The sequence below is a fragment of the Erinaceus europaeus genome, chromosome 17, assembly GCF_950295315.1.
Source record: "Erinaceus europaeus chromosome 17, mEriEur2.1, whole genome shotgun sequence".
NCBI classification, from domain to species: Eukaryota; Metazoa; Chordata; class Mammalia; order Eulipotyphla; family Erinaceidae; genus Erinaceus; species Erinaceus europaeus.
Window position 1 is genome coordinate 48,804,287 of NC_080178.1, and position 72,089 is coordinate 48,876,375.

At 45.9% G+C, this 72,089-nt stretch overlaps 1 pseudogene; it reads right to left on the minus strand.

Moving 5' to 3' along the window:
* Nucleotides 1-10,123: 10,123 nt before the first annotated feature.
* Nucleotides 10,124-46,981, minus strand: LOC132533978 (NADP-dependent malic enzyme, mitochondrial-like; annotated as a pseudogene).
* Nucleotides 46,982-72,089: the final 25,108 nt, after the last annotated feature.

Sequence of the window (72,089 nt, forward strand, 5' to 3'; positions counted from 1 at the left end):
ACCGGGGCAGGGAGGGTGGCCTAGGTAGGTAACAGAAATGCATCAAGTGAGCTGCATGTAACATGTTCCATATATATATATATATATATATATATATATATATATATATATATATATATATTCTGAGTACCAGTTTTACAACTGTGTTATATGGCTTAATAGAAAATAGCAGGGTTCTCATATCTGTAGCTGATGTGACTTTGGTTGAAACATACGTAGAAATACAAAGGTTTTCTTTATTTTTTCTAAGTTAATAGAGATGGCTAGAAGTTACTGGACAATGTTTTGAGGACAGTTCCTTTAATAAAGAGATTTTATTTGTTATCTTAAGTTGTTATTTATGCAATCTTTTCCTTTCATTTTCTTCCTTTCTCTCTCTCTCTGTCTCTGTCTCTCTCTCTGTCTCTTTCTGCCAGGGATTGAACCTGCAAATTCAGAGCATCACATACAAAAAATTCTTTTGCATAACCACTATGCTATCTCCCTGGCCCATTATGCATTATATTAAGTACTTAGCACAGTTGTTGTAGAGTAAGAATGTGTTATAGGTTCCTATTGTATTTTTTCTCTCTTCATTGTATCTATATGACCATTAAAGCCTCAAAGGAAACTTAACTCTATCTCTTATTCTGCAGCCAACTTTCTACCTAGACCTCCAGGTCAAAAACCCATTCTAGCATCTGGAAATATTGCACCCGTAATATTGCCTATCACATTGGAACCTGATAAGACTGTCTTTACAAAAACAAGAACCAAAAGGTAACAACACACTGGTCTTTTGTGGGGGGGTGGGGATCACACTTTACTAACTGTACTCTGAGTCCTATCTTGATTCAGGGATGTTAGATGTTTCCATCCATGCCTTCACATGGTGCCCTTGCATTGTGCTCCATGGTGAGGACTGCAGGGATGTCCAGGGCTCACAGTCTATCAGGGGGAAGCCAGGTGTACATGATCATCAGCAGTACCGAATACACTTGAGACCTCATTTACATTGTTTAGTAACTTTGCTTTAGAATGTTAATTCCTCAGGCAGAGGTGTGTGTGTGTGTGTGTGTGTGTGTGTGTGTGTGTGTGTGTGTGTGTGTGTGTGTGTGTGTGTGTTCACTGCACCTCCCATGCCTGAGAAAGTGCAGTCAGTAATGCTCAAAAGTCAAGTGTAGACAAGAATGCTGGGATTGAAGTCCAGGCTTATCAGACACATAGGACACTAATTTCTGCAATGCAGAAGAGAACCACTGAGATATCTCCCACTGGCTGTATTTGCCTCTAAGATGATTGTTACTCTAGATGTGAAATTGTGTTCTTGTTTTTAATATTTATTTATTCCCTTTTACTGCCCTTGTTGCTTTATTGTTGTATTTATTGTTGTCGTCATTGTTGGATGGGACATAGAGAAATGGAGAGAGGCGGGGAAGACAGAGAGAGAGAGAAATAGAGACCTGCAGTTCTGCTTCACCACTTGTGAAGTGACTCCACTGCAAGTGGGGAGCCAGGAAGTCATACCGGAATCCTTACACAAGTCCTTCCACTTTGCGCCATGTGCACTTAACTCGCTGTGCTGCCACCTGACTCCCTGTTGTTGTTTTCTTATAGCGTGCCACATCCACCCAATCCTTCAAAGAACATGAAAACAGAACCTAAGACCTCTGAGACTACAACTTGTAGGGATCATGAGAAAGCAGGACAGGTACTGGTCTCCCCAGACAAGCAAATGATGGGGTGTCTGCCACTGAACACAAACAGGGCTGGGAGAACAAGGGTTCTGAGTGAACATAGACCCGGCACATCAAGTGGGATTGTGGCCACTCCTGCAACCCAAGGACTCAGCCTATCAAACCCATTGTGCCGATTGCTGTTCATATGTTCTTTTATCAAACACACTCCTAGAGAAATCCAGTCTTGGGGGAGCACAGGAAGAAGTGTGAAGGTAAGAAAGCAAAAGGCAGGAACAAACCCCTGGTCATTGTAGGAACTTTGTTAAGTGTGTATGCAGTGCACGAAGGCCAACAGTGCACTATATTCTCATATCGAGAAGAACAAAGAAGAAGAGGAGGACAAGCAATTTCTACATCAATACCAGATAATGAGAGATAAGGACACTGCATTCAAAGACCAGGTAGTGCAATGCTTTGATTGAGAGGTGGTGCAGTGGGGGCAGCAGACAAGACAAGACCACTGCAGATGTCCCGCGCATGTCTGCCTGGCAGTGTGCCAAATCAGGCATTTCATGTGAGAATGAAGTTTGGGTCATGGCCAGGTTTCCAGGAACAGACTAAAGGCATGTTTGGTGCACTACATTTAGGAGCTGATGCTACTTTCTGATCTCTTCACAGCTTATATAAATGCATTGGCGGGGGGTTTGGAGGATAAATGGAGGGTTTACTCTACTCTGTTGCATGAGTGCAGGGAAGAACATAGACAGCCACACATTTTCAGGTGCCATTCTGTTTGGCTTGCTTGAGCCACCATGGCCTTTGGTTCAAAAAAGAAAGTTCTTGACTTTGAAACATTTTCTCAGGGAGCAAAACAAACATAGAAAAGCCCAATCAGTTTGAAATCATTTGAAACACAGTCTTTGTAGAAGGAAAGGTTAGTAGCCTGCAAAACCAGAATGATATTTCCAGTGTGTGTTTGTTTTATTTATTTTCTTTTTCCTTGCAAAGTTGAGACTAAAATCAGAAAAAGAAGAATGCTGCTTATAACCTTGTTGTCGCAGATGCTATAAAATCACAGGGGAATCAGAAATGCCACTTTTTTTGTAAGAGTTGCTTCTGCTTCTCTTGCATATAACCCTGTCTGGGAATGTTTGAACCCACCTTCTAGAGGGCAGGTTGAAGGGATGCCAGTGGCCTTTAGAAGAGTGATGCTTCCTCTCTCAGTGGGTCTGTCAGTGTACCCCAATGCTGCAGCCTTCACACTGGCTCTCTCTGTTCCAGTTAAAAAAAAGATCATCCATACTTCCAGTATACGAGCCCATAGGAGACTTTATTATAAGAGGCAAAAATAAGAACACTCTGGAGGCTGAGAAGTGGCAGAGAAATATTCAACTTGTACAACATCCGGTGGAAGCCGCTGCAGGTGACAAGAAAGAAAGTATCCCCAGCCAAACAAATAGTCATCAGCAAAAGAAAGAAATGACCCAGAAACATTACAGGTAAGGGGCCTGGGCCTTCCTTCCCCACCATAACACTCTTTTCCTTTCTCTCCCTCTCATCCCCCACCCCTTGACACCGACCTTAGTAGAAACATGTGTGGACACATCGAGAGCCATGACTGACCCTAGCTCGCCCCAGCCTGCTTCTTTCTCATCTCAACTCCCCAGTCAACTTCTGAGGCTGTTGCATATCACAGGCCACCTTATGGGATGAGTATATATCTCAGCTTATGGGATGTGGGATTAATGTTACACATTCAACAGTAAATACAATAGTTTGCACATGCATAGCATTCCCCAGTTTTCCACATAACAATACAAACCCCACTAGGTGCTGTTTCATCGTTTTTGAACATGAACTCTCCCCGGACTGCACCTGAGTCTTTTATTTTGGTTCAATAGAGCAACTGCAGTTCTGGTTCTATTTGTGTTTTCTCTTCTGATCTTGTTTTTGAACTTCTGCCTGGGAGTGAGATTATCCCATATTCATCCTTCTGTTTCTGACTTATTTCATTTCAAATGATTTCTTCATGCTCCATCCAAGATGGGCTGAAAATGGTGAAGTCACCATTTTTAAACACTGAGTAGTATTCCATTGTGTATATAGAACACAACTTGCTCAGCCATTCATCTGTTGTTGGACAACTGGGCTGCTTCCAGGTTTTGGCTATAACAAATTGTGTTTCTAAGAACATATGTGTACACAGATTTTTGGATGGGTGTGTTGGCTTCCATAGAATATATCCCCAGGAGAGGAATTGTAGGATCATAGTGTAGGTCCATGAGATGAGTTTTTAGATGAGTTAAAGGAAGCAAACCACTTTTGAGTGGGGATTCATTGACGGGAAGAGGGTTTCAGCTGTTTTGGTTTGCCTTTACTCAAGAAAGCTTTGTGTTTTTATTTTATTTTATTTATTTATCTTCGCTTTTGTTGCCCTTGTTGTCTTTCTTTTTAATTTTTTATTTAAGAAAGGATTAACGAACAAAACCATAAGGTAGGAGGGGTACAACTCCACACAATTCCCACCACCCAATCTCCTTAACCCCCCCCCCCCCATGATAGCTTTCCCATTCTCTAGCCCTCTGGGAGCATGGACCCAGGGTCACTGAGGGTTGCACAAGGTAGAAGGTCTGGCTTCTGTAATTGTTTCCCCGCTGAACATGGGCATTGACTGGTCGGTCCATACTCCCAGTCCCTTGTTGTCTTTTTATTGTTGTTGTAGTTGATGTTGTCATTGTTGGATAGGACAGAGAGAAATGGAGAGAGAAGGGAAGACAGAGAGGAGGAGAGAAAGACAGACACCTGCAGATCTGCTTCACCGCCTGTGAAGCGACTCCCCTGCAGATGGGGAGCCTGGGGCTCGAACTGGGATCCTCATGCTGGTCCTTGCGCTTAGCGCCACCTGCGCTTAACCCGCTGCGCTACAGCCTGGCTCCCTGAAAGCTTTGTTTTTTCTTTTGTGCAGGGTGAGGAACAGAGTGTGGGATATTTCCCTTTGGAAATAACAAGTTTGAAGCAGGGAGAGTGACTACATCCTTGGCTTATGGACTGTTCTAAGAATAGAGCTGAAGAATCATGGGTAAATGAATAGTCAGTTAGGAATGGAGTCATGGGTAATGGGTCCTATACAAAGTGAGACACCCAGCAGGGAACAGGCCCAGACCATCCTTCCACAGGATGCCTTTCCCCTCTCCTCCGCCCTCTCTCTCTACTCACCACCCAGGTGCAGAGCCTCTAGTCCCGGGGCCATGGAGGTTGACAGCTAGCCTGAGAAAGAGTGATGATCTTTTGTCTTATTTTCATTTGTCAATGCAGAAAGTTAACATGTGCCTGACTGAGAAGGTGAAAAACTTGCCAAATCAGATGGAGCCTGTCCCTTCAGATGCTATCAAAGCCTCAATATACTGAACTTTTTTTTTTCCCCTGACCTTAGGTCAGGCTTATAGTGGAGCTGGGAATTAAACTGGAACATAAAAGAAAATGAAAGTCACTTGCAGAACCACAGTGCACTGTCAGTAGCCCCAAATATTCTAAATGGCCAATTAACCAATTGTTATCCTGGGTAACCCATGAATAACTCCTCCACTTCCTCTCCTGCTACTCTTCTTCCTGTCTCTACTCCTCCTTCACTCTGGATAATGATGATACAGAGGATTGAACCTGGGACCTCAGAGCCTCAGACATACAAGTCTATTGAAGAACTGCCATGCTATTTTTACCACTGGGATACAATCTCTTCTAGAGATGTTTTGATTTTAGTGGAAGGCATTTCCTCCCCCTCTCCCAGGTAGGCTCATCATTTGTGGCAGTGAGTGAGAGGAGAAGGGCAGGCTGAAGGCTAAGGGAGCAGGTACTGGGGAGGGGTTGCAATCCTTTTCTCCTTTTCACAGTTTTGAGGAAGGTTTCTCACCATCACCTGTGCTTCCTCCCCTCCAGGGCCCCAGACAAACTATTTATTTTGGATCAGTGTAATGACTACAAACGCTGCAAACAGTGTCAGCGAGACCCATCGAACAAGGGCAAGACCTACTTCTGGCCCTATAACAAACACTTGCCAGGGTCTCCCATGATCATGTGAAGCCAGAGTCCAGTCCTCGCCTCCCAGTTGTCTTGGGACTCCAGCTGGATGCCAACTAGGAGCTTGAGGAGGAGACTGTGTCTGTCCTCCCTCCCTTTGTGAATCCATGTGTGCCTGACCACCCCCAGCCTCCCCCCCAGTCAACCTGTACCCAGAGCATAATGTAACAGCTGTGGGGAGGAGTTATGTAGCCTCACCCTAGGGTGGAGTGCTGTCCTCCACCCACACCCCTGACATCAGTCCAGCCTCAACCTCACAGCACCTGCTGCCAGGGTGGCAGAGGAGAAGGCACCCAGCCTTACCTGAGCTGTGGTGCGCTGCCCTCAAACCCGCCCCCCCCACACACAACCCCTCTCCTCACAGTCTACTTCATCCCTCTCTGGCCATCCCCTCATACCCCAGTTGACCCTACCCCAGCCAACCATCCTCCCTGCAGTCTGTTTCCCATCTCCCTATCCACCACACTCCCCTCATCCACCACCGTCCCTGCAGTCCACCCCAGTCCTCCATCCACCGCCCTCCCCTTATCCACCACCCTCCCCTCATCCACCACCCTCCCCTGCAGTCCACCTCCCTTGCCCCAGTCCACGTCCACATCCACTCAAGAGTCCACTACCCACCCGACTCAGTCCATCCTCACCCCACACCAAACTGGCTGTGCTGTGCTGTCCTCACCCTCACTCTACCCCCCCAGTCTACCCCCTTCTCTCCAAATCCACACCTCTCCCTTACTGCACCCCTCCCCTCCCAGTCCACTATGACCCACCAGTCCATTCAGGTCACCCCCACTGGATTCCCCCCTACAAAGCACCCAACCATTACTCTACCCTCCCTACACCCCCACATTCTGTCCATTCTCAGCCGTAAAGCTACCCATTGCCAGAGTGGCTGGGGAGTGCCACCCAACCTCCATTTGGCTTTGGTGTATTGCTTCCCCGCCCTAACCAGTGCAACCAACCTTCCCCTTTTTGAAACCCTTCTCTAAGTCCAGCCTCCTCCCTCCACCTTCCCTGTCCATCCTCACCCACTGTACCTGCTGCCAGGAAGGAGACACCCAGCCTCACCCTGACTGATGTTTCAACCCCCTCCTCCCACCAGTGCTCTCCCCTTCCTCATTAGACCCCCTTCCCACTCCCATTAGTCCACCCTCCCTCCACCCCCCACCTGTCTATCTTCCTTCTCTTACCAAACCCCTCCTCCCCATCTCCCATTAGTCCACCCTCTGCCCACCCCCCCCAGTCCACCCACAACCCCACAGCACCTGCTACCAGGACAGCTGAGGACAAGGCACCCACCCTAACACTGGCTGTGCTGTGCTGTTTTTGACCCCGGCCCCCACCACTGCACCCCTCCCCCCACTCAAAACCCCTCCAACCCCCTGCCCTCCTTCCACCACCCCATCTCCCTTCTACCTTCAGGCCCACAATACCTGCTGCCAGAGCAGCTGGGAGGCACCCAGCTTCCCTGGCAGCCAAGGCCATGGGGTTGAAGGTGGACAGGAGATGGGGTGGTGGTGAAAGGAGGGTAGTTGGGGTGAAGGGGTGTTGAGTGTGGAGGAGGGGTGGAGTGGTGGGGGGGTGGGCATTGAGGACCAAGACTGAACATCACAGCCAGTTAGGCTGGGTGCCTCCTCCTCAGTAGTCCTGGTAGCAGGTCCTGGGGGTTAGGGGTGGACTGGGGGGTAGAGGGAGGATTCACCCCACTCAACAAACCCTCACCCCCACCCCCTACCCCCACCACTCAACCTGCCTCTACCCCTTTCAGCACCCCCAACCCAAAACACCCTCCTTACACCCTCCCAGTGCACCCTCAGGGCAGCTGGGAAGAAGGAACCCAGCTTCATACTGAATGTGGTGAGCTCTCCTCACTCCCTACACCCACCAGTCCATCCCTCTCTTGGCCCCAGATCCCCTGGGACTAGTCCAGCACCACTGTCAACCTCACAGCCCTGATACCAGGACAGATGGAGAGGGTGCTCCCAGCCTAACTCTGGATTATGCATCTATCCCCACCCCCACCCCACACCAGACCACTCTCATCCTTCCCACTAAACTCCCCTATCTGCCAGTCTAAACCCCTCCCCTCAAGACTCCCCATTCCTCTATTCCAGCCCATCCCCATCCCACCCCTCCCCCACTCAAATTCCACACCCCCTCACTCTACTCCTCCCTGAACCCACCCCCTCCCCACTCCAACCCTCTCCCATTCCAATCCCTCTCCCCCACTTTATCCCTCCCACAACCCACTCCTTCCCACTTCATGCCCTCCCCCATTCCACTCATTCTCCCCCACTCTAACCCTCCCCCAAATCACCCCTCCCCACTTTACTGTGTCCCCCATTCCACTCACTCTCCAACATTCTACCCCTCCTCCAACCCACTCCCTTCTCAAATCCACCTTTCTCCCCCCACTCCAACTGTCCCCATTCCACCTCACTCCACCAAACTCCTTCCCCCCACTCCACCCGTTCCCCTCAGTCCACTCCAACCCCTCTTGTCCACCAGTGCAGCCTCCTGTCCTCCAAGCTCACCCATATCACTTAATTCCAGGGCAGCTGAGGAGGGGGACCCCAGCCTTACCCCCTAGCTGTGCAGTGCTGTCTTCATTCTCATGCCCTTGGCACCCAGTCCATGCTCCCCACAGCATCTGCCAAAGAAGCTGGGGAAGAGGCACCCAGCCTCACCTAGCCTGGGGTGTATTCCTGCTTGTGCATGTACCCTCCTTGTGTGTCACCCCCGTCCTTTTCTAAAAAAGTACAACCTCCTCTTGGAAATTATGTTAAAATAATAAAGCATTTCTATGTGCCTGCTTGCTCTTAATCTTTTTTTTTTCTCATCAAGACTTAACCACTATGGGCTGACTTTTTGAGAGACAGAAGCAGCACTGAATTTCCCTCAATTCTGTGGTTGTCAGGTTTGAACCAGGGCCATGCACATGACAAAGCAGCACACTGTTCTACTAAGCTATTTTTCTAGTTCATAGTTTTTTTATCTAATGTGGTGCCTTGTTCCAGGAGGAAACCAAGGGCCTCATGCCTGCTCATTGTGACTGAGCTACCTTCCCGGACAATCTGTAAGTCTGTATTTTTAGAGAGAAGACAAGATCAAAGTACTGTCCCACCATCCATGGAGCCCCATCCAGGGCTTCAGCACTCCAGGCAATTCTTTCAGACAGAGGGAGAGCAGGAAAGACCCCAGCAGGGCAGCTTCCTCCAGTGTGGTAGGGGTTGGGCTCTAGCCAGGGCTAAGTGTAGGGCCAAGCAGGCCTCTGTTCAGGGAAGCTTTTCTGCCAGCCCTCCACTGGCCTTTGTCCAGGGTGCTCCCATTTAGTGGTAGGTCTCCAACTTTGGGCCTCCTATATCAAGGCTTTATCACAGCCCCCTCCTGGGTCCCTGCTTGTAACAGCTTTCTGTAGCTAAAGGCAAGAAGCCCAAGGCCCTGTGCTAGTGTAACTCCATTGCTCAGAGGCCTCCAGCTTCAAATGTTTTACTGTGTCCAGAGGGGGAGAGAGACTAAAGTTACCCTAGCACTGTTCCCCTGACCATGAAGCTCCCCAACCCTTTTACCATTCATGGTGCTCCCATGTGGTACTGGGGTTCGAACCCAAGGCCTTAGTATGAAGAGCTATGTTCTGCCTCTCTCCTCCAGAACAGTTACTTGTGAATCTGATCATGCCTCCCCAAGCCTGGACTTTTCTGAAGGAATGAATGTTCTGGAACAACCCCCAACCCCCATGAATCTTTAGCCCGAATCCAGGAGTCATGGGACAGAGCTATGCTTTGGGGACACTACACTGAGTGTCAGCACACTGGGAGATATGGAGAGACTAAGACCTGGGCCAAAGGGGCCTGTTGTGGCTGACAGATGGCAGTGTGGCTCTAGGCAGAGCAGGCAGCAGGGGTTTCCTGAGTGTCTGCTTCCTGTGTCATGCAGTGACATCACTGGCACACTCGATGTCAAGGATTAAACTCAGGATCTCATGCTTGTGACTCGTGTATTTTAGTTACTGCTCCACCACTCTGCTCTCTCATTGCTTAGCTGCATGCCCTGAACCACTCTCCTCCTGGCCAAGTGACTCCCCACACCACACTTCTCTCCCCACCAGCAGTCATGGGCACTGCCAGGGCCGAGGTCCAGGTGGGGCTTTTAGATTTCTCACAAGCTTAGGTTCAGGGCTGGCAACAGGAAGTCTGGAGAAATCCTTAAGCCAGATGTGGAGGGAGGTTCTAAAAATATGGGCATTTAGGGCCTGTGGGACAAGATGCCTCTGGGCTTCTGCTCTTGCACAGAGAGTTTAGGGATAGACAGTGATAAGAACAGCCATCAGAGGTCATCTGTATTGTGGGTGTCCCTCCCTTGCCCCTGCCCCCAGCCCTGCAGAAATGGCATCAGACCATCTGTCCACTCATGGCTTCCTTAGGCCAGGTATAGCTGTCCAGTGAGAAGGAGTCATAGTCAGGAGTGTAGACCAGGGAGCAAACAAACACCTCCTTGTCCAAAGGTTCTGGGTAGTAAGTGTCCAGGTTGTGCTTGTAGGCATATGTGAGGACCTGTGAGATGGTGGGGATGAAGGATGAAGGGCCTTTAGTGTGCCCCTAAGGAGGGCAACAGGTAGGGGAGCAGGGACAGTTAGGAGGACTATATACTATGAAGCTCCTCAATTCTAGGAAATGAAAAAACACAAACAGTAATATGGGGCCAGGTAAAAGTGCAATCATTGTAATGTGCAGTGACCAGGGCTCAGGCTCCCAGTCCCCATCTGCAGGGGACACGCTGCACATGTGATAGAGCAGTGCTGCAGGTGTCTCTCTGTCTCCATCTCCCTCTTCCCTCTCAATTTCGCATTCTATCCAATAAATATTACAAATATTAAAAATGACTTGGGAAATAAATACTACAGGTATTTTCATAGCAGCACTATTTGTATCAACCCAAGTTTCAAAGCAACCAGATGCCCAATGACAGATGAGTCGCTAAGAAAGTGGAGCACTGGTGGGACACTGATCAGCTGTTAAAAATGACAAGGTCATCTCCTTTGCCTCATGTGGATGGAACTTGAAGAAATCATGTGAAGTGAGATCAGCCCCAAATAGAAGGATGAATAATGGATGTTGTCACTCACAGGCTGATCTTAACAGTCAAGGACAGAAAGGGAAAACAAGTAAAATTGAACTGAGTTTCATGTATTGCACAAAAACAGCAAAGGATTTTTGGGAAGGAGGCAGCAAAAGGAGGTGAGCCACCACCTGGCACCTCTGATTTATGTTTATGGCTTGGGCTCTCAGGTTCCATTTCTGGTTCCATACAGTCTTCTGTGTATACACGTGTGCATTCACACATATGTGCATACATAAGATGCACATGTATACACATGTGCAGCCATGTCTTCACATACCTGTGTGTGCACAAACATAAGTGGGAGCCCTGGGTGAGAGCATGGTTGACAGGAAGCAAGGAGGGTTTAGCCCAGGCAGCACATTCCCAGCATCCTCTGCACCATTCTCCCCTCCTCCCTCAAGCCACAGAGAAGGCCACTTGCCTCTCTGCCAGTGTCACAGGGCAGAGGTCCTCACCTTGATGGCGATTCTCAGAGACACATCTCTGATGGAACTGAGGGGCAGATATAGCTGAGGGGCAACAACTCACGGAAAGTCTGAACTTCACCCACTCAAGTAGGAAGGCCTGGAAGCTTCTTCACAGTCTGGGTGCCAGTAGCTAACCCCCTCCAGTCTCCCAGACTCCCGTATCTCCAAACTCAGTGGCCAGTCACCTAACTCAAGTTGGACGTGCTAAGATCAACCCAGTCTGGAAAAGAGAAATTTCCCATGAGTGGTCATCCCACTTCCGGTTATCTTGTCCATCTCCAAAACTCTCTCCCTTTACACTGTCTGAACTGGAAGACGCTTTGAAGAGGGTTAAACCGGGAACAGCTGCTGGCTATGATAACATAACCCCAGAACTCATTCTTAACCTGGGCCCCGCTGCAAAGAAGTGGCTCACTTCATTCCTCTCCCACATCTTGGAATCTGAGTCTATGACCAAAGTTTGGCGTCGTACGAAGGAAATAGCGGTTTTGAAACCAAAGAAAGACCCAAAACTGGCCACCAGCTATAGACCAATTTCTCTCCTCTCTGTGTGTTACAAACTCCTTGAGAGGCTGCTTCTGTCACGTATTTCTCACCTTACAGAGAAATTCCTATCACCTGCCTAAGCTGGTTTCCGCCCAGAAAGATCTACCTGCGAACAAGCCCTGGCCCTCTCAACTTACATTGAAAATGTATTCCAGAAGAATTTAAAGACGGGTGCTGTCTTTGTTGATCTCACAGCAGCCTATGACACGGTCTGGCACCGTGGTCTCCTAGTCAAGATCTCAAGATGCCTGCCTCCATGGGTTGCCAACATTATATCGTTTCTTCTCCAAAACAGAAGATTCCAGGTGCATCTGGGTGACAAGTCTAGCAGATGGAGGCTTGTCTCAAGTGGCCTCCCCCAGGGCTCTGTTCTGGCTCCTACGCTATTTAAAATTTACATCAATGACCTCCCAGAAACTTCTTCAAGGAAGTTTATCTACGCCGATGACATCTGCTGTGCAACTCAGGCATCCAAGTTCGACATCCTCGAGGAAACACTCACGAAAGACATGTCTCTGATATCTGATTACTGTAAAAAATTGCGACTAATCCCTAGCACTGCAAAAACGGTATCATCTGTTTTCCATCTACACCATGCCTCGGCTTCAAGTGAGCTTAATGTGCAGCTAGGCGATACGAGAATCCGGCATGAAGCCCAGCCAGTCTATCTTGGCGTTACTCTCGATCGCACTCTGTCATTTCACAAACATCTCATAAAAACTGCAGCAAAGGTGGGCGCAAGGAATAACATCATTGCAAGACTGGCCAGCTCCTCATGGGGCGTGAGCGCTACCACACTACAATCATCATCTCTGGCATTATGCTATTCCACTGCAGAATACTGTGCCCCAGTATGGTTCCGTAGCCCCCATGTCTATTTGGTCGATTCCAAATTATATTCCTCCATGAGGATAATTTCTGGAACCATCCGTTCCACCCTGGTTCCATGGCTGCCAGTTCTTAGCAACATCGGCCCGCCAGATATTCATCGGGATGCGCCATCATCTAAGTTCATTTCCCCCGTCTATGCTCGACCAGACCTGCCAATATACGGGGATATCTTCGCCCACCCTGTCCAACGCTTGACGTCTCGTCACCCAATCTGGTCCCCTACGCCTACACTGAACTTCTCTGTTCCAGACTCTTGGAAACAGAGTTTTCAGTCAGCTGAGGTAAAGAACAAACACCTCATCACAGACCCCTGCAAGTGTCAACCCGGCTTTGACCTAGCATGTTATGATTGGGCCCTCCTCAGTTGCTATCGAACAGGCCATGGCCAGTGCGCCGCTATGTTCCATTGCTGGGGAGCCAGAGACGACCCGAACTGCCCCTGCGGCTACAGACAGACTATGACCCACATAGTCAATGACTGCCACCTCTACAGATTCATAGGAGGTCTCCAAACTCTACATCAGGCTCAACCTGACGTTGTTGACTCATTACAGAAGAAGGGCAAACGCTAGAAGAAGAAGAAGAGACACATCTCTGATGGAGCTGAGGGGCGGATATAATCTCCCCTGCAACAGGTGCTGCTCAGACACCTCCTGGGAAATTTCTTGGGGGGGTCGGTGAGGTTGGGAAGGGGAGGAGGGAGTGGGAAGAGAGAAATAAGCTGAGTTTGGCCATTTCCAGAACAAAGGCAAAGTCTGAGCCTTGGCTTCTGGGGGGGGGGAGTGTTTGGGGGAGGTTGGCACTGAATAAACTCTCAGAAACACTCAGCATCACTCACTACAACAGGGAGACACTCCAGCAGTTGAGTACAGGCCCCCCAAGCCTGAGGGTGCGCCTTGCATGTGCCAGAGCTGAGCAGTCTCTCTCCCCCTCTCTTCCTCTCCCCCACCATCAAAATAAATATTTAGTCAAATATAGCTGGTCTTATGAATGCCCAGAGTTGTCCAGAAAAAAAATCCATGAAGCACGTCCAGTGCAAAGTCTTCTAAGAATGGAAGCAGACTAAATGCCCATCAAGAAATGGTGGACTGAGCAAGTTCCAAGATATATATTCCATGGAATACTACTCTATGACCAAAAAAAAACTTGACATTATGACCTTTGGGACAACATGGATGGAATTAGAGGTGATTATGCTTAGTGAAATAAATAAGATAGAAGATATCTATCAGATGGTTTCCCTCATAAGTGAAATCTAGAGAGTGGGTACAGATGAACTTGAAAAGAGGAGGAGGATAAGAAAGAGGAGGAGGAATAGTAGTAGGAGGAGAAGCAGCACCTGAAGCAGCAGATTTTGTAAGACTTGTGAGAACTATGGTGGTTATCTTTGGGAGGTGGAAGGGTGGGGATACAGAACTTTGGTGATGAGCGTGGTGTGAAACTATACACTGTAAAATCTTATAATTTACTATTAATCAGAAATTTTAAAAAGTGGGAAAAAAATCTTCTGGGGCCAAGGAGACAGCAAGCATAGTGCTTCAAAAGACTTTCCTGCCTGAGGCTCTGAGATCCCAGGTTCCATCCCTGCCCACCACCATCAACCAAAGCTGAGCAGTGTTCCATAATGAGCAAATCAATTCAAACCAACACACAAACTACAGTGACTATATCAGGGCCGGGAGTTAACTCACCTGGGAACATAGGGGCTTTCCCAGATGTGAAACCCAGTCCAGGCCCAGCTCCCACAGCACGGGGGAAAGGGGAAGCTTTGGGGCTATGGGGCCTCTCCCCTCTCCCTCCTTTATCTGAAAAAGTTAGCCCAATGTGCTGAAGCTGGTGACAAGAACAGAAAGGACCTTCATGTCCACACTTTACCTGGAGGGGTATCCACCCCCTTTTTCTGAGTTGGGACAGATACTCAGACATGCACCCTACCTTTGCTTCTGGAAAGTTTCTGTGGGCTTCCCCAGCAGGTGGCCTACCTCTGCAGTGAGGAGGAAGAGCTCATCAGGGATGTTCCACACATCACCTGCGATGACACCCAATGCCAACCCTGGGAACACGTAAGCGTTGTTGCCCTGCCCAGGCATCAAGGTGTGGCCATCTTCCAGGGTCATGCACTCAAAGGGGCTGCTGCTGGAAAAGATGCCCCAGCAATGGGGTGGGGCTAGGGGGACAGAGCTGGGAGCCCCTTGCTAGGTCCTAGAACCTGCCTATCTCAGCCTGCCCACCTACCTGCCCTCCAGCTGCCCACCTGCCTGCCCATTCACCTGTCCACTTGGACACCCACCCACTTGCCTGCCAGCCCCACTGCTCTTGGGCCATGTCCATGGCTCCTCCAGGCTCCCAGGCCCCATCGTCATCTTCCCCTGGAGAGCTCGTCTGCCCACCTGGTAAGGGCCTGCTGACCTGGGTGGCATGGTAGCACTGCTCAGCTGTGCACTTGGCCCTGCTGGTGGGGTTGCTCAGGGCGAAGATGATGGGACGCTCGTGGAAGGAGGCCGTGTCCCTGAGGAGTTGCTCTGTGAAGGCACCAGCCATGACTGCCACACCTGGGAGCCGGCACACGAGGGAGGAGTCACAGCTAGATTATTTGATCTTGGCCAGTATAGCTAAATGTGTTAATTACTACTATTGCTACTGCTATTGCTAATGCTACTGCTACTGCTACTACTACGGCTTCTGGTGACACCAGGCTTGACCCTGGGACCTCAGAGCCTCAGGCATGGAAGGTATCTGAGCCCTTCTGGAAGCCTCAGTGCTCTGGCTTTGGAACAGGGTGGGGAACACTGTCACATGCGATACCACCTACACCCCAGTCAATCCCCTCCATGTAATATCTGAGAGAGAGGTGAGAAAGACAGAGAGATAAAGACACCATGGCATCACCCTATTATCCATGGAGCTCTCCTGGTGGCAGGATACCAGGGCTTGAACCCAGGGTCAGGTGACTCAAACTCTCTCTTCTCAGTCCAATCCTATAATACTATAATATTTTATTTTATTTTATTTTATTTTTTGCCATCAGGGTTCTTGTTGGGACTCTATGTCTGCACAGCTCCACCGCTCCCAGTGGCCCCCTTTCCCCTATTTCCTCCAAAGAGAAACACAGAGGGAAGGGGGGCACTGCAGAATAGCTCCACCTTTGAGAAGCTCCCCTCCTGTAGCAGCTCCCTTTGGTGACATGGGACTTGAACTCAGGCCTTCAAGTCTGGTCACATGTGTACTCTGCCAGGAGGGCTCCTGCTGTCCCCATAGTCCCAAGACTTTTACCCTGTAGCTGCTCAACAAAAGCTGTGGCCTGAGCAGAGAGAGCTTTGCCAGCATGGAGTCTCAATACCTCCGAGCCTGGCCGACCCTCCTACCTATGATGGTTATGGGCTTCACCTGCTGCACCACCTCCTCCAAGGAGCCCATCTCAGCACAGTCCTGGGCAAAAGTCTCTTTTTCAGGGCTCAGATGGCTCCTCCCCTGCAAAGACAGAAAGAAAGGGTGTAGCTGTGAGGAACCTGGGGAGAGTTGCTGCATTTGAGCCACAGAGAGTACTCTGTACTTCTTTCTGAGAGAGAGAAATAGAGAAAGAGAGAGAGAGAAATTCACACACACACACACACACACACACACACACACACACACACACACACACATGGAAGGGGAGCCATCACAGCACCAAAGCTCTCAGTACAGCGACACCCTCCCATGTGGTGCTAGGGTTTGAATGTGATTCAAGTGCATGGCAAGGCACACACCCCGCCCACTGAAATATATGGCTCTTGGATGCAGGTGTCCATGGTTCTTATACTTTAATGTTATTATTATTATTATTATTATTATTATTATACCCAGCATTGTTATTGCCCAGGCTCAGTACTTACATAACTCCACTACTCTTGGTGGTCTCTATTTCCTTTTTCCTTTCTTTCCTTCTCCCCTCTTCTCCTTTTCTTTACTTTTCTTTTTTCTCCCCTTCTTTTATAGAGACAGAGAGTGACAGAAAGGGAGTAAGGAGAGACATCTTAAGCCTGTTCTGCTATTCGGGAAATTTTTCATTTGCAGGTCAGGACCAGGCACTTGAACCCAGGTTCTCACAAATGGGAACGTGTGTGCTCTACTGTCGCGTCTCTGGCAGGGTGCTCTACTGTCGCGTCTCTGGCGGGGGGGAAAGGTAACGGACCAGTTCTTTCTCGCTCACGACAGGGGTGACATGAAGTAAAAGACACCAGGGAGCTCTCCAGCGTGCTCATAACTCGTTTATTAGCAAGGTGGACATGAGTTAAATAGAAAACCAAACAAAGGGAATTATTGAAATATGTCAGAAATTACAGGTTTCTTAAAGGCCGGCTTGGCCCTATCGTAGGGGGCTGGTATCACAGGAATTGATGAGATACAAGACAGTTATTCTCCATGATGCAGCAACTTAATAATCTAAGGGTATTTGAGAGAAGCATAGGGGTTAAACCAGAAGGGTGAGACAGAGAGAAGATGGATATCAAAAAGCCATATAGTTTGGAATTTCTCTTGTCTGGGGTCTGAGGTGTGTGATGAAGTGTGTTCTTCTGTGATCAGAAGGTAACATTGAATAAGTGAATCTGCAGCCATGTGGCCTGCAGTTAATAGAGGGTAGTATTGGGGTTTCTGTGGGCCTGAGAGTCAAGAAGGAAAGAACTAAGTCTGAGTTTCCCCCCTTTTGCTCATCTCAGTTGAGAGAGACTTACCAAGAGGTTATCTTCTCAGACCTCCATCCAAGGACAGGGGTGGTTCTCCCTAAGCTCTATCAGGTTTACACATAGTCCCAACACTCTACCAGATGTGCCACCTCCTAGCCCCGGTATTTACATTTTCAGCTCTGACCTTTGAACAGTTTTGTGGGTCCCTCTCCCCAGTTTTCTAAGCTAGTGGAATCTGGGGCTTGAGTTCAGGCTCTAAGTGACATCTGAGTGGGGTCACTCTGTGCTGCAGGGTAATTACATTTCTCTCTGTTTCTCTCTCCTTTTTCCCCTTTCTGTTTCTCTCTATCTCTTCCTCTCTACATAAAAAAGCAGCCAGAACTAATGAAGCAGTGTAGGAACTGAGCCCCAATGGTAACCCTGGTGGCAAAATCAATCAAGCCATCAATCCAAATAAAGAGCAGGCCCTGCCCTCCTCCTCCTCCTCTCTCTCCTGCCTGCCAGACTTGCCTCCTCACAGATGAGCACCCCATCTCCAGCTACTGTAAGATACCCCATGTCTTGCCCCCAGGCCAACCCACCTTGACAATGAGTCCCCTGGAGTCCACCATCCAGATCTTCTTGGTGGCCTCAGCCGCAGGGATGCCTTCCTGCTCCAGGGCCATGACCAGGAGGTGAGTGATGCCCAGGGCAGCCTGGGGGTGCCACACAGTACAGGCTCAGACCCAGGGAGGTAGCAGCCAGCCCTCCTCCCTCCACACCTGGGGGACGCAGGGATCCTCAAATGAGGGAGGATGCAAAAAGCCCACAGGTCTGGAGGTTCCTCCAATGCAGTGCCCGTGCACATGGCAAAGGAGTGCAGTGTCCAGATGAGGCATTGTGCCAGGCTGCCTCTAGGCTTCTCCATTTCCTGGCAGTACCTACCTCCCCAGCGGAAGATGAACACATGGCTAGAGAGCCGGCCGGCTTCTGGTGACCCACAGAGCCACAAGGATCCCAGCCACTGCCAGGGAGGCTGTGCCTGTGACAGAGCAGAGTGGGCTCAGCTACTTGGTGGGGGTAGGGGGTGCCCCATATGTCCAGCTGGCTCCCAGAGAGACCGAGGAAGACCTAAGTAGCAGTCTGTTATGTAAAGACAGAAGCTGCTGTGTAGCCCTCCCACTCAGAAGCAAACACAGGAATGGACCAGATCAAATAATGATAATCTTGTGGATGTTAAAGCCAATGAATGGGAACCAGAAGGGAAGAGAGGCTCTTTGGGGAGAGGTAGGAAATCAGGGTCAAGGGATGCTGATTTTCTTTCTCCCAACATCCTACCCTCCAAACACACACACCAGCCCTTTATATTGATTTGCTGTGTGGGGACTCAAGCACAGTCTTTGGCCTACATTTTATGCCTAGTGGATCACCAGGGCCTAACACTACTGCAGACAGGGGAGAATAGATTTGAACATGAATTTACAGCTTGGTTTGCATCGCATGTATATTGTCTGGGGGCCTAGTAGTAGGAGGTCTCTTGGGCTCATGAAATCATATTCAACTCAAAGAAACTTCCAAGGCCAAGTCAGGGAGTCACAAATCTGAACTCACAGATCTTATGACACAAAAGATAGATATCTTTCCCTGAATGACGAGAGGCCCTCGAAATCCAGCAAAGAAGTCTCTGGTCCCCTTTTTGAATAGGTATTTCCCGCCAACCGTCTTTAATATTAATTTCTTGGAGTATAAAGATGTGTTTCTGCCAACCTGATGATTTTTGAGCGCCTGTAAATCTTCCCTAGAAGAATTCCAGGGTTTCCTCAGCCTGGGAACCTATTTCAGCGCAGCCTTCTGCCTCTCAGAGGAGGGATTGTGCTCTGACCAGCAGATGGCTCAAAGACCATCAGCAGAACAGCCTCAAGGCTGGGCCTTGGTCCTGGGAGTGGAATGTTCTCTCTGGTGGCTGGAATCTGATTAACCTTGATAGTATCCACTGCCACCTTGCTTCCTGCTCTACTGCACACAGTTTGCTCCCCCAGGTCACCAAATATACTTTTCCTAGACCTCTGAGCAGCACCTTGACCTTTGAACATTGGTACTCTCTACCCCAGCAGTGTATGTGGCTTCCTGAGCCCCCCAACACCTTGGCTGCCTTGCTGGCTTTGGGTGTTCTCCCTGGGGTGCCATTGGAAGCTCCCTTTGGAGGAAAAAGTTACTCCCCCCACAACACACAGTTCAGCCCAGAACCTCAAAGGCTGAACAACAAGTCTTGAGCTCTACAACAGAAGGTTTGTTTTTTTCTCCAACATTGACTTTCATGGGGGTTGGGGGTGGCTCTTGGGTGACATATTAAGGACTTAGAAAGGGGGGATCAGAAGTTGGCTCACCCTGTAGAGTGTACACATTACCATATATAAGGTCCTGGGTTCAAGTCCCCCAGCCACCCTAAGGGAGCTTCTGCAGAGGGGTGGGGGCTTCTCAAGTGGTGGAACAGTACTGTGGTATCTCTCCTTCCCTTGAAGTCTTTCATTCTCCATCTCAAGGCAAAAAATGGTCATTGGGAGTAGTGGAGTCAGGCAGACACTGAACCCCAGTGATAACCCTGGTGACAAAGAGAGAGAGAGAGAGAGAGACCATAGCACCTCCAGTGTGTGGGGGCTGGGCTCAAACCTGGGTTGTGCACAGGAGAAAGGAGTGCACTATCTGAATGAGCTGTTGTGCCTGTCTCCTTCAAAGCCTCCCACCTTAACCATGTTTCTTTCAAATATGTATATTTATTTCATATATATGTAGTCTATCTTTCTTGCTAACATTTATTTTTTATTTACTTTATTTATTTTATCTGGTAGAGCAGAGAGAAACTGAGAGGGGGGAGGTAGAGAGAACCTCCAGCACTGCTTCACCACCTACGAAGCTTTCCCCTTGCAGGTAGCAACAGATTGAGGACTTGAACTTGGGTCCTTGCGCATGATAATAAAGCCCTTAACGAGGTACACCACCACCCAGGCCCCAATACTTCATATATCTGTATGTGTGTATTTCAAATATGTATATTCAAGAGGGATTTCATTATTTATCCATTTATTTTTTAAACAAAGCACTGCTCAGTTCAAACTTATGGTTCTGCTGGGATTCTACCTGTACCTCAGAGGCTCAGGAGTGAAAGCCTTTTTGCAAAACAACTGCAATGTCTTTTCAGGATGCTAAGCCCCAGATTCTTGGTCACCTGACAAACCCTTCAGACCAACTAGGGAATGAGGGCTGAATAGTGGGCCAATGTGGCCTCCAGTTTAACCATTTATTGTAGAAGGTGGGCTTGTTGGATGCTAGCCATAGTGACTGGCCAGCTGTCCCTGTGGGCCCATTGTCAGCTCCGTGTCATTAAGTTGGGTCACTTAATGGAAGCCACAAGTGGCCACTGGGAGGCATAAAAGTGATGGGACCGGGTGTGCCCTCACTCCCATCTACCCCCATGGACACAGGGACCAGGGCAAAACCAGGGAAGACCAGGTGGGCTTCCCTCTCCCCAGCCTAGTGTGGAGTTGCTGGACTCCAGCAAGGACTCTCTTATCACCACCTCCTTTTTGGTGTCTTCTGGGACATTCCTGGTCTCAGACAGACCAGCAATAGTTCCCAGAGTCGTAGCCACGTATTTCCTCCTAAATTCTGAAGAGAGTCTACCCAAGGATGCAGGACCCAGGCACCCACCCCACCTCCCAACCCCAACCCCTGGACTGCTTTACTTGGCCTGCTCTGACTCAGCATGACAGCAGCTCTGCCAGAGCCAGAGGGAAAGGCAGGGGCAGCAGGTGCAGCATGCTCTTACACTGGGCTGGCAGTGAGCAGGACTGTTCCCCAGAGAGTCCTTTCCCTGTGGGGTGTCCTCTATCTGCAGTCACAGGCCCATGTGTTGGCTGTGGGGACAGCTTTCTAGTCCCCACTGTTGAGGGCCCCTGGACACAGTCTGGACCCTCCTGGGCACTTCCAATGCAGAACGTGCTTGACAGTGTCTGCTAGCAGCCCCTCCCGTCCCCTGTGGTCTTCAAGGCCACCAGAAAGGGGACCCACTACTCACACTTCATCATTCCCTGTAAATGTAAACATGAAGGACATCTGGTTGAGAGAGAGAGAGAGAGAGAGAGAGAGAGAGAGAGAGAGAGACATCTGCCATACTGCTTTAGTACTCATGAAGCTTCCTGCAGCAGATGAGGACTGGGGGCTTGAACTTGGGTCCTTGAGCATGATAACCTGTATGATCTACTAGCCATGCCACCATATGATCCCCATATATTAGCATTTTAAACATTTACTGTATCTGCCTCAGGTCTTTGTTAGCTACTTCTTGTGGAGAGAGGCTGAAACTGTGGCTCACAAAGGTGCTCTGTCCTAGTCCAGTTTGCACTTGCTGGTTGCATTATTTAGAATGCCCTTTACATGTTTCATTGCATTTTTTGCCACCAGTGTTCTTGATAGGGCTCAATACCTACTATATATATATATATATACATATATATATATATGATAGACATCAAGAGACAGAGAGATTAAGAGTGAGAGAGATAGAAAGAGGAGAGACACCATAACACTGCTCCATTGCTCATGAAGCTTCCCTCTTGTAGGTTATCCCATGTGGTGTCCAGAGGCTAGACCCTGCGACCTTGTACACAGTCACAGATATATGCAGTCATGTAATACTCATCTCCCTGGATGCAGCCATGGTCTCCAAGGTCTAGACCAGGGAGCAGTGGTTTAGCAAAGCCCCAGAACTCTCTCCCAGGTCACAGTGAAACCTGAGCCATGAGGCAGTGGAGCCCCAGTAGCACGCTGGCAGCAGGTGGTCCTGTGTGAGGGAGTCAGTCCTAGATACTCAGTCCCAAGGCAGAACCTACCTTGCATGTCATCATTTAACATGCAGTACTTGTTTCAGTACTTGTTTAGCAGAAGGTAGGCATTGGCATTGGTGATGCCCTCAAACTGGACATGGCAGTGGATTCCGTATCTGAGTGGAGAAGTCAGTGAGCGTATATGCTACTATGCAAGAGGTCCTGGGTTTGAACCTCAGCCACAACATGGGGGCACCAGTGGAGGGGGGAGTGGCTTCACAAGTAATGGACCAGCGCTGTGATTTCTCTTCTCCTCTCTGTGTCTCTCCTCTCTATCTCTCTGTCACTCACCCTTTATCTAGAGGAAAGAAAAATAAATGGCTTCTGGGAGCTATGGAGCTGTGCAGGCACTGAGCCCCAGCAATGAGTTGAAAGGGTGACATACCGAAAGGGATAGAGAGCTAGAGAAGGGGAGACACCTCCACAGCACTGCTCCTCTGCACAGGAAGTGTCCCCCCTGCAGGTGCTCACAGATAGTGGCTTGGGATTCAAACCAGGGTCCTCTGGCCTTATAACATACGCACTCTACCAGACAAGCCCCATAGTGCCTTGTTGCTCCCTGTTTTTTGTTGGGGGTCAGGCATAAAACAGAAAGAAACAGCACTGGTCCACCAGGCATAAAATTCCCCTGGTGTTGGGATGCACCCATGTGGTGCTGGGATTTGAACCCAGCACTTTCAGCTACTCCCAGCTCCTTGAAGAGTCCCTGAAGAGCCACTGAGACACGCAGTTCATTCAGTTCCTCATCCTGTGTCGGGGGGCTCTGCTCCAAGAGAAGCCAGAGCACTGTGGGCAGCGCTGGCTTATTTAGGCCAGAGGACAACCTCTGTGGGCATTTCTGGATGACATCCCTCTGGCTCTTCTCCACACATCCACCACACTCCTGCCCCTTTGAGCCTCAGCCTCATGTGTCCTCTTCAGCATACTCGTCCCTTCAGGTACATTTTCAGCTCCTTTTTCTGGATCTTTCTTTTTGGTTCCAAGTATGTGTGTGTAGCTGGTTGATGGGATTTGGGGCAAGACAGAGTGAGCAACTCACTGGCCTTAGCTGGACTTCCCTGGGCAGTTCTCCGCAAAGTGAGGGCACCATCATTCCAGGGCAGAGATGTCCCCTCATTAATCTTACAGCCAGCATCCACAGGACCTGCTCACTTACTCAACCTGGCCCCAGGTAGGGGTGAGGTATCCTAAATGCTAGAACCTTCTGTGGGAAGGACACATTTCCCCTCCACTCATAACATCCTATAGCCTGCCTCCAGTCAGAACAGCTCAGGCCTGGAGGTTTCCCTCTTTGGACTTTAGATGCTGGGTTCCCTCCCCCATGTGTTTCAGTAACCACTCACCTCCAAACCCCACACACACTCACCATTGATGGCCCTGATTGTCCCTGAGTTCAAAGGTGAGGCAGTCTCCATTCCTCATCCCCCCTGAGCACTCCCCCACCTCAGTTTGTTCTCAGAGCCCCTTCCTGCCCCACAACATCACAGGGGCTTGTGTCTCTCACTTGTGGGTGACTGCATCCATGAACTCGTCCAGCATCTGGTCTTAATCCTAATCTTCCCCATGTACATGCTCCTGCCACAGGCTATGTACAGGGGGTCACCCAGCAGCTCCTGGGGCAGACAGACAGACTGACAGACTATTCAGGATGGCAGCCCAGTGGGAAGGATGGATGTGGGGTTGGGAGGTGATGATCTGTGCTGAAGGGGCCTGGGGGCTAAGCTTCCAGCCTAGGGGGCTACTCTGCACCTCCAAGCCAGCTCAGTTATTTGTTTCTTTGTTTAAATTTTGACACAGCATTGGTTTCGGAGCTCGGTTCCTGCACAACAAAACTGCTGGTTCCAGCAATCAATTGTTTTTCTTCCTTTTTGTAATTTATAACTTCATTTTTTTATTTATTGCTGGATAGAGACAGAGAGAAATTGAAAGGGGAGAGGGAGATAGAGAAGGAAAGAGACAGAGACACACATGCAGCTTTACTTCAGTACTTGTGATGTTTTGCCCCTGCAGGTGGGGACCAGGGGCTTGAACCCAGAACCTTGCACACTGCAGTGTGTGCTAAACCAGGGGCACCACTGCCTGCCTCTCTCCACAACTGTTTTTCTTTTAGATACAGGTTCAGAGGTAGAGAGAGTCAGACAGAAGAGAGACACTGGAGTACAGCTTCTAACGTTTGCCTCCCCTCCACACCTGCAGGATCTTTCTTCTCCTTTCTCCTTTTATTTCTTCCTTCCTTCCTTCATTTCTTTCTCTCTGTGTCTCTCTCTCTCTGTCTCTCTCTCTCTCTTTCTTCCTTCTTTCTTTTCTCTCTTTCTATCTCCCCTTCAACACTGCTTAGCTCTGGTTTATGGTGTGATTGGGGGTTGAACCTGTGACCTCAGAGCCTCAGGCAGGAAAGTATTTGTGTAGAATCCCTGTGCTATCCCTCCCAGCCTTATGTTTCTAAGAATTTATCGTAAGAAGATAATCAGGATGGAACACAAACACTGATCCATAGATACTCAGTGCTAGAACCAGGTTTCTATTTGCCAGGAGATGAGAAACTTCCTGAGTCCGGTTGTGGGAGGGAATTTCCTTATGGAACTCTGGATACACCCAGCATCCAATCAAATGACATCTTTGGGCGGGGAGGCAAAGGAGACAGCTTAATAGTAATACCAAAAACACCCCATGCCTGAGTCTCCAAGGTCACAGGTTCAATCCTTAGCCATTGCTGATTGGTGCCCTGGTAAAACAATCAAACAGACAGACAGACAAGCAAACAAACAGCTGAATTCTAGTGGCTGGGAAAGGTATCTTTGGACTTAAGGATGGCTTTGGTGGAAAAAAGACTGAAGAAAAGAGTCTAGAATGGGAACCACTATGCTACTTTCACCATTTCTCTCCATGTTCTCCATGACTTTAGCTTTTTGGAACCAGGACTAAGGCATGCACAATTTCATTGCCCAGGACCAAGTTTTTCAGAGAGGGAGAGAGAGAGACAGAGAGAGAGAGAGAGAGGAATGAGAAGGAGGAGGTGGTGAAGGAGGAGAAAAGATACCACAGCACCTGAATTTCCCTTAGTGCCAAGCATCCCTGTTTGGTGTGGGGGCTCACACCTGGGCCAGGCCCTTGTCTTACTTGGTCTGGCTTCTTTTCCTGATTCCTTTTAATTTGATGTTTTATTAGTGACTTAATAGTGTGCTACAAAATTATAGGATAATAGAGATCTAATTCCATACCATCCCTACCACCAGAGTTATGTGTTTCCATCCATCTACTGCAGAAATTACCATAGTTCTGAGGTCATAGGTGTGGGTTGAGTATATATTTCTCTCTCTCTCTCTCTCTCTCTCTCTCTCTCTCTCTGTGTGTGTGTGTGTGTGTGTGTGTGTATGTGTGTGTGTGTCTATATATGTGTGTATGTAGTTTTATTTTTTGCCCACTTTTATTCATTTCTATTATTTATTCACTTCCTTTCTAAGTCACATTTACACCTATTACTTTTTCCAAATGTCCTTCCTTTTCCCTCTTTTCTCCCAGAGAAGCAAAACAGTACCTGACTTCCTCTGTTTTTTGAGATTCTCTTCCCTCTCAGTGATGGTATAGAAATAAAGATTCTTGGTGACAAACATTTCAGATCCCAGTGGAATTCAGGTCATCTTCCCTTAACATTTGCCCCCTCTGGGAGTATGAACCAAAATTCTTTTGGGGAGACAGAACAAAGGAGTTCTGGCTTCTGTAACTACTTCATTGCTGGACACATATGTTGCCTGGCCTGGCATCTACATATGTTGCCTGACCTGGCATCTCTCTCTTTCTGCCTGTGTGTCTCTCTCTATCCTTCTCCTGTGTGGCCTGTGCAGAGGAGGTGCCCTGAGGCAGAAGCATCCCTGCCCTTGTGACCCAGATTGGGAGCATTATCTGGTTGTTGGTGCCCATATCCAGCATCACAGGCAGACACTGGTGTGGGTAGACACCCCCGTCATGCTGTGTATAGTGCCAGTTTGCCCACAGGGATGCCCAAGCCATAGCTTCCCAGGTCCCCCAAGCCAAGGATGTGTTCACCACCACAGCCTGCAAGACAGGGGAGTGCTCCTGCAGAGGTCCTTCTCTGGATGCCAGCCTATCTGAGCCAGCGTGGTCCTCTGTCCCCTCGACTCCCCTCTGAGGGTTTTTGGTTGCTGCAGGCTCAGTGGAGGGAACCCATCTGTCATCATCCTTCAGAGAAGCCAAGGTTACCATGCACCAGGATATGGGTTCAGACCCTTAGCCCCTGATATCCCTGGAAGCCTTGCTCTGGCCCACTCTCCCTCTGTCAGGCCTTTCCCTGCGTAGCTATGACAGGTGTGTGAGCCTGTCATAACTGGGACAGGTGTGTTGACTCTTCCTTTTAGTGCTGTGGTGGCTTTCTTTCTGGTCCAGGCTGAAAGGACCCAGTACACCACAAAGCAACAGCACAGAAGAGAAGAAACCTACCTTAATGTCATCCTTAGGCCAGGAGTTGAGCATGGTGGCAATGTGGCCCTTGTCATGAATGGTGATGAACAGCCCACTAGAAGAGACACAGCCACAGTCACCAGAGGGCACCAGAACCCAGGCATGCACATCACCATACTGTTCTCAGGCCTGGCTAGAGGTTATCATTTAGGAAGCCACATCTTGAGTGCAAACAGCCTCCCACTAGACTGTTTATTCTGTAGGGCCAGAAAATACCTGTCTTCTCACTGGTGCCACCCCCATAGCCTACCCTATAATCACCCTCCACAGGGCACTTGTGAGCTTTCTGGATCCAGGACACTAACATACACACAAGTGCACCGGTCTGCATCTTTTCTTATGTTTCTGTTTGTATTTTTGTTTTGAGTGAATAAAGCCTCTGGACATATGATCAGAGTCACCTCAAAATGAGAATGACATGGATAAAATGTGCCAGGGGCATGACCTAGCAGTCCATAAATGAGGATGGAGGAGGGTTACTTTTGCTAGAGAGTGATACTATAGCCAGATATTTCCTGCGAACCCCTCGGAGGAACTGGATCCAGCTAACTGACATGTGGAAACCCTAATCCCAGTGATCTTACTTAGAAATTGGGTTTTTCTGAAAGCAGAAGTACATTAGAGTTTGCAGTGAGTACCTCCCTAGCACTTCCTCTGCACTATTCCAAGCTTGGGATCCATGATTTCTCAACAAATTGTTGGCTTCGTATGTTAACTCTCTTTTCAATCACCAGGTTCCAGATGCCACCAGGATGCTGGCCAGGCTTCCCTGGATTGAAGACCCCACCAATGTGTCCTGGAGCTCTGCTTCCCCAGAGACACACCTTACTAGGGAAACAGAGAGGCAGACTGGGAGTATGGACCGACCAGTCAACGCCCATGTTCAGCGGGGAAGCAATTACAGAAGCCAGACCCCCTTCTGCAACCCTCAACGACCCTGGGTCCATGCTCCCAGAGGGCTAGAGAATGGGAAAGTTATCATGGGAGGGGGTGGGTTATGGAGATTGGGTGGTGGGAATTGTGTGAAGTTGTACCCCTCCTACCTTATGTTTTTGTTCATTAATCCTTTCTTAAATAAAAAATTAAAAAAAAAGAAATTGGGTTTTTGCCGACACATTCAAGGTAAGAGGCACTGTCATCTAGTCTATTGGTTGTCTCCTGAGAAGAGGGGAAGAGAGAGACTCACAGGTAGAAATGGACATGTAGTGATGATGGCAGACTGGGTGAATGCAGCAGAATCCACAATAAACAGGGACTAGGCTTACTTGTGAAGTTCAGAAGCTACAGAGACAAGACAGGACACCCCCATAGCTTTTAGAAAGCTCATGACCCTACCATTACCTTCATTCCAGGATGCAAGCCTCCAGCAGTGAGATGAGACATTTCACTGTTTGAAGCCACAAGTTTCTGATGTATTTTTCAGAAACAAGATACTGAGGAATCAAACTCATGCATGTGCTCTGCCTCTGAGCCAGCTCTGTAGTCCATCCCCCACCACAAGCAATTTTCCTGGGAGAAATCATGGTTTACAGGACAGTTACTGACACCTGAGGACAGTTTCTTATCTCCTTGTGATAGGTGGAGATCTTGATGGCCAACAGACATGTGAATAAACGTTTAGTCACTGGTTATCAGAGAAATGCAAGTAAGAACAACAAAGAGATGCCAGCTGTGAGGATGTCAGACATCAGAAAGGACAGAAACACCAAGTGCTAGCAAGGGGATGGGGAGAAGGAAAGCCTTCTATACAGCTGGGAGAATGCAAATCCAAGCCCTGTGGGAAGCAGTTTGGAGATTCTTTTGATTCTTCTTATCTTTCTTTTTATAAATCTTTTTAATCATTTTATTGGGGGATAATGGTGTACACTATAGTTGTTGACACATATAAAATAAACCAGGCTCCGTGTAATGTGTGTGCTCTACCAGGTGTGCCCCCACCCAGCCCCTGTAGTCTCTTCAGAACACTAGAAACAGATATGTCCTCTGATCTATCAGTTCCTTTCCTAGGGATCTAGCTAAAGAACACAGAAACACCAGCTCCAAAGAGATCTTTATACACATATATGTTGGTATGCTTCTAGTTCTGCTTCTGGGATCTAGTTCTGCTTCTGTTACATTGCTTGACATTGTGGTCTATTTACATAGTCTTTTCTGTTATATTGCTTTGGTCTCACTCTCCCCCACTGGGAGATTTGGTTTAGCCCTTGCTAGTTTCTTCCTTCTCCCCATGCCCTTTCCTATGTACTTCCTGAGTTCCACGCTTCCTCTGGAGGAGAAAGATGGAGGAGCACATTTCCCGCTCATAAATAAAGATTAGACTGCATTCTCAGCTCAGCCGTGTGTTTCTGGTGGTCTGTTACCCAACCGTGAAGCCAGCCCCGGCGAAAACAACACATATATTCACAGCTGCATAGTTTGTAATTGCATAGATGTCAATGACAGTTGAGTGGCTAGAAAAGCTGTGGTCTATTTACAAAATGGAATACTGCTCATGCATGCGACCCAATTTTTACTATATATTTGAGAGAGAGAGAGAGAGAGAGAGAGAGAAGGAGAGTATGTGTGGGGGAGGGTAAAGTCATGCCCTGCTACTCATGAATCCCTTTTGTCTCTGTCCATGGTGCTGTTGTGTAGTGTTGGGGATCAAACCCAGAGCCTCATGCTTGGAGGCATATGCTCTCCCTGTGGATCCACCTTTCTGGCCAGAGTTTTGGGCATTTTGTTGTGGTAACTTTAGGAAGTGAATACAACAACCATGTGGCAGCTATGAGCAGAGGCACCCACAGTTTCCCCTCTTTCTTCTCTTATCACTCTTTCCTTCTTTTTGATAGAGATGAGAGAGAGATCATGAGGAAAAGTGATAGAGATAAGTAGGAAGGGAGGGAGGCAGAGCAAGATACTTAGACGAGAGCCTATAGCACTATTGCACCACCGATGAAGCTTCCCCATGCAGGTGGGGACTGGGGTTATGAACTCAAGTGCTGGCATATGGTGCATTTCTTAGAATCTGGTCTGCTGAGATTTCATAAGGGGAATTACAGGCAATGCTATCTCCACCCAAAAGAGGCCTGTTAATCACAGCAGCATCTGAAGTTTCCATCAGGAGCCAGAAAAAAACTCTCAACTTTCAGAATGAAGTTACATGAGAGGAAAAAGAAACCAAGACCATTCCACTTAGGAGAATGTAAATGTCCCTTAGGCCTTATCTAAGCCTGCAAAGGAGTGAGTGACCCCTAGAACTCTCCTCAAATAGAATTAGACAAGAGAGACTGACAAAACCCACTCAAACAGAAAACATTGGACTGGGATTCTTGACATTGGGTCAAACACAAAAGGAAAACTTAATGAAATCGGGGGGTGGTGGGGAGGGGTGTGTCTGTATCTTCAACTCTGCAACAAAGGCTCTCTGTTGCTGACAAAAACCTCCATTCCACACATTTTTTGGCAAAAGGGAACCTGTCCTCTTAGAACCAGTGAGGAAATGTTTTTAATGCCTGAGAGTCAGAGGGCCCTGTAGAAATATTGCTTCCCTGCTCAGCCATGTGTCCCTGGTCATCTGTCTCCCTCTACAAAGCTAGCCCAGCATACTGGTGCCGTGAACTTTCACTGACACCACACCACCACAAACCAGAGTTATTCAGTATACTGGTAAAATAATAATAATGATGATGATGATGATGATGATGATGATGATGATGATGATAAACAGAGATACACCTGAAGCACTGCTTCACTACTTGTGAAGTTTTCCTCCTACAGGTGGGGACCAGGGGCTTAAACCTTTGTTTGTGTGCACTGTAATGTGTGTTCTTAACCAAGTGTGCCATTGCCTGGTCCCTGGGTGTGAGTTATTCACTTTTTTTTCTTTTTAAAATGTATTTACTTATAAAATGGAAACACTGACAATACCATAGGATAAGAGGAATACTATTCCCACCACTAGATCTCTATATCCCATCCCCCTCATAGCTTTCCTATTCTTTAACCCCATGGGAATATGGACCCAGGGTCACCATGGGGTGCAGAAGGTAGAAGGTCCGGCTTCTGTAATTGCTTCCCCACTGAACATGAACGTTGAGAGGTTGATCCATACTCCCAGCCTGTCTTTCTCTTTCCCTATTAGGGCAGGGCTCTGAGGAAGTGGAGCTCCTGGGAATTACTCTTAAAACAGTAATCCCTTTAGAAGTAGATCTCTGGAAATCAGGTGGTAGCACAGCGGGTTAAGTGCATGTGGCACAAAGTGCAAGGACTGTCATACTGGCTTCCCACCTGTATAGGAGTCACTTTACAGGTGTGAAGCAGGTCTACATATGTCTGTCTCTCTCTTTCCCTATGTGTCTTCCCCTCCTCTCTCAATTTCTTTCTGTTTTATCTAACGATGATGTCAATAACAACATTAATAACTACAACAACAATTGAAAACAAAAACAGCAAGAGCAACAAAAGGGAAAATAAATAAATAAAATATAAAAAATTAAAAAAGAAGATACGTCTCTGTTAACACAGAAGAAGCTAAAACAGGTTTCTTGACATTTTGATGCTTTATTCCTTCCTGAAATGTGCAAACATTATCTACTACTTTAGCGGCTTTGGTCCTAAGGTGCTATTTTTTTTCTTGCAAGAGAAAATGAAGTCAAATTCTAAGGATTATGGGGGAATGTTTCCAGCTCTTCTCCTTGGAGAGAATAAGGTGTGCAAACAGCTGGAGAAGAAACATGTTGTGCTCATGCAGACAAGCGAATGCTCATTGAAAAGCTGACAGGATCTTATCACAGCCAATGGCACAGTTTATAAGCAACAGAAGAATCAGAAAGGCTCCCAAAGATGAAAATTTCTGCTTAACCTGACACCCCAGCCCAAACATCAGATGACTTCAGCATTTGAAAAAATCCTCATTTGGCAACTCCCAGATGCTTCCATCTAGAGTAGGGGAGGTCAATGTGGTTTCAGCTGTTATGTGACAACCATAAAAAGTGACAAGAAAACTCAGAATGAGTTACAAAGGGTTTTCTTTTTCTACTGTAATGTTTATGACTCCAAAAATAATAATAGCAGAGGCTTTGAATACCCCCTTCCCATCTCAAGAAGTCACACTTAACATGTCACAACATTCTTTCAAAGCTATGCTGTAGACCCCCTCACACCACCACTTTATAAAATAAGAAAACATGTAGAAAGCCTGAACATAATATGGACCTTTGGGCATTATGCCTTTTGGAACACAGCTCTGCTCTAACATGAGTTTCTGGTTTATCCAAAGCAAGTATTCCTTATACATAAGAGCCTGCAATTGGTATGTTTCTGACCCAGTGGGCCACTCAAATAGGTGACTTATGTGTAAGTATGAATGAGACAGTGAGAGAAAAAGACCCTACTGGCTTGTTTTTTACAAAGTGGACCAGGATTACTTTTGTCCTCTTAGTCATTCATGTTTGTGTTTTGTGCCTCAGTTTTTTGTTTTCTATTTTTATTATTTGTTGAGGGGTGAAACAGGTGTGGGGAGATGCTCTCAAGACCCACTGAGGCAGCAGCTTGGGAGCCAAGGTTAAACTGCTTTCCTCCACACCCAGAGTCCCATTTCACACTGTCATTAAAGGGGCAGTTTTCCATGCAGAGGTCTGAGGACAATCTTGAAGTTATTTGTGAGTGGAGGGAGGGCTCTTCCCACTTTAATTTATCTCAGAAGCTTGGCTAGACAGAGCTCACAGACTCCTGGTGCCAAGAACTAGAGTTTTAAGGAGAACAGAGTGAAGTACTTAGTGAGGAGAGAAGGAAACATATGTCCTGGTCACAGGAAGCCAAACTTAGAGACAACAAAATGTGTGGAACTGGGAGTCTGAGAGGTCCCCTGCTCAGAGGTCATCAGTGATGGTGTGGAAAGGAATAGTACAGGGCAGTGGAGGGGTGGGGAAGGAGCATGGTGGTGGTAGTGATGGGGTAGTAGTAACAGGTAGGAACAGAGATCCAAAGATGAGTGACAGTGACACAGAGAGAAGACATAGCTTGTAAGTCACTAGCAGCCAATGAATCTGTCTGTTCCATGCTTATGCCCAGGTAGAACCACAGGGATAAACAGAAATAGCCAGGGAAGGACAGACACTGGGGCAGGTGGCCAGAGGTGAAGATGTTTGGGAGGACTTGAAAAAGGAAGCAAGAGTTTGTATGAAGGAGGGGAAAAACCAAGCTAATTGATTGGTCATGTGGTATCTGCCAGTTACTGAAAGAGAATACTAGAACATGTATACTTGGATATGTAGAAACTGAGAGGGAGAGAGGGATAGAGAGGGCTAGAGAAAGAAAAACATTTGCAGTACTACTTTATGACTTGTGCAGGTTGGGACCACCGTGAGCTTGAGCCTGGATCCATGCACCTGGTAATGTGTGTGCTCAGTGGGTGCACTACTGCTTGGCCCCAGTGAAAGTGCTCTTAAGTCAGGATGAAGTGGACCATGACCTTCGTTCCCCCCTGACTTTTCACCAGGTGGGAGAGGTCAACAGGCTCCAGGATGCATTTTGCACTCAGTGCTCTCAGCTTGCCCGGGATCTCTGAAAATATGCTCTGTGTCTCAGAAGATGCTGCTATAAGGTGCACTACTATCAAGCATGAATTCTAAGTTCCATCACTGGAATGGCAGTATCCAGAGTGATGCTTTGGTTCTCTCTCTCAACTCCATGAATAAACAAACAAACAAAACATTTTTTAAACGTCTGAGGACATTCTAGTAGGAGAATTTAAAGGAATCCCATCCAGTGCAGTGGACTCACACAGAGAAGGGGTCTAAGTTGGAGCTGGGTAGACCAGTTGGTTGGTGCTGAGCTTCTTTGCTGAACAGGCAGTCTGTACTTTCATTGAAGCTATTCTACAATGAGGCTTCACTCACGCCCTAGTCTAGAACCTTTGAGAACACCTATGCCCTTTGCAGCCTCTTTCAAGAAGCTTCTCTTTTGGGATGGAGGCTTTGGTCAGCTTGAGGGGACATCAGGTTGAGGGCATTTCACAAGTCAGTAGGAGAGCAAGATTATCTGAGGAAAGGTCTGGGCCACATGCCTGCATACACACATTTCCCTTTTGGGTTAGGAAATTTTCCCTACACCTCTTCTTTTGATTGCTGTAGCCAGGATGGCCAGGACCAAGGGAAGAAAAGGTCAAGGGCTGATCAAAAAGAAACTCAGGTCCATTTGTTTCCATTGCCAGGGAGCACTGCCTTTAGCTGAAGGGTCTCAAGCTCAGGACATCCTGTTGGAGTTGCGAAACTTCATCCCCCTCTGGCTCCAGTGGGAAATAGGAATGCATCTACATGAGGCCTGTCAGTCCCCTGACACTCCAGTCCCTGTGTCCACACTCATAGGAGCATGTAGGGTGTTCCCTGCCTCCCCAAATACAAGCTGCTCCTTCGGTATGCCAAAAAATTTCCACTCATGTACATCTTAGACATTATTTTGTGTATGTAAATCTCCACATGCCTTTAAAAAATACTGACTAGGGGTGGGAGTGGGGGAAGAGAGACAGCACAATGTTCATGCAGAAGACTTTCATGCTGGAGTCTCTGAGGTCCCAGGTTCAACACCCAGCACCACCTAAAGTCAGGGATGAGCAGTGCTCTTGTCTTTCTCTCAATAAAATGAATATATATATATATATATATATATATATATATATATATATATATATATTCAAATGGCAGAGTGCAGGACTTGAATTCTCTATGGGTCAGTGCAGTGATCAGATGATCTCTCTCTTGCATACAGAACTGTACTTTAATAAGAGCTAGTCCATCCAGTGATTGAAACCCATGAGTCAAGCCCCAGGGTAAGTGGCCCCACACTATCCTGTCTCTTGCACCCAGCTCTCTCCTGCAGAGTATGACAGTGATTGGGGGATCAGATGGAATTTTGCTGAAAGACCCTCGAAATCCCCCTTAGGCCACTTCTTCAGCTCTGGCCCAGTGCCAGTGGCTGAGCCATAGCATTAAGCGTCAGCCAGTCTTTGGTAGGCAGAAAATGAAAGAAACTCAGGGAGAAACTAGGGCAGTGGGTGTTCCTTTTCTTTTCAAATTGTTTTTAAATATTTATTTATTTACTTATTCATTTTTGTTGTCCTTGTTTTATTGTTGTAGTCATTATCTTTGTTGGATAGAACAGAGAGAAATGGAGAGAGGAGGGGAAGACAAAGATGGGGAGAGAAAGATAAACACCTGCAGACCTGCTTCACTGCCTATGAAGTGACTCTCCCTGCAGGTGGGGAGCTGGGGATTGAATTGGGATCCTTATGCAGGTCCTTGAACTTTCTGCCATGTGCACTTAACTTGCTTTGCTGCTACCGCCTGACTTCCTCTCTCATTATATTTATGTATTAAATTTAAATTTTTTCATAGCTGAAGTTTTATACATATATGGTTTCATAATTCATGGCAACTGTTTCTTTCATATAAAGACACCATTGCACTGGAGCTTCCTCTGCTGTCATGTCATAGCATTTCCCATGTGGTGCCTGTGTCATGGGGATGACAAGGTATATGTCCAATTGGCCCCCCAACTGCTGCCCTTTCTTTTTGTCATTAGGGTTTTCAGGGTTATCACTGATATATGCCTGCCTGACTCCACCATTCCTAGTGGCTTTTCTTTAAAACAGAAGGTGAAAGGTAGAATGACAGAGGGAAAGAAGGAGAGACAGAGAGGGAGAAAGAGACAGCATTTAGGACTGCTTCACTGCTCATATAGTGTCCCTCCTACCCCTGCCCCATGCTGGGGTCCTGTGTCTTGAATCCGGGCCCTTACTTTTGGTAATGTGTACTCTACCAGGTAGGCTACTTCCAGCCCCCAATTGCAAAATTTTTTTAAAAAGGATATTTTGAACATGCCAGGAGCCATTCTCTGCTTGATAAGCTTTGAAACAATGGAAGCCCTCAAGACAAGTTTTCATTTCCCCCACGGGCAGGCCATTTCCCCTCAGGTAGGCCATTTATCAGAAAGCAAGTGACACACCACATAGTTGTAGTAACAAACATGGTTTCGGCTATTGTATGTTGCAAGGAACATTCCACCCTGATGATTGCTCCCCCTCCTCTTCCTCTTCCAGTACTTCCCCCTTCCCCAAAGCCTTATAATGCCTGTGAACACAATAAAATTTTGCAGCTTGATCAGAATCCTGTCTTGCTGTCATTCCTTGTGTCTCCTGTTCCTTTCATTTCAGGTTCTTGGGTTCCTAGCCCCTATTCACACCCCGCTGGGTGGGGCATCTGGCGCCCGAACATGGGGTGAAGAAGCCTTCTGGACGTTGGAATGCTGCTGCTATCCGAAATTCACTGAGCCACCGTGGCCCGAGGAGGTAATGCACAGGCTCGCATAGATCACCACGGAGCTGCCCAGCCATGAGTCACATCTGAGTGTCACAGAGGCACAAGGTAAGCATTACCATGGGACAGGCATTTAGCAAACAGGATTTATTTATTAATGGACTCAAGGAGTCTTTCAAGACACGAGGAACAAGGGTTAAAAAGAAAGATTTAAAGAAGTTTTTAGACTATATTGGAGATATTTGCCCCTGGTTTCCCCAGGAAGGCACTATTGATGAGAGGCATTGGAGGAGAATTGGTGATTGTATTAATGACTACTATCAATCTTTTGGTCCTGAACATGTCCCTGTTTCAGCCTTTTCCTATTGGAATTTAATTAATGATATCTTAAAAAATTTATAATAATCACCCTGATATTAAAAGCCTCATTACAGAGGGTGAAAAGGTCCTCCGGCAACTTTCTTGCCTGCCCTCCAGGACAAAGACCCCATCCCAGTGCTCTTCTGTAATTGTTGACCTTGATCCCCCCGTATCCGGCCAAAATAAAGACCCTGTCCCCCTGCCTACAGGTTCCACCTCACTCACTAAAGTTACCTCCATTGACCCTCGTATTGCTAATTCACATGAGAATAAAACCCTGCAATCTTTCCCCCGCCTCTATCCAGTTTTACAAAACCCCTCCCTCTCCTGAAGCACTTCCCGTGGAGGAGGAGGCTTCGCTAGAAAGAGAGGCTGCCAAATACCACAATCCTGATTGGTGTCCTCCTCCCTTTAATCCCCCTCCTTACATTCATGCCCCTGCTCTCCAGCCTGACCCCCTCCTTGATGATCCTTCCATCAGGCAGGCACGCTCAGGAGCCCTTACAGGAATTTCCACCCTCCACAAGGTCCTTGCTGACTGGAGAGAGCAGCTTCAATTAATGAAAGAAATAGCTGCAGTTACAGAAGAACCTACATTTTTAGCCTCACCAAAAAACCTAAGCCCAATCCCTAAAACTAAATCATCCAAATCAAAACCAGTTTTGGCTTTCCCTGTCACTCGGAGCCAGACTCAAACTGACCCTGCACATAAGGTTTCTATACAAATAGAAGACCCTGAAGAACCTCCAGATTCAGATGTTGATAGCGACAATAATCTCCCACAATCTTCCACCCCCTCTAAAACCAAAAATGACAAAGCCCAATCAAGTTCAGATGATGATAATGATGATAATTGTTCTCAAAAACATAAAAATCTAAATTTTAAATACTTAGAAAAATTTAAAGCGGTGGTTGCTAACTATGGTCCGACCGCTCCTTTTACTGTAGCTTTGTTAGAAGGATTTAGTGATAAATGGCTCACTCCCAATGACTGGAATCGGCTGGCTCGCACTGCTCTTAATGGAGGAAATTATGTCTCCTGGAGAATTGAGTTTATAGAAAACTGTAGGGACCTGGCTCAGCGCAATGAGAAAAAAAAGATTCCTCAAAGACTTGGACTCTTAAAAAACTCGTAGGTGAGAGCCCCTATAATTCCAACGAGGTTCAAGCCCGTTTCCCACCCGGCTTGCTCACCCAGATACAACAGGCTGGCTTAAAAGCATGAAAGCACCTGGCAAGGCCCAGAGAGCCCTATAGTGATTTTATTAGCCGCTTAAATGAGGCTAAATCAAAAGCAGAAAGGCTTTTCAGAGGTGATGAAACTGATAATCCTTGTGTTAAACATTTGTCTTTTGAAAATGCTAATCCCGCTCGTCAAGATGCCATCTGTCTTCACAAGCGTGGCACTCTTGCTGATTATGTTAAGCTTTGCTCTGGCATCGGCACTACACATGCTCTTGGGCTTGTCATTGGTGTCACCCTCCGTAACAATAATTTTTCTGCAGGCGCCAGCCAACAAAACAAGACCTGCTTTAACTGCAAACAGCCTGGTCATTTTATCAGAGAGTGTATGGCCACCGCCCAAGTCCAACCTCTTGTATTGGGGCACCCTCCTCCGGCAACAGTTTGTCTGCGCTGCCAAAGAGGCAAACACTGGGCCTCTGAATGTAGATCTAGAAGTAAGATCCAGGGCCAATTCTTAAGCCCCCGACCGTTGGGAAACTTCCTGCGGGGCTGGCCCCTGGCCCCCACACAAAGGATAACCCCTGGGGCTATCAGGTTTGTCCCTCCGGCTCCAGCCCAGCTGCTTCCCCCTCCTCAGCCAACTCCCAATGCCTCCGCAGATCGGCCTCTAGTCTCTGGAGAGCCACCACTTGCAGCGCAGGACTAGAACTCTGTGCCACCTTCCTCACAGTATTAACCCCTGATACAGGCCCTCTGACCATAAATACTGCATTCTTTGGCCCCCTCCTTCAAAATTTGTTCGGCATAATACTAGGAAAAGCTAGTTCCACCCTCCAAGGTCTACATGTGGTCCCCGGAGTTGTTGACAATGACTTCACTAGAGAAATTAAAGTTATCGCCTCCTCTCAAGAAGGCACACAGGTCATTCCACCCAGTGAGCATTTAGCACAACTAATATTACTTCCCTTACAGCACCTTAATAGTAATTTCCATAAACAGTCCCATCTCGATGACCCCCCCCGGGTCCTCAGACGCATATTGGGTCCAACAGGTTTCTCTCGACCGCCCCTCCTTGAAACTATTTTTAAATGGCAAACCTTTTACTGGTATTATAGACACAGGGGCTGATGCCACAGTCATTTCTGAAAAAGACTGGCCACACACTTGGCCCTTAACGGCCTCTGACACCCACTTAAAAGGCATAGGCCAGTCCACTGACCCCAAAGTCAGCTCCCAGGCTCTTACTTGGTCAGATGAAGAGGGCAATACTGGCTCTGTTACTACATTTGTTATCCCTGGGCTGCCAGTTAATCTCTGGGGCCGTGATATTTTATCTCAAATGAATGTCATTATGTGCAGCCCCAACGAAAAGGTGTCCCGGCAGATGTTAAATCAAGGTTTTCTCCCGGGAAGTGGACTTGTAAAAAAACTCTCAAGGAATTAGAGAACCCCTTACAGTCGTCCAAAGGACAGATCAGTCTGGGCTGGGTATCCCTCCCCCTCTGCCTTTTTCCTAATGGCCATTGACATGCCTGCACCCCAAGCAGAAAAAATTGCCTGGAAAACAAGTGTCCCCGTATGGGTTGATCAATGGCCTTTAACACAAGAAAAAGCCAAAGCAGCACTGACGCTAGTGCAGGAGCAGCTTGCTGCAGTTCACATAGAGCCAACTACCTCCCCGTGGAATATCCCAATTTTTGTCATAAAAAAGAAATCAGGAAAATGGCGATTATTACAAGATTTAAGAGCTATTACCAAAGTAATGTTCCCTATGGGGACCCTTCAACCAGGTCTACCCTCCCCTGTAGCGATCCCCTCTGGCTATCTTAAAATAGTTATTGATCTCAAAGATTGTTTCTTCACTATTCCCTTACACCCTGATGACAGGCCCCATTTTGCCTTCAGCATACCCCAAATAAATATTCAGGGCCCTATGCCCCGTTATCAATGGAAAGTATTACCACAAGGCATGGCCAATACCCATACCCTTTGTCAAAAATTTGTTGATGAGGCTGTTGCTCCAATTAGACAAAAATGGCCTTCCATATATATTCTACATTATATGGATGATATACTTTTGGCTGCTGACCAAAAGGACAGCCTGTTTCAATGCCTAGAAGACCTGACAGCCAGTCTTTCAAATAGAGGACTTCAAGTTGCCCCCGATAAAGTACAAATAGCTGACCCTTATACTTATTTGGGATATGAATTACTTCACCATCGCATGCTAACCCCTCAAATTCAACTACGCACCTCCCATTTACAGACCTTAAATGACTTCCAAAAACTTCTAGGTGATATTCAATGGCTTAGATCATATTTAAAATTGCCCACTCATGCCCTTCTCCCCCTAAATGAAGTCCTTAACGGTGACCCAAACCCATTGTCTCCCAGAAAGCTCTCCACTGAAGCCCAAGATTCCTTAAACCGCACTATACAAGAGCAGACTGTTTTTCAAATTGACTATAATACACCCCTGCTATTTGTTATCTGTTCCACTTCTCATACACCCACTGGTGTTTTCTGGCAAAACTCACTTAAAGCCAAAGATAAGGGGCACCCCCTACTATGGGTTCATCTGCCTGCTTCCCCTCAAAAGGTGCTTGCCACATATCCATTCCTGGTTGCACAGCTGATTATAAAAGCATGAAAACTGAGCCGTCAATATTTTTGAAAAGATCCTGACTCTCTTATCTTACCCTACACTAAAAATCAGCTTGATTGGTTGCTCCAAGCCTCTGATGACTGGCCTATTGCATGTGCCTCCTTCTCAGGCACCATTGATAATAATTATCCCAACAGTCCCCTGCTACAATTTGCTGCTGTGCATCCCTTTGTATTCCCCAAGATAACAGCTACCCAGCCTCTTAATAAGGCCTCCTTGGTATTTACTGACGGCTCTGTTAATGGAACTGCAGCCTACGTATTGATGGGAACCCTACCAAATGCTTAAGGCAACTCTACATAAACTCAAAAAGACTTCCGTCTATGAAACTCGTGGAGTGCCACGTAATAGCCTCAACCATGCTCTTTTTGTTCTTAATTTTCTCAATCTGGATGCACAAGAAAGATCTGCTGCTAACCATCTCTGGCATCCTGAGACCCATAATAGACAAGCCATGTTCAGGTGGTATGACCCCCTCACAATGGAAAGGTCCTGACCCTGTCCTCATCTGGGGACGTGGCTCGGCCTGCATATATGATCAAAATGAAGGAGCTCCTACGTGGCTTCCTGAAAGGCTTGTTAGACAAGTCAATGGAATCTCACCCACAAGGGGAGATTGCCCTGCTCTTCCTAAAAACAGTGTTGATACACTTCCCTAAAGCCCCAAGAATTACTAATGTATTCCGTGCCCAAGAATGTGAGTTCCTGAGGCCCTTTTTTCTTCTTTTGTCTTTCAGGAAAACAACACTAAAATCTGAAGATGGTTCCAAAGAAGTCCAACCGTGTGATGCTTCCTTGTCTTCTCTACATGCCCCTAATATTGGCCATTCCCACTTGTACAGCCCTTGTTTATCAGTGGGAATTCCAGGTTAGAGAGACACAAACCAAAGACTCTCACACTACAGTCCAAAACATTGGCACAGCACGCTATCCTCCTAAAGGTTTCCGGGAGACTGTTGTCATTAATATTTCTCCCAAGACTATATCTAGGACCCATCGGCCTTATGCCTGCTTTCTTTTTGATAATAAGGACCGGAGCAGATGCCTTACTGATGTTTCCACTTGTGGAGGCTGCCGCTATTGGTCCTGCATTCTCCATGATGCCCACTTGCCAAGAACCAAAACAGGAAAGCCCAGTAGTCTCAGATTACAAGGGTCCCAGTTTACTATTCAGATTTCTGATCCCTGGGATACCCATTGGCAAGAGGGAGTTACAGGTAAATTATATAATAATGGATACTCCACATATCCTACAGTAACTATACATATCTCCAGACAATTGGCATTGGCCAAGCATAGAGAACAAGTAAATCAAGTCATTATAGAAACAGAGAATAAGCTCCATTCGGCTTTCCAAACAAATTCGGCCATGGAAGTCACTAAAAAATGGGCTACTTGGCCCCTATATCTCCAATATGCAATTAACCTTTTAAGTTATTCTTAGATTTTTCTCAACATTTCCCATTGCTTGCTATGTGCATCCCTTTCACGACCCATTCTTGCAGCAGAACCTTTAAACAACACACTGCCAACTTTTCTAGATGCAACCACAAATGAACCCCCTATGGGGCCCCATCCCTCCGTCTCCTCAGTCCCACTTTTTCTAGAACACATAGGCAATTCATTTATACTGGTATTCCTTTATACCAACAACACTGGCCCTGTTAATTTCACTTGCACCCATAATGTTTCTGTAAGCACTGTCCATGAAGCACCACAATTAGCTTACTTCTGGTGCTGTGGGACACTTCTGACTAGCATAAATACCACTACCCTTGGGCCCTGCCTCATGGTAGCTATAGTCCCCCAACTCACTTTATATGAACCTGATGAGTTTGCATGGCTCCTACACTCCACTCATAAAAGATCTGTTTTCCTCCCATTGATAGTTGACATAGGTTTAGCTACCTCTACTGGCATAGTTGGTGGGGCAGTAGGACATTCTATTTACTTCTCCCATGACTTTTCTGACAAATTACAACAAGTCATAGATTCCACCACAAACAGTCTAGAGTCACTACAGAGACAGATCACATCTCTGACAAAGGTTACTTACAGAACAGACGAGTCCTTGACCTTCTCACAGCAGAAAAGGGAGCAACCTGCTTAGCTTTACAAGAATAATGTTGTTTTTATATTAATGAATCAGGAATTATAGAACAAAATGTTAAAAACCTACAAACACTTAGTCGAGATTTGAGAAATAGATATGACCCTTCCTCTGCACAATCATGGATGAATTCCCCCTTCTTGGCTGCCTTCAGTCGTGGGACCCCTGATTAGTCTTTTGTTAATGATTACCTTAGGACCCTTTATTTTTAATAAGATTACTGATTTTATAAAATGGCAAATTGACTCCTTGGCATCAAAACCCTTACAAATACATTATGATAGGTTTGATTTGGCTGACAGAGGCTTGGCTGAACCTGAGGGTGACAGACCTCCTTTTCGGAGGGCATAAAACTCAGAATTATAAATTGAGACATCCAACCTTGGCAGGGAAAGGGCACCAGGAAGGGGTGAAAGGCAAAGCACTTCAGGGGGAGGACCCTATAGTCCACCTCTAAGTCCCCCGTGAAGCAAACCTGATTTGCATGGAGGTTGGTGTCAGCAAGAACAAACTTCTGCCTTGAAGTTGTCTACACCCTGAAAACTTTGGCTCTGCCTCCCCTCCCCAAAAAGACACCAAGAGCCTTATAAGATGCGGGAAGACTGGTTTTACATTCACCCCACAGAAGGAATCAGGTCAATACTTCTTCCCTCTGGTTAATGCCCACCAAAACTGCTGTTAAGGTCTCTATACCTCACCCATGATTGCCTGCCTCAGTTAAATTGTAACGAAGGGAGGAGATGCCAGGAGCCATTCTCTGCTTGAGAAGCTTTGAAACAATGGAAGCCCTCAAGACAAGTTTTCATTTCCCCCACGGGCAGGCAATTTCCCCTCAGGTAGGCCATTTATCAGAAAGCAAGTGACACACCACATAGTTGTGGTAACAAACATGGTTTCGGCTATTGTATGTTGCAAGGAACATTCCACCCTGATGATTGCTCCCCCTCCTCCTCCTCCTCCAGTACTTTCCCCTTCCCCAAAGCCTTATAATGCCTGTGAACACAATAAAATTTTGCAGCTTGATCAGAATCCTGTCTTGCTGTCATTCCTTGTGTCTCCTGTTCCTTTCATTTCAGGTTCTTGGGTTCCTAGCCCATGTTCATGTCCCGTTGGCAGGGGCATGAATACACTATGAAAACAACCCCCCCCACACAAACCCCCCATGAGGGATCGCTTTAGGAAATGTTCCTGGAAATCTTTGTTTCTGAAAGAAGTTGGAACCCCTGTCCCCTCTTGCCCCACCCTAATAAAATCACATTTGAAGTGAAATTAGAGTGAAACACAAAGGAGGGTGTTTGGCTCTTTGAGTCAGCCTGAGAACTCTTGTCTTTGGAATCCAAACATTCAGTGATCCATCAGTGACACCCAGCAGGCAGGCAAGCTCACCTCCCTTCCTTCAGAAATGACCAGGAAACAGGCGGTGGGGAGGTGAGAGGGAGATACGGGGAGAAAAACAGACAGCAACACAGCTCTGAATGAGGCACTTGCAGGTCAGATCTTAGTCAGGGCTGGGGGAGCTCTGCAGTGCTTTTGTCAAAACTTTCTCATCTCAACTTGTTACTTCCATGTGGAGAGTGGTCCTTAAGCCTTGAGGGGGTTGAACCCCAGGTTCCCTCTACAAAGAGATCAGCATGTGCTTCCAGCCTCAGCTTTCAAGAAGCTGAATGGACCACTGACCTGCAATAAAAGAAGCCCTCCCCCTGGCCAGAGATAAGATTAGCCCTACTCTCCAGGACCAGCCTGATCATAAATTCCTTTACTAGCCACTTTGTTCAGCATACTAGCAATGGGCCTTTCCCCAATAGTCCTTATTTGGAGTGATCCTCTTCTATTAGTTCTCTCCCTTTTTTGCCACTTTTATTTCTTTATTTTTTCTATTTGTTTATTTATTCCCTTTTGTTGTCCTTGTTGGTTTGTTGTTGTTGTTGTAGTTATTACTGTTGTCATCATTATTGGATAGGACAGAGAGAAATGGAGAGAGGAGGGGAAGACAGAAAAGGGGAGAGAAAGACAGACACCTGCAGACCTGCTTCACTGCTTGTGAAGCAACTCCCCTGTGAGCAGGTGGGGAGCCAGGGGCTCAAACCAGGATCCTTATGCTGGTCCTTGTCTTTGTACCACCTGCACTTAACCTGCTGTGCTACCGCCCAAATCCTTTTCTTCCTTTTCTAACCATATATATATATATATATATATATATATATATACCTGTTATATATATATACCTGTTATCACCCCAATAAAATTGAGTTGTCTCTCTGAAGTACTCCCAGAAGTTCGTGTCTCCACACGACCACGCCTGGCCCTTGGTACCTCCATGGGCCTCCAGTGGTCCCCCAACCCTTGCCTCCATCAGCCGAGGAGGTGGTGGGGTTTTGCAGATGCAGCCCACAGTTCCATAGAGACATTGTCTTTGGGATGTGATGCATTTAGTATAGTCAGTGCTGTCAAATTTGTTTATTTCCTTGTTCCCTTTTATTTCTTTCTTTATTTATTGGGTAGTGCTGAAAAGTAGATGTCTTGGGCTAGCAAGAGAGCTCACCTGGATAGTGAGCTGCTTTGCCCTGTACTGTATGTGGCCCAGGGTCAATTTTGGTCCCCAACATATTGGACAATGCTTCAATGCTGTGGTCTCTCTCTGTCTCTGTCTGTCTCTCTCTCTGAAAAAGGTGGCATGGAGAGGAGAAGCCCCAGGCATGGTGAAAAGAAAATAAGAACTATTTTTAACATCAGGAGTTGGCAAGTAGAAGTCCAGTGGCCAAAGCCAGCAGAAGGAATGGGGTCCTATCCAGGAGATGTCTCCACCTCTACTACTATCCCCAGGACCCACTGTGGCCTCCGGTAGGTCAGGCCATAGTGTTGACAGGCCAGCCCCATGGTGGGCATGTACACAATGGGCATGAACCCTCCACATCAGACGTCAGCACCCGGTAGAAGAGCTTCTCATTCTGATTCTGGAGCGTCATGGGGATGATGTACCTCAGGAAGGAAGACAAGAACCAGGCTGAGGGCTCTGGTGGTGGCTCATCCCATCCCCATTTGTGAGGGTCCAGGATTGACTCTCTTGCCCCCACCTGAAGGGGAAGCTTTCCACGTGGTGTAGCAGTGCTGCAGATATCTCCCTTATTTTCCTTCTCTTACTTGTCACTCATTATAAAAAATGGTGGTCAGGATGGTGGATTCATGTAGGCAGCAAACATTTCCCTTCCTGAAAGCTGGATGCTGTCACATGCCAGCTTTGACATGAAAAGATATTTGCATTATTGTCACTTGAACTTGGAAATCAGAGATAGAGTCCATGAAATCCACTACCTGACGCACTCGCTCCTTCTAGGTAGGTAGAAATAGAGGAAGGGGCTAGAGAAATATCTCACTGGTTGGGGAGGACTTGCCTTGACATGTATGTGGCCCAGGTTGGAGTCCCAGCACCACACAGGAGGGTGATAGAGCACCAGGAAAGCTCTGGTGCTGTGGTGTGTCTCCCTCTTTCTCTGTCTGAATCTCCCTCTCTCTCTCTCTCTCTCTCTCTCTCTCTTTCACACACACACACACACACACACACACACACACACACACACACACACACTCACACATGACATTCAGGAAACCCCATTTCACCTCCCCCTCCCTTAAGAATGGCCATGGGAAGGACTGGAAAGATTTTAACCTGATTTAGGGCAAGCAGAGAGAAGCCAAACACCTTGCATTTTCCTACCTCTGGGAGTAGAGTGTCTCAAAACTTCCCCCTAGACTTCAGTTCACAAAGGGTCTTGATTTTTTTGTTTGTTTGTTTCAAGAGGGTAAAACCATCAGGTGGACTTTCTGTCTTTCGAGACAGAGGGAGAGGAAGAGGGAGAGAGGGAGAGAGAGAGAGAGAGAAAGAGAGAGAGAGAGAGACCACAGCACTGAAGCTTTGTCCAGTGATTGGGGGCCAGGCTCAAACCTGGGTGACTCACATGGCAGAGATTACCTAGCTGAGTTATCTGTCCAAAGACCAGTAGGATTCTAGTCCTTGAGGCTGTGCTTTGGTCTCAAGATTCAGCTTTAGTCTCTGAGTGGCTGGAAGTAAGCTTCAATTCCATTTACCACTCTGATCACTGATGTCCCCAGAACCCCATCTGTCCTGTTGGGGGCAGGTTTCACTAGTATCACATGTGACAGTAGGATCCTGGAGGCAAGGAACCCTCTTCTCTCCCTCCACCCCACACAGCGTCATTCTCCTCATTCCAGGAGCCGAGGGTACCACCAGAAAATCCACACAGTTCAATGAAGGCATTCATTCATGCTTCTCTCTGGTTGACTCAAATGCCACCTCTTTTTAAGGGGCTTTCTGGGTTTTCATGGATGGAATCCTTCCCAGTCAAACAGATAGAACCTTAGGGGGACCTGCACTGCTCTGGGGGCCAGGTTGGGTTTGGGGTGCCTGCAGGAGTGTATTAGAAAGCAGTTGGCCAGAGGACACCACTGATCTATCCAGGTCACTCTGCTGCCGCTCGTAGGACCTCATGACACAGAGCAGCTGCACGTCCTGGCTCCGGAAGCAGGGCGGAGTCAAGCCATGTATGCACAGCTGCAGCTGCTCCTCTAGCATGAAGGCCATGCCCTGGAGAGGAGGAAGAGAGGCAGACCCATGGGTATCTAGAACCCCACCATCTAGCCCTGAATTCCCTGCAGATTCCGAGTGGGGGTGGGGAGTTGGAGCTGCATTTGAACTCCAGCTCTGCTGACTCAACCACCTGGCACAGGTAAGTCAGGGTCTACTCTGTGCCCTAGCTTCCTCCTGGGAATTGGGGCACCATCTCTGCTTGTGAACTGCCTGGGGTTTGGGTCATCACTGTGTTGTACCTAGTTGATCTTGATATAGCTTTTAGCTTTACAGAAAAAAAAGGAAATACACACACACACACACACACACACACACACACACACACACACATATATATATATATATATATATATATATATATATAGAGAGAGAGAGAGAGAGAGAGAGAGGAATAGGATAGAAGATACACACAGATTGGCACTCTCTTTCATTTGTTTTTAATTAATTTATTTTTTTGTTATTACTGGGGCTCCACTACTTCTCAAAAAAAACATGATAATTTATGTATTGCTGTTGCTGGGGGGCTTCACTGGCTCCAATATGATAATTTTTACGAGAGAGAGAGAGAAGCAAGGAGAGAGGGAAAGAGACCGTAATCCCAAAGCTTCCTCCAGTGTGATGGGGCTGGGCTTGAATCCAGGTTGTGCACATGGCAAAGCAGCACACTATCCAAGTGAACTTTCTTTTACCCTTACAATACCACTAAACATCTCCTGGGTGTTCAGTGCTATTTGAAGTCCAGCTAGCACAGCAGAAGCATTTGAAAGCCTCTTATGTACACAAGAGGCTTAAATTCTGCCCCCACTTGCATTGGATGGGGAAGGGGAACTTTAGGAGCAGTGAAACAGTGCTGCAGGTATCTGTCCTTTTCTTTCTCTCTCTCCTCTCTCTGTGTCTTACCACTATTAAAAAATGGCCACTGGGGATTGTAAAGCCTCAGCAATAACACTGATGGCAAAGGGTGAAGGGAGAAAAGAGAGAATGAAGACATAAAGAGACAGAGAGAGAAAGAGTTATACTAACAAGGAAAGATGTACTTTAGGAAAGAAGAAAGAAAGAAAGAAAGAAAGAAAGAAAGAAAGAAAGAAAGAAAGAAAAGAGAGCATGAACTTAATTGTCAAAAAGCAGACTGATTTTATATTCTCCATTATTTTTCCCTTTTGTTGCCTTTGTTTATCACTGTTGTTATTATTGTTGTTATTGTTGTTGGATAGGACAGAGAGCAATCAAGAGAGAATGGGAAGACAGAGAGAGGGAGAAAAATATAGACACCTCAGACTTGTTTCACTGCTTGTGAAGGGACTCCTCCTGCAGGTGGGAAGTTGTGGGCTCAAACCAGGATCTTTATGCTGGTCCTTGCATTTTGCACCTTGTGTGCTTAACCCACTGCACCACTGGCACACCGTATATTCTCTATTATTTATTTAAGTGTTTTGTAAAATTAAAACTCAGTGTGCAAGTATCTGCAGGATTTTGCCACATCTCCCTGCAGATGTGAAAAGCTGCCTTGCAGCTTTGTACTGCTTTACAGTTTCATTTTAAATTTATTTGTGTATGATACAGACTGAAATTGAGAGGGAACAGGGAAGTAGAGGGGGAAAGAGAGACACCTGCAGTACTGCTTCACTGCTCATGATGCTCCCCCCTGCAGGTGGGGGCTGGGGCTTGAAGTAGGGTCTTTGCTCATGGTGGTATGTGCTCTACTGGGTGTGCCCAGGCCCCTGCCATTCAGACCATTTGACCCCAACCAGGACAGAGGGGTTCTGACAGCACTTATGGAAGAGTAAACTGAGGCTCATCTCTGTCTACAGTACTACAAAGTCACATGGTTAGCACAGGCAGTTCAAATGCACTTGAGAATGAGGATTTATTTATTTTTTGTTCATTTTTTTGCCTGTAGATGACTTGTTTTGCAAAGCTGTTGGTTGTGAACCAATGTGGAAAGAAAGGTTGAGTCTGTCCCTGAAATCTTTGGCACTGCTGGGATGGTGTCCTGTCCAAACAAAGGAAGTGCTCTGAAAGGCTGGTGAATCATTCCTTAAACAGAATTCCCTGTGGCCAGCTCCCTGCTTTCCAAGAGTCTGTTTGTAAGCCTATTGTTCTTGACTCCCAAACACCAAAACACCAAAACACTGCTCAGCTCTGGCATATGGCAATGCTGGGGTAGCATCTGTGACCTCTGGCATTCATCTTTGATCTCCATCATCAGCCCATGATAGGGATATTTTTTTCAAACTCGGTAAAGTGGCCCAGCCAGTGTGGTTTTCCAGCTTTGTATTTGAAGCCTTCAGGCATTGGCTCTGAAGCACTGACTCTCTAGCTGTTGCACTGAAATCTTGACCACAGTGTCACTGACAAGTGTGACCTGGGTAAATGACCATACCACTTTGCAAATAGCATCACCTCATGGAATTTGGTTTTTTTTCCAGGTATATTAGAAAGGAGCAAAAGACATTTGTCTGCTGAACTATGTCATCATCATTGTATGCATTATATCATTTGAAAGGATTGACAAAAATCAAAGAACTTAGGACAGGATATGACCTATTAAGGTGCTGTATGATTCTTTGCTATTATTGTTAGTTTTAATTATATGCTATTGAGGCGACCAGTCAGGCAAGAGTCAAGCAACCAGGGCATTGTTAGAGAAATAACAGCTTATGCAGAGATAACAAAATGGTTATGCAAAGAGACTCTTATGCCTGAGCCTGAGCTGAACAGTGTTCTTGCACAGAAGACAAAAATAAATAAATAAATAAATAAATAAATAAAAAAAGACAACTTAACCTGCATTTCAATCAATTGATTTTTACATTCTCTCTCCCTCGCTCCCTCCCTCCCTCCCTCCCTTTCTCAATCTTTTTTTTTTTTTTTTTTAACCAGGGTTATCACCGTGGTTTAGTGCCTGTACACCACTCCCAGGACTTTTTTACCCTTACTTTTTAAAAAAATATTTATTTATTCCCTTTTGTTGTCCTTGTTGTTTTATTGTTGTAGTTATTCTTGTTGTTGTTGGATAGGACAGAGAGAAATGGAGAGAGAAAGGGAAGACAGAGAGGAGGAGAGAAAGAGAGACACCCGCATACCTGCTTCACTGCTTGTGAAGTGACTCCCCTGCAGGTGGGGAGCTGGGAGCTTGAACCAGGAACCTTACGCTAGTCCTCGTGCTTTTCCCCATGTGCACTTAACCCAGTGAAGCCTGAATCCTTAAAAAAATTTTTAATGTATTATAGGAAGAGATAAAGAGGAGGAAAAACAGGAGAGGAGGAGGTGGAGGAGGAAGAGAAAGAGAGAGAGGGAGAGAGAAACTTGTAGTACTGCTTCACCACTTCTGAAACCTCCTTGCCCCTCATAGGTGGGGACTGGGATCTTGAACCAGGGACATCATGCACAGGGACATGTGCACTCTATGAGCGGCACCACCCATCCAGCCCCCAATAGTCCCTTTCATAGGTACCTCTGATGGATATTCCCATTCAACAGCAGTCACCAAGTATTCTGTGTGTTCAGATGCATTGTGGATAGGCGGAAATAAAAATGCCCTATTGTAAATGTAGTGGACATCCTTGGAGTGTCTGCCAGCTCAGGGTCTCCACCACCATCCAGCTCACACTCCAGTATGTCACACCAAGATGTGTGGTCCTTCCTTCCAATTGGAGTATCCTATTCTTTCTCTCATAATTTAGCATTGAGATGATGTGAAGGCAGAACTTGTATCTTTTGTATCTTAAGCTAAGATAAGCCTGGGATCTGGGGGCAGTCTATGTGAGAAATTGGGGAGGAGGAGGAGAAATTGCATTTCTTTTTATAATTTTTTATTTTTATTTCTTTATTGTGGGATTAATGTTTTACAGTCAACAATAGTTTATACATGTATAACATTTCTAATTTTTTCACACAACAATACAATCCCATGGGATCCTCTGCAATCCTGTACCAGGATCTGTACTCTCCCCACCCACCCCAGAGTCTTTTGCTTTGGTGCATTACAGATCCATTCTTAACTGTCCATGCATTTACCCAAGATTCTTCAGTTCTGTTCTTGACTGACAACTCCATAATTTTGGGATGCAAAGTCACTCGCCCTGTTTCCAACTTGTTATTTCCAAAGAGAAATGTGCTGCCCCTTCTTCCACCCAGGTTTTCCCACCCTCCACAAAAGGAAAATAAGGATCTCTTGAGTAGAGGCAGACCAAAGCACTGTTGGTAGACATTTAACAGGCAACACAACTGTCCCCACACTAAACCCAGAGTTCTATCCTTCATGGAGCTCCATTGGCAATCCCCATATATTTTCATGAAGCTCTATAGACCCCGAGATCAGAGGGAGGAAACTGGGAGAGGAGGGAACTTGCAACCCCAGAGGGCAATTACTTGTCAAAAGCCTTGGCATCTTCATCTCGCTGCTGCTTCTGCACATCTTCATCCCATTCTTTCTGTAGGCTTAAATTTATTTTGTTCCTTCAATCGTGTTATGCACACCTTCCTGCTAAATACCTGGAGGGAAGGCAAGAGTCTGACTCCATCCACTACCACCACCGTCCCAAAGTCCTTGTACCCTTCGATTCAGTAGGAAATCTGGTTTTGCTCTCACTCTTTGAAACAGGAGGTAAAAGCAGAGGCCAGGTGGTGGTGCAACTACTTGAAGTATACACATTGCAGTGTGCAAGAACCCAGGTTCAAGCCTCAGTTCCTCAGCTTCAGGATGGAAGTGCAGCAGGTATCTCTCTACCTTTCTCCCTATCTCTATCCAAAATAAATAAATAAAAGTAAAAGGGAAGAATGAAAGAAAAAGAGTCAATAGCATGAGCAAATACAAAGAACCCTAGCTTTCAGATAACTGAGGAGTCCAGGACTGCTTGCTTTCAGCAAAGACCCTCTTCTGGTCAATCCATCCCCACCCAAAAGCTGTTCATTTCTTTTAACTGATCTAAAAACTTGTTGGGGCTCATGTTGGGTGGATCCAGCCAGGAAGTAAGATTACCGTTCCTCTCTCACCAGTTCTAGTGACTGCGTGATAAAGAAAAGTATAGATGTATAATTATAGAAGTAATAGTCAATCCATATCTATAATCTTAGGAAAACAAGTAAAATTTTTCAATGGAAGGAATGTGGAAACAGAACTTTGGTGGTGGGAAAGGTGCGGAATTATATCCTTGTTACCTTATAAGTTTGTAGATCTATACGAATAAAATAAAAATAAAATTATGTCACGCTGGATTAGAAAAAGAAAAAGGGCTCAGGGAGCATCTTGGTACAAACACTTGTTTTATTTGAGGGTGGGCTTGAGTATATATAGAAAGTTAAACAAAGAACATTTTTCAAATACGTCTGAAATTACAGGTTTTTAAAGGTCAGCTTGCCCTTATGGTAGGGGGCTAGTATGACAAGAATTGATGTGATACATAAAGGTCAAGACAACTATTCCTCCAAGATTCAGTCAAGTTAATTATCCAAAGGCATTTGAGAGAAGCATAGGGGTTAACCAGTAAGGTAAGATAGAGAGAAGAGAATCAAGGCTTGATGTAAACCATGGATATCCAAAACCATCAGGAAATGGAGTTTTGGGGTTTTCTCTGTCTGGTGTTGGGGAGGTATATGATAGAGTGTTTTCTCCTCTTTGATTAAATGGTGAAGTGGATGTGTGAACTTTGAGTGAGTATGTGAACTTTGAATGAACCTTAAATCAGGCAGCTATGTGGTCTGCTGCTAGCAGGGAGAAACTGTAAAATTTCTGCGAGCTTGAGAGTCTAACAAGAAGAAACTGAGTCTGGGAGACTTTTCCATATTGGCTCATCTCTTTGATGAGAGAGGCTAACAAGTGTGGTGTCTTTCCAGACCTCCATCCAATGATGGGAGAGCTTCCCTAAGCTCTACGAAGCTTTCACATAGTCCCACAAAAACTCATATCATAGGGTGGATTGTGGCATGCAACAGCCTCAGAGGTGACTGGGGAGAGTGAGATGAGAAAGCAGGGTGGGGTGAGCAAGGGCCAGTCATGAACTCTCCATGTGTCCACCCATGTTTCTAGTAAGGTGTCAAGGGGGAGCGGGGAGGAGAGGGAGGAAAGGGAGGAGAGTATTGTGGTGGGGAAGGAAGGCCCAGGCCCCTTACTTTTCTTGGTTTTTCTGTAGCATGTGTTTGCCTTTTTGACGACTTTTAATGTGGCTCAGGATAGTCTTTCTTTTGTCACCTGTAGTGTCTTCTATCTGCTCTTTCATACAATCTATGTTTCACTGCCATTTCTCACCTCCAGGGTCATCTCATTCATCCCAAAGATAGTGAAGGTGCTCATGGGCTCATATACAGGCAGTCTGTAAGGTCTGTGTTTCAGCTGGAACAGAGAGAGACACAGTGAAGGATGCAGGATTGGGGTACACTGACAGACCCACTATTTATAGGAAAGAGTCAGGGCATCCTAAACTCACATGAGGAAACCAGGTGGGTTTGTGGGTGCCCAGTATTCTACCCTCCACACAAGAATTTTTTTTATTTACTGGGGGATTAATGTTATACAATCAACAGTAAATGCAATAGTTTGTACATGCATAACATTTCCCTGTTTTCCATATAACAATACAACCCCCACTGGTTCCTGTGTCATCTTTTTTGGGCCTGATCCACACACACACACACACACATACACACACATACACACACACACACATCTTTTACTATTGTGCAGTACACCAATTCCAGTACAGGTTCTACTTGTTTTTTCCCTTCTGATCTTTTTTGCAAGGCTAGCATAGCAGTACCTCTTCCTGAATGCATAATCTCTAGGTTGGAGAGAACTCAACTGAAGCGTGCCTGGGCTGCTACTCACTCAGCGACTTGAAGGACTCAAGTCAGACACTTGTCGGTGAGGCAATGCAATATATTTATTGACCAGAGAGCCCAGGTTTTTAAAGGGCAGACCCGGAAGTGGCAACTCGGAAACGGAAATGGCTATGAAAGGGGTGGAGAAAGGCAAAAGGGACTGGAAAGGTAGGAACTTCCCTTAGCAACTGTTGTGAAAGTTTTATCTGGTAGGAGTAATGCTACCATGCAGGCAGGAAGGGTCTTGAGAGTTGAAAGAAAATAGATCTAAGGAATGGAATGGGTGGGGATCTTTCAGCCAAAACAATGATTATGTAGAGAGGCCATAGTATCAGGAATTCAGGGTGGAACAGGTGGAGCTGGCTTAATGTTTTGAGGAATGCCAGGTTCCTGGAGGCAGAAAAATGCAGGGTGCTTTGTGAGGCTCCTCACAATTTCCCAACATCACCCCTTTTCTTTTTATCTAATGGCCATAGTATCAGTATGGCCATAGTCTGCTAAGATGGGGCAAACCTTAGGGCTTACTCCTGTCCCTTCTTGCTCAACCTCTTGGTAGAGAGAGATTGACAGTATAGATGTACTCCTCATATCAAGCCCTGCCAAGCTCAACCACATCCTCACAATTTTCTGACATCTCCCCTTTCATTTTATCTAATGGTCATATTTAAATGGGTCAATGTTGTAAAAGACTCCATTTCTCTCAGAGGAATAGCAGTGTAGGGGTGAACAGAAACCTTTTGTGTAGAAACCTGAGTGATATAGTGCAGGTGTTTTTAAAAGAACTGGGATAAGACAGGGAGTGATAAGTAAGAGTAGCAAGGGCCAGTGTGATGCTGAGGGGAGGCCTGGTAGGTGGAGAGGGGCTGCCTAGTGGGTGGAAGAAGCGCTTCCTGTTAGGTGGAGGAGCAGGAGCCTGATAGGCCAAGGGGCGAGAGGGGTGATCTGGCATTGCAGGGTCCTGAGACAGCTGGCTGTAAATTGCATGGACTGCTACAGTTGGTCCTCGAGAAGAATAGCAGAGTAAAGGGAGTTTCTAAGAGCTCCACCAGCAAATCTGATAGAATTGTCAGTCCATTTGCTGCTATTATCTTTTCTGATGTATGAAATTTTCACAGGGGTGAAGTGGTATCTCCTTGTTGTCTTTATTTGCAGTTCTCTGACAATCAGAGATTTGGAGCATTTTTTCATGTGTTTCTCAGCCTTTTGGATCTCTTCTGTGGTGAATATTCTGTCCATGTCCTCCCCCCATTTTTGGAGGGGGTTGTTTGTTTTCTTATTGTTGATTTTTGCAAGCTATTTATATATGTTGGTTATTGAACTCTTGTCTGCACAACTTGTAATAGCCAAAACCTGGAAGCAACCCAGGTTTCCAACAACAGATGAGTGGCTGAACAAGTTGTGGTATATATACACAATGGAATACTACTCAGCTCTAAAAAATGGTGACTTCACTGTTTTCAGCCTATCTTGGATGGACCTTGGAATAATCATGTTGAGTGAAATAAGTCAGAAACAGAAGGATGAATATGGGATTATCTCCCTCTCAGGCAGAAGTTGAAAAACAAGATCAGAAAAGAAAACAGAAGTAGAACCTGAAATGGAATTGGCATATCACACAAAAGTGAAAGACTCTGGGTTGGGTGGGTGGGGAGAATACAGGTCCAGGAAGGATTCAGAGGACCTAGTGGGGGTTGTATTGTTATATGGGAAACTGGGGAATGTTATACATGTACAAACTATTGTACTTACTGTTGAATGTAAAACATTAATTCCCCAATTAAAAAAATAAAAGTAAAAAAAAAAAAGAAGTGTCTGTCCAATGCCATCAACCAGGGGAAGAAACACCACACATCTTAACTTGGAGGGGGAAGACAGACACTGGAATTTTGTTTTTCTTTAGAGAGTGTGCTGAAACTGCCAAAAGGTGACAGGTGATGCAGAAGCAGGAAGGGCAGACAGTGATGGGCAAGAGAAGGGCAGTAGGAAAGTTTTGTCCTTGGACTCTGTGAATCAGGTTCTTCAGATTGGGCCAGGTCACATCATGGGTTTCAGGGTATTGTAGTTGTGCCATATATTTTTTGTTGTTGTTGTTGTCATCATTGTTGGATGGGACAGAGAGAAATGGAGAGAGGAGGGAAGACAGAGAGGGGGAGAGAAAGACAGACACCTGCAGACCTGCCTCACCACCTGTGAAGTGACTACCCTACAGGTGGGGAGCCGGGGGCTCGAATCGGGATCCTTACGCGGGTCCTTGCGCTTTGCGCCCGTGCGACTAGCAAGCTGCACTACTGCCTGACTCCCGGTTGGGCCATCTTGTGGACAATGTCAGAGGGCAGAGTCCAAATGGTCTTGGGGATTCCGTATGAGCTGCTGGTTCTTCATGTGAAGGCTTGACATAGCTGTAAGCATTTACTTGTGAAGAAAAAAACTTGTACCAAGTTAGAAGTTTACTATAATTGATAACTGGATAATTAGAATTGGTTTAAATATCTTTATAATTTTGGAAGCTCTTTTTTTAGTATGATTTAAGGCTGTTTAAAAAGTTTAAGTGCAATATTAGAACTTGGTTTACTGCTGGGATCTTAGTAATTTGTTTATTAATTACTTGTTTATACTCTCATATTTTAGCTATATCCCGAGGAGAGGAATTGCAGGATCATAGGGTAGGTCCATTTCTAGCCTTCTGGGAGTTCTCCAGACTGTTCTCCACAGATTCTGGACCAATTTACATTCCCAACAGCAGTGCAGGAGGGTTCCTTTGACAGCACAACCACTCCAGAATTCGTTGCTGCTACCTTTTCTGATGTATGACATTCTCCCAGGAGTGACGATAGTATCTGATAGCAGTCTTTATTTGCATTTATCTGACAATTAAACATTTGGAGCACTTTTTCATATGTTTCTTGGCCTTTTGGATCTCTTCTGTGGTGAATATTCTGTCCATGTCTTCTCCCCATTTTGGGATGGGGTTATTGTTTTCTTGTTGTTGAGTTTGGCAAGCTCTATATATATTCTGTTTATTAGCCTATTGTCTGATGTATGGCATGTAAAGATCTTCTTCCATTCTGTGAGGGGTCTCTTAGTTTGGGCAGTGGTTTCTTTTGCTGTGCAGAAGCTTTTTGATTTGATGTAGTCTCATAGGTCTGTTGCTTGCCATATTCTTTGTAATTGGATTAATTTCAGTGAAGATGTCTTTAAAATTTATGCTGAGAAGAATTTTAAGAGTTCTGCCAATATTTTCCTCTAAGTATCTGACAGCTTCTGGTCTAATATCCAAATCCTTGATCCACTTGGAATTTCCTTTTGTATGTGGTGAAATATAGTGATTCAGTTTCATTCTTCTGCATGGTTCAACCCATTTTTTTTTCAAATACCATATATTGAAGAGACTCTGCTTTCCTCATTTCATCGTCTGGGCACCTTTGTTTAAGACTAGATGTCCATAGGTGTGGGGGCTTACTTTTGGGATCTCAATTCTATTCCACTGGTCAGTATGTCTATTCATGTTCCAGTACCAAGCACTTTTGATGACAATAGCCCTATAATACAATTTGAGATCTGGGAGTGTGATGCCTCCTTCCATTCTTTCTTCTCATGATTGTTTTGGCAATTCAAAGTCTTTTCTGGTTCCAGATAAACATTTGTAGTATTTTTTCTATTCCCTTTAAAAATGTGATTGACATCTTGATTGGAATAGAATTAAATTTGTGTATGGCTCTGGGTAGTATATTCATTTTGATGATGCTAATTCTTCCAACCCATGAACATGGAATATCTTTCCACATCTTTGTGTCTTTTTCAATATCCTTGAGTAGTGACTCATAATTTTCAGTATACAAGTCTTTCACTTCTTTGGTTAGGTTTATTCCTAGATATTTTATTGCTTTTGTTGCTATAGTAAAAGGAATTGACTTCTGGATTTCAACTTCTCCTAACTTAGAGTTTGCATAGAGGAATGCCACTGACTTTTGAATGTTAATTTGGTAGCCTGACACCTTACTGTATTGCATGTTAACATCTGAAAGCTTGTTGCATTCCTTAGGTTTTTCTTTTTTTTTTAGTTTTTTTCTTTTTTTAAAATTTTTTAATATTTATTTTATTTATTCCCTTTTGTTGCCCTTGTTTTATTGTTGTAGTTATTATTGTTGTTGTCGTTGTTGGATAGGATAGAGAGAAATGGAGAGAGGAAGGGAAGACAGAGAGGAGGAGAGAAAGATAGACACCTGCAGACCTGCTTCACCGCCTGTGAAGCGACTCCCCTGCAGGTGGGGAGCCAGGGTTCGAACCAGGATCCTTATGCCGGTCCTTGTGCTTTGCGTCACCTGCGCTTAACCCGCTGCGCTACAGTCCGACTCCCTAGTTTTTTTCTTTTAATATTTATTTATTCCCCTTTGTTGCCCTTGTTTTATTGTTGTAGTTATTATTGTTGTAGTTATTAATGACGTTGTTGTTGAATAGGACAGAGAGAAATGGAGAGAGGAAAGGAAGACAAAAGGGGGGGAGAAAGATAGACACCTGCAGACCTGCTTCACCACCTGTGAAGAGTCTCCCCTGCAGGTGTGGAGCCGTGGACATGAATCGAGATCTGTATGCCGGTTCTTGTCCTTTGTGCCACGTGAGCTTAACCCGCTGCACTACTGCCCAACTCCCTGGTTAGGTTTTTCTATTTATACTCTCATGACTTCCACAAATAGGGAGAGTTTCACTGTTTCTCTTCTAATATGCATGCCTTTAATTCCTTGTTCCTGCCTGATTGCCATAACAAGAACTTCCAATAGTATGTTGAATAGTACTGGTGATAGTGGGCAGATTCCATTGCACTTGATGATGACAGGACTTGGGACCTGGTGGTGTCTCATCTAGAAGAGTACACATTCTGCCATTTGCAAAGACTGAGTTCAAGGTCCTCATGCGCAATGGAGATATTTGACAAGTAGTAGAACAGTTTTGCAGGTGCCTCTCCTGCTCTCTGTTTCCCTCTAGTTCATACATTCTATCAAAGAAAGGACTGCCCGAAATAGTGGAGCATCAGGACACCAAGCCCCACATTATATAGTAGTAAATACAGAAGGAATGAAGGTAGGGAAGGAAAAAGGGAGCAAGGGAGGAAGACAGAGAGAGACTAGCTTTATGGAGGAAGGAACTACCTCCATTTGGGGGAGTCTTTCTCACAGCAGTTTCTTTCACTGCTCTCCTAACCTGCTCCCTGACCCAAATGCTCAGCCTCAGGCCAAGAGCAACTAAACACTCTCTTTCCTCAGGAAATGGAAATGAGAGATATGTTCATCCCAGGCTGAGCTGTAGGAGAATGGCAGGTATGAGTATAGGGAAGGCTTTTCATGATGGCCTAGCCCTGCTTCCAGTTTGGGACCCCACACTCCTGACCCTGGGTCCTGGGTTCCCAACCTACTGATGATAAACCTACACTGGGATGGGTTCCTGCTTCAGACTGGCCCCTTATTCCTCTACTAACACCACTGACCACAAAGCCAAAGGCCATGGAGCTGATTGACAACTGTTTCTGGCCACGAAGGCTGTCCTGACGCTAAGCATGGTGGCGATGAAGGTTTGCGTGGAGACCCCAGTTGGCTGGCTGAGATGTGCTGAAGCACTAGCTGTGCTGCCCCAACCTTCCCCACTGGAGTCTCCCTGCAAGTCCACCAAAACTCACTCTTGTTTGAGTTGCAGCAGTTCTACTTGCTCCAAGACTTCCTGGCTTTGTTGCTCTTTCTTGGTCAGTTCACAATTGGCATCTTGTATTAGCAGATTCTGAGAATAGTCTTCTTGTTTTTGTAGAGATGACAGCAGCATTGGTGATCGGTTTTCAAAGATATATAAATTCTAGGATAAAAGAGGGGCAGTTCATTTCTTTGAGTTAAGCAAGAAAACAACTGATAGGCTAGTAAAATAGCTGGCTTTTATAGTGGCTGCTTTGTCATTGGTGAGAATTGGGTTTCAGATCCGTCCCCTCCACACTGAAGGAAGCCTCAGTACTCTGGTTGCATTCTCTATCTATCTAAAAGAAAAAATAATAATGTTTATATGTGCCAATAAAGCAGCTACATGTTGAGCTCACCTGCTCAAATGTGACTCTGAGAAAAACTGATCAGAGGTCATAGTTCTTTTTTTTTCTTCCCTATGGTGTGTGTGTGTGTGTGTATGTGTGTGCGTGTGTGTGTTCATGTGTGTCTGTGCCTGTACGTGTGTGTGTGTGTGTGTGTGTGTGTGTGTGTGATCAAACCTCAAGTCCACAGGTGCGCAACCACAGAGTCTTCCACTAAGCTCTACCGCTGGCCCAAAGCCCTGCATGTTGAACAAAGGCAATACTCTGGACTATCTAGTATGTCCAGAATTGTCAGTTTAACTAGATAATGGTTTGAAAATAGGACAATTTAGGCAAATAAAAAAAGAAGCCATAGTGACTAAAAACATGAAAATGATGGTCAAACATCTAAAATGAGTTTTCTTGCACCTTCTGCACCTACAGCTCACCTGAGGGTCTTACTCAGGTGGAGACCTCAGTTCTGGGGGTGCGGGAGGGGCCCAAGATTCTATGGAATGATTTCCCACCCAGAGAGGAAGTGTCACTCTTGTAAAGCCCACTGGCATCCCTTCAATCTTCCCTCCAGAGGGTGGGTTCAAACATTCCCAGACAGGGTTATATGCAAGAGAGAGGCAGAAACAACTCTTATGTAAAAGTGGCATTTCTGGTTCCTGTGTGCTTTCTTTTTTTATTATTTTTTTAATATTTATTTTATTTATTTATTCCCTTTTGTTGCCCTCTTTGTTTTATTGTTGTAGTTATTATTGTTGTTGTTGGATAGGACAGAGAGAAATGGAGAGAGGTGGGGAAGACAGAGAGGAGGAGAGAAAGATAGACACCTGCAGACCTGCTTCACCGCCTGTGAAGCGACTCCCCTGCAGGTGGGGAGCCGTGGTTCGAACCGGGATACTTATGCCGGTCCTTGTGCTTTGCGCCACCTGCGCTTAACCCGCTGACCTACAGCCTGACTCCCTCCTGTGTGCTTTCACAGCATCTGGGATTCCGAGGTTTTTAGCTGCATTCTTCATGAACTGTTTTTTTTTTTTTTTTTACTGTAGCCCAACATTACAGGGAAAATAAAATAAATAAAAAATTAATGAATAAATAAATCACATGCTGGAAATGTAGTTCTTTTTGTGGACTACTAGTCTTTCTCTCTACAAAGGCTATGTTTCATAGGAGTCCAAATTATGAGCTTTTCTGTTTTTTGTTTTTTTCCTAGCTGAGAAGAGGTTTTTCAGTCAAGGTATTTGTTTTTCAAACATAAGGTCTGGCTCAAGCAAGCCAAGCAGAATGGCACCTGAAAATGTGTGACTGTCTATGTTCTTCCCTGCACTCATGCAACAGAGTAGAGTAAACCCTCCATTCATTCTCCAAACCCCTCCCCAATGCATTTATATAAGCTGTGAAGAGATCAGAAAGTAGCATCAGCTCCAAAATGTAGTGCATCAAACATGCCTTTAGTCTTTTCCTGGAAACCAGGTCATGACCCAAACTTAATTCTCACATGAAATGCATGATTTGGCACACTGCCAGGCAGACATGCGCGGGACATCTGCAGTGGCCTTGTCTTGTCTGCTGCCCCCGCTGCACCACCTCTCAGTCAAAGCATTGCACCACCTGGTTCCTTAACACAGCGTCCTTGTCTTCATTATCTGGTATCTCCATAGAATCTTCTTGGTCTCTGGATCCTTTTTTTTATGTTTCCTCTCAGCAGTACAGCAGACTGTTGGCCTTGGCACGATGCATGCACCCATAGCACAGCTCCTACAATGACACCAAGGGTCTGCTCTTACCTTTTTCTTTCTTACCTTCAGAATTCTTCCTGTGCTCTCCCAAGACTGGATTACTCCAGGACTGTGTTTGATAAAAAGATGTATGAACAACAATCAGCACAATGCGTTTGATAGGCTGAGACCTCCGGTTGCAGGAGTGGCCACAATTCTGCTTGAAGTTCAGGGTCTATGTCAACTGAGACTCCTTGTTCTCCCAGCCCTATTTGTGTTCAGAGGCAGACACCCCATCCTTTGCTTGTCTTGAGAGACCAGTACCTGTTCTGCTTTCTCAGGATCCTTACAAGTTGTAGTCTCAGAGGTCTTAGGTTCTGTTTTGGTGTTCTTTGATGGACTGTTGTATGCTATAGGAAAACAACAACTATACAATTTCACATCTAGAGCAATGATCATCTTAGAAGCAAATATAGCCAATGGAAGTTGTCTCAGTGGTTCTTTTCTGGGATCTGCATTGCAGAGGTTAGGGATCTATGTGTCTGATAAGCCTGGACTTCAATCCCAGCATGCTTGCTTACAATTGACTTTTGAGCATTACAGACAACACTGTCTCAGGCATAGGAAATGCAGTGAGCACACACACACACACACACACTCTGCCTGTGGAATTAAAATTCTAAAGCAAAGTTACTAAACAAGGTAAGTGAAGTCTCTAGTGTATTTGGAACTGCTGACGACCATGCAGCCCTAGCTTCCTCCTGAGAGACTGTGAGCCCTGGACATCCCTATTGTCCTCATTTTGGAGCACAAATGCTGGGACACTATAGGAAGGCATGAGTGGAAACATCTAATATTCCTAAATCAAGATACAACTCAAAGTACATTTAGTATAGTGTGCACTCCCCCCCCCAAAAAAAAAAAAAACAGCCTGTTACCTTTTGGTTCTTGTTTTTGTAAAGACAGACTTATGAAGCTCCAATGTGATAAGCAATGTTACAGGTGCAATATTTCCAGAGGCTGCTATGGGTTTTTAACCTAGAAGTCTAGGTAGAAAGTTGACTGCAGAATTAAGAGAGAGAGAGAGAGAGTTGGTTTCCTTACAATCTTTTTATTTGAGGCTTTAGAGGTCCTATAGATACACTGAAGAGAGAATAATACAATAGGAACGTATAACACATTCTTACTCTACAACAACAGTGCTAAGTGCTTAATATAATGCATAATGGGCCAAGGAGAGAGGATAAGTGGCTATGCAAAATTCTTTTTTGTGTCTGATGCTTTGAGGTGACAGGTCATCGGCGTAGATGAACTTCCTTGAAGAAGTTTCTGGGAGGTCATTAATGTAAATATTAAATAGCGTAGGAGCCAGAACAGAGCCCTGGGGGAGGCCACTTGAGACAAGTTTCCATCTGCTAGAGTTGTCACCCAGATGCACCCGGAATCTTCTGTTTTGGAGAAGAAATGATATAGTGTTGGCCACCCATGGAGGCAGGCATCTTGAGATCTTGACTAGGAGACCCCGGTGCCAGACCGTGTCATAGGCTGCTGTGAGATCAACAAAGACAGCACCCGTCTTTAAATTCTTCTGTAATCCATTTTCAGTGTAAGTTGAGAGGGCTAGGGCTTGTTCGCAGGTAGATCTTCCTGGGCGGAAACCAGCTTGGGCGGGTGATAGGAATTTCTCTGTAAGATGAGAAATACGTGACATCTGCTGTGCAACTCAGGCATCAAAGTTCGACATCCTCAAGGAAACAGTCACGAAAGACATGTCTCTGATATCTGATTACTGTAAAAAATGGCGACTAATCCCTAGCACTGCAAAAATGGTATCATTTGTTTTCCATCTACACCATGCCTCGGCCTCGCATGAGCTTAATGTGCAGCTTGGCGATACGAGAATCCGGCATGAAGCCCAGCCAGTCTATCTTGGCTTTACTCTCGATCGCACTCTGTCATTTCACAAACATCTCATAAAAACTGCAGCAAAGGTGGGCGCGAGGAATAACATCATTGCAAGACTGGCCAGCTCCTTATGGGGCGCGAGCGCTTCCACACTACGATCATCATCTCTGGCATTATGCTATTCCACTGCAGAATACTGTGCCCCAGTATGGTTCCATAGCCCCCATGTCCACTTGGTCAATTCCAAATTATATTCCTCCATGAGGATAATTTCTGGAACTATCCATTCCACCCTGGTTCCATGGCTGCCAGTTCTTAGCAACATCGCCCCACCAGATATTCGTCGGGATGCGGTATCATCTAAGTTCATTTCCCACGTCTATGCTCGACCGGACCTGCCAATATATGTGGATATCTTCGCCCACCCTGTCCAACGCTTGACGTCTCGTCACCCAATCTGGTCCCCTATGCCTACACTGAACTTTTCTGTTCCAGTCTCTTGGAAACAGAGTTGGCAGTCAGCTGAGGTAAAGAATAAACACCTCATCACAGACCCCTGCAAGCGTCAACCCGGCTTTGACTTAGCACGTTATGATTGGGCCCTCCTCAATCGCTATCGAACAGGCCATGGCCGGTGCACCGCTATGTTCCATCGCTGGGGGGCCAGAGATGACCCGAACTGCCCCTGCGGCTACAGACAGACTATGACCCACATAGTCAACGACTGCCACCTCTCCAGATTCAAAGGAGGTCTCGAAACTTTACATCAGGCTCAACCTGATGCTGTTTACTGGTTACAGAAGAAGGGCAAACAATAGAAGAAGAAGAAGGTGACAGGTTCAGGTCCTGGCAGAGGGGGGAGAGATAGAGAGAGAGGAAGAGAGAGAGAGAAATAGGGGAGATAGGAGAGAATGAAAGAAGATTGCATAAATAGCAACTTAAGATAACAAAGAAAATCTCTAAATCGAAGGACCAGTCATCAAAAGGTTGTCTGACAACTTGTAGGTATCTCGAGCACCTTAAAAAAAAACAAACAACAACAAAAAAAAACTTCAAGCAAAGTCACATGAGCCACAGACATGAGGACCCTACTATTTTCTATTAAGCCACATAGCTCAGTTTAGAACTACAACTCAAGATATATATAATGGAACACAGTACATTCAGCTCACTTGATGAATTGCTTTTATCTACCTAGGCCATCCTCCTTACCTAGCAGATATCTGAACTTTGACTCTTTTAAGTAGCAGAGAGTCAGCAAAGAGTCTTAGATGAGGCTCTCAGGTATTAGAGTTAAGGTGAGATAGAAAATTCCAGAAATCTCCTAGCTGGCTTGTTCCTTAAGTCTATTTCATTCTGTACTTCGTGGATATATTCAATTGAATCCTGTTGATTTTTTACCAAGCTGATTTCTGGGGAGTGACAATTTTGAAGTTAGAACAGAAATATAAAAAACTCTGCCAACCACTTTTTCAGAAGAGATCAGAATTGTTGGCCAATATGCCAAAGTTTGGGGTAACATTTGTCAACCACCCACAAGTGTCTACACTGCTTGGGGAAGAGGATGAAGAGGCACTGCATTACTTGACAAGAGTTGAAGTGGCAGTATTCAAAGATAGTAAATCAGGTAATAGAACAGAATTTTATTTTGTTGAAAACCCTTACTTTGAAAATAAAGTTCTCTTCAAAGAATTTTATCTGAATGAGAGTGGTGATCCTTCTTTTGAAGGATCCACTGAAATCAAATGGAAATCTGGAAAGGATTTGATCAAATGTTCAAGTCAAACACAATATAAAACCAACAGGAAGAGACAACATGAGGAATCAGAGACCTTCTTCACCTGCTTTATTGACCATTCTCATGCAGATGCAGGTGAGTTAAGAGAGGTCATTAAAGATGGTATCTGGCCAAATCCACTACAATACTACTTGGTTCCTATTATGGATGATGAATAAGGCGAGGGGGAAGATGATGATGATGATGATGAAGAAGAAGAAGAAGAGGAAGAAAGATTAGAAGATATGAAGAAGTGGGAGCCTGGTGGTGGTGCACTTGGTTGAGCTCACATGTTACAATGCACAAAGACCTGGGTTCAAGCCCCCAATTCTCACCTGCAGGGGGGAGATCTTCACAAGTGGTGAAGCAGTACTGCAGCTGTCTCTCTGTCTCTCACCCTCTCTATCCCTCCCTTCCCTCTTGATTTCTGACCGTCTCTATCCAATTAACAAATAAAAATAATATTTTTTTAAAAAAAGAAGATATGAAGAAGGAGACGAGGATGAAGGAGAAGAAGATGGTGATGAGGGGGAGGAAAGAGAGGAAGATGAAGGAGATGACTAATGAAACACTGATTAATTCCTGCATTTTTAAATTTTCTCCTGTCCCTGGGAGCTAGTTGCAGTCTTTATTTTTTTCTGTTTTTTTTCTCTCCCCTTGTACACAATCACCCTGTCTTTGAGGTCTCCTCTCTCCTTTATACAATAGTTATCAACTTCTTGGGGGGGGAGGATACCTTGACAGAATACAGTTGAAAAGAATCTCTATCCTTTTCTGTTCCAAACTAATATTTTTTTATTTTTTATTTTTTTATTTAAGAAAGGATTAATTAACAAAACCATAGGGTAGGAGGGGTACAACTCCACACAATTCCCACCACCCAATCTCCATATCCCACCCCCTCCCCTGATAGCTTTCTCACTCTCTATTCCTCTGGGAGCATGGACCCAGGGTCATTGTGGGTAGTAGAAGGTGGAAGGTCTGGCTTCTGTAATTGCTTCCCCGCTGAACATGGGTGTTGACTGGTCGGTCCATACTCCCAGTCTGCCTCTCTCTTTCCCTAGTAGGGTGTGTCTCTGGGGAAGTGGAGCTCCAGGCCACATTGGTGGGGTCTTCAGTCCAGGGAAGCCTGGCCGGCATCCTGATGACATCTGGAACCTGATGACTGAAAAGAGAGTTCACATACAAAGCCAAACAAATTGTTGAGCAATCATGGACCCAAAGCTTGGAATAGTGGAGAGCAAGTGTGAGGGGGATACTCACTGCAAACTCTAGTGTACTTCTGCTTTCAGGTATATATTTTGCAGCAAACTAATATTTTTTTCCACTTAAAACATTTTTAGGAAAACCTTTATCTTTCTGCAGTTAGCCGAAAGACAGCTTTGTGTTGTTGTTGTTTTTCAATTTTTTTATTTATAAAATCAAACACTGATAAAACCATAGGATAATAGGGGTACAACTCCCCCATCCTTTTTCAACAAAAATTTTTGGAATCAATACCATCATGCTCCGTGGGAACAAAGAACAATTTTCTGCTCCCTCAGCTCTGCTAGAAGCTGGGGGCTTCTGTGTAGTAGTGCATAGAATTCTAGCTTTTTTCCTCCTTTCTCTCAGATCTTGAATCTATGGCAAAGCAGGCACCTTTTCAGTTTTTGTTTGCTTGTTTTTGTTTTTGCCTCCAGGGTTATAGCTGGGGCCCAGTGCTGGCACTACAAATTGACTGCTCCTGTTGGCCATCTTTTGTCCATTGTTGCTGCTGTTATTCTTGTTATGACTGCTGTTAGGACAGAGAAAAATTGAGAGGAGGGGAAGTTGGAGAGGAGGAGAGAAAAACAGACATCTGCAGACCTGGTTCATGGCTTGCAAAATGACTCCCCCCTACCCCCCGCAGGGAACTGAACTGGGATCATTGTGCACATCCTTGTGCTTCACACTATGTGCGCTTAACCCGGTGCGCCAGCGCCTGGCCCTCATCGTAGTTTTGAATCATCATTCCCAGACTATTCCAGTCTGACTATTCCAGTCTATTTTCAGTCTGAAAATGTAATTCAGGAACTAGGTGGTGACACACCAGTACAGTGCATATGACAGTGTAGAAGGACCTGGGTTCAAGCCTCTGGACCCTAACTGCTGCAGGGAGGGAAGTGTCATGAGTGATGAAGCAGTGCTGCTGATGCTACTGCTGCGTATGTTAGTGCTGCAGATGTTCCTTCCCTCTCTTCTCTAATTCTCCCTTCCCTCTCAATGTCTGTCTCTATCCAACAAATGAATAATGAAATGAAATAGTAAAGAAGTGAGTGCAGATATAAAAATAAAAATGCAATTTCATCAAACTTTGAGCTGTGGGAGTATCATAGCCAATGAGCTTTATCAGAGTTGAACTACCGTTAACTGGAAAAGAAAACCATCATAAAATTCCTTTTCAGAATCCAAATGTTACAAATAATCTTCTCAGTCAAACTGAAAGTCACAGTAGATTAATTCAGAACCTGATGCCAACTGCATTTCTATCAACAGAGCTTCTTGACCCATGACAACTAAGATTATCAGGGCAGGTTAAGAAATGTACACATTGAAAGTTGGGGGATAGCACAGCAGGTTAAGCGTACATGGCACAAAGCACAAGGACCGGTATAAGGGTCCTGGTTCAAGCCCCTGGCTCCCCACCTTCAGGGGAGTCACTTCACAAGCAGTGAAGCAGGTCTTCTCTCCCCCTCTCTTTCTCCCACTCCTCTCTCCATTTCTCTCTGTTCTATCCAAACAGTGACACCAATAACAACAACAATAATAACTACAACAATAAAAACAACAAGGGCAACAAAAAGAAAAATGAATAAATATTTTTAAAAATATTTAAAAAAAAAAGAAATATACACATCAAGGGCGGGTAGGTGGCACACTTGGATTACACATGACCATGCACAAGGACCCAGGTTCAAGATCTCAGCCCCCAACTGCAGGAGGTGGAGGAGGGGGGAAGCTTTAGGGGTAGTAAGGCAGTGATGCAGGTGTCTTTCTATTCCCCTCAGAATTTCTCTCGGTCCTATAAAATATAAGAAAACTAAAATAAAGCAAAAGAAAAAAAAAAGAAAGCAGACACTGTATTACTGAGTCTCCTTGCATAAAAGTTCCTAAAATACTGGTATCTTCCCTTATGTATAAATGGTTCAACAGATGCTGACAGTATACCAGACAGTATACCAGAGGCTATGAATACACATGCGCACACATAACATATACCCATAATTTCATATCAATACTTTAAAAGAAGCATTATTCTTGGAGGATGTTAAACGGAAATGAACTCAACTTCTGTACTTTTTCTGAAAACCTAAATTATTTATTTATTAGTAAGACAGAGGTTAAGGAGGAGGAGAGGGAGACAGAGTGAGAACCAGAGCATCACTCTGGCATGAGATGCCAAGGCTTGAACTCAAAACTTCTTGCATGAGAGTCCAACAACATCACCTCTCAGGTGTACAATGACCTTTTTTTAAAAAAATGACATACAGGGCAGGGGTAGATAGCATAATGGTTATGCAAGGAGACTCATGCTTGAGGCTCTGAAGTCCCAGGTGATCTAAAATAAGTATTTAAGATATCACCGAGTGAATGAAATCTTTAAATAAAAAACAGATTTATAAGTATCCAAGGAGTCTCTAAAACAGCTGACTCAGATAGTACAGAGTTTTGTCATGCTCACGATCCAGGTTCGAGGCCTGGCCCAGTGCACTGTAGGAAGGCACGCTACTGTGGTCCTTAACACCATTCAACAAAAAGGCTGCAACACTGAACAGCAGCAAGAAAGCAGAGCTCTGGGACATTTCCAGGCGTCTTCCAAGGTGGCGAGCCAGGCTGCCTCCAGAGTATTCCTGACCATTTCAGGGGGTGACCTCGCCCCTGTCACACAATCTAGCCCAGTGGGCATCCTCTTTGGGGACCTTACAAGGAGGCCTGCTACCGACCAACACGGGCGACTGGGGAGAACCTCAGGTCCGGCTTGCCCTGGAGTCCTCCAGGCTACACCCGGCCCGGTAGGTCTACACCGTCCGAGCACCGGGGTCATTAAAAAAACAGGGTCCTCAGACCAGATGAGAACTCCCGACTGCCCGCTGGGTGACAGGAGCTCCAGCAGACGTCTACACTGCCAGCCACGCAGCTTGACCTGGGTGGGAACTGCAGCTCCTGGAGAGGGTGATGAGCAAAGAAAGGCCCAGCCAGGATGCACCTGCAGAGGCCAGGCTTGGGGCCAGACATCCCTGCTCCCCGCCCAGCCTGGCTTCACCACCACCCCCACCCCGCCCTTCCTCACCAGTCTCCCAGCCACTAAGCAGTGAACAAGGTGGAGACCCTGCGCCAACTGTCGGGCAACTGAAACCTTTGATGAGTCGCAGATACGCCAGGCCAGGAGGGGAGGAATTCTGTCCAGCAGATGCAGGAGGCTCTAGGGCCCACACTACAGGGCCACCCAGTGCATGACCTCTGACCTCCCTCACAACTAGCTACCTGCCCTGGGGATCAGTACTTCAGGGGCATGTGCCAAGCTCTTCCACAATCACCTATCGTGATTTTCTTTGGGCGGTGGGAGAGTGCATTGAATTTTGTAAACCACTACTAATCACAATTTTCAAAAAGGAAAAATAAATGTGCAAGATGGTGTATTATCATGATCGTTGTTATATAAATAAGGGCCATAAGCCTAAAAAAAAAAACTTGTCAAAAAATCAGTCTTTGTATTTTGTGATCACCTGACTTTTCTTTCCAGATGTTAAGAGAGAGAATCAGACATCTCTTTCTCTCTCAGGTACATGGTAGCTAAACTGAACTCAATAGTTTGTGAAGACAGCTCTACTATTTGTATTCTGAACATAATCTGCTGAGACACTGAGAGTGTCACTCAGAAACAATAGGATGCTCTGGATCTCCCACCCCACCACTACCTTGTATTAAGAAATAAATTAAATATTTTATAAATCCTTTTCAACTTTTTATTTATTTATTTATTGAATGCAGTCACAGAAATTGAAAGGGCCAGTGGGGATAAAGAGGGAAAGAAGGGGGTCGGGCAGTAGTGCAGTGGGTTAAGTGTACATGGCACAAAGCATATAAATATCATGGTTCACAGCCCCCAATCCCCACCTCTAGGGGAGTAGCCTTATAAGTGGTGAAGCAGGTATGCAGGTGTATATATTTCTCTCCCTCTTTCTGTCTTCCCCAACTTGCTGTGCTTGCTTCACTGGAGAAAGAGACGAGGAACTCGTGGCAGTGTGATAATACAATCCTTATTGATGCGGACACCCCAGAATCAGGAGCCAGCACAGTGGGTTTAGCCACAAAGAGCTAGCAAAATAGCCATGCTCATGGATTGGAAGAATAAATATCATCAAAATGAATATTCTCCCCAGAGCCATATACAAATTTAATGCAATACCCATAAAAGTTCCACCAAGCTTCTTTAAGAGAATAGAACAAACACTACAATCATTTATCTGGAACGTGAAAACACCTAGAATTGCCAAAACCATCTTGAGGAAAAGAAACAGAAATGGAGGCATCACACTCCCAGACCTTAAACTATATTATAAAGCCATCATCATCAAAACAGCATGGTACTGGAACAAAAATAGGCACACAGACCAGTGGAACAGAATTGAAAGCCCAGAAATAAATCCCAACACCTATGGATATCTAATCTTTGATAAGGGGGCCCAAAGGATTAAATGGAAAAAGGAGGCTCTCTTCAATAAATGGTGCTGGGAAAACTGGGTTGGAACATGCAGAAGAATGAAATTGAACCACTTTATCTCACCAGAAACAAAAATCAACTCCCAATGGATCAAACACCTAGATGTCAGACCAGAAACAATCAAATACTTCGAGGAAAACATTGATAAAACACTTTCCCACATACACCTCAAGGACATCTTTGATGAATCAAACCCAATTGCAAGGAAGACTAAAGCAGAAACAAACCAATGGGACTACATCAAATTGAAAAGCTTCTGCACATCCAAAGAAACTATTAAACAAACAGAGAGACCCCTCACAGAATGGGAGAAGATCTTCACATGCCATACATCAGACAAGAAACTAATCACCAAAATATATAAAGAGCTCAGCAAACTTAGCACAAAAAAAGCAAATGACCCCATCCAAAAATGGGCACAGGATATGAACAAAACATTCACTACAGAGGAGATCCAAAAGGCTAACAAACATATGAAAAACTGCTATAGGTCACTGATTGTCAGAGAAAGGCCACAAATATTCTAAATGACCAATTAACAAATTGTAATCCTGGGTAACCCATGGATAACTCCTCCTTCCTCTTCTCCTACCCTTCTTTCTCTCTCTACTCCTCCTTCAGTCTGGCTTATGATGGTACAGAGGATTGAACCTGGGACTTCAGAGTCTCAGACATGCAAGTCTTTTGCAGAACCATCATGCTATCTTTCCCACTGGGATACAATCTCTTCTAAAGGAGATGTTCTGATTTTGGTGGAAGGTATTTCCTCCCCCTCTCTCATGTAGGGCCCATCATTTGTGGCAGTAAGTGATAGGAGAAGAACAGCCTGGGGGAACGGGAGCAGGTACTGGGGGGGGGGGTGGTCACTGTCCTTGTCTCCTTTTCACAGTTTTGAGGAAGGCCTCTCACCATTGCCTTGTCTCCTTCCCAGTTGTCCTGCTAGCAGGGACTGGAGGGTTGAGGGTGGACTGGGGGGCTTGAGAGAGGAGGTACCCAACTGAATTGGAGGAACCCACTAAACAACCCCAAATCCCACCCCCATCCCTACTAGTTCACCTGCCTCTACCCCATTTAGCACCTCAAAC